The sequence below is a fragment of the Brassica napus genome, chromosome C4 (genome assembly GCF_020379485.1).
Source record: "Brassica napus cultivar Da-Ae chromosome C4, Da-Ae, whole genome shotgun sequence".
Lineage (NCBI taxonomy): Eukaryota > Viridiplantae > Streptophyta > Magnoliopsida > Brassicales > Brassicaceae > Brassica > Brassica napus.
The window spans coordinates 60,928,459-60,979,224 of NC_063447.1; the positions used below are offsets into that span (position 1 = coordinate 60,928,459).

A 50,766-nucleotide genomic window follows, 5' to 3' on the forward strand; every position below is an offset into this window, starting at 1 on the left:
CACCTTGTTTAAGAGCTTCTGATAACTAATGTGTGTATTTCATGCTAGCTTCATGGTAGGTCTTAGCTTGATTAATTTATGGTTGTTTTACATATGTACACTATCATATTTCTCGTACACATGTACACCACCATATTTTATGTACACATGTAAGCTATTATACTTTATCGTACACTATTATAATTTATGGTTGTTCTCTTTTAATTTGTGTCTGTCTGGAAAATTTGTTTACATATTGAAGAACATACATTACATGGGTTTGTTTAGTAAAGTTGGAAACATATTTAGGCAGCCTAGAGCGATGTAGCCATAAACGCTCATTTCATTGAGTTTTTGGGTTTCGGGTATAAGTTTCTACTGATTTAGGATCAGTGAAAACATCGAATAATTACTGTGTTTTTGTTGTTGAGTCCGACCTAATACATTGGTCCTTATTGTTTCTTCAACTTGAGTTTATCGCTTTTGTAAGCTTGGTATCGATGAACTTCTTGCTGATATATGAAAAGTCTTGAGCTTATAGTCCTACATCTTTTTGTTTCACCTGGTATGAGAAAAATTATATGCATTGGAATGTAGTCACACATGTTTCTGTCTCAGCAGCTGATGTTGTGTCTACAAGATGTACATCCATTTCCGATAAGAGCATGTTACTAATAAAGTGTACACGCTGATGTTTGAAAATCGGTGTACATGTGGATTTTAATAACTCATTGTACATGTGGATAATAAAAATTAAGTGTACACGTGCATGTACCCACAAACTCTAGTATAATGTGTACAACTCAACCCTCAGACATGCATACACACCAACTTTTGTACAAGTGTACACGTGGACATGTAAACCAGGATCGCATGTTAAACATGTGCTAGATTAAGAACAAATAAAGGGCATGGAAGGGGATGATGCAGAGGAATGGAAGAATCCCGAGAGATTCGGTTAAGTCATCGTTCACCACCGGAGGATTAAGGAAACCAATAGCGGAGATAAGCGTTGTGAGGAGCAGCTGAGCCAATATATATCATAGATCTTGCGGATGAAACCCCATCAGAATTAATTCTCGCCGTAGCTTAGCCATGTGTAAAGCGCCGCCGCACCAACTCCCATCTTCAAATCAATATCCTTCCCGGCGGAGCAATCTAGCCAGCTCATGCCCACGCTTGCGTATCCGTAGGGTTTCTTCATGGCTCAACAAATTGTTTTCGCAACAGAACTGAGGAAATATGCTTCCTCTGTGACGTCATCTTCAGCGTACAGTCTCTGTCGTCATACAAATCTTAAACTCCGGCGTGATGTTCTCAAATTTATTCACCATACTTCTTACATAGCTTAGAGTGAAAGGGATAAGAAAAAAAATATTAAACATGTGGCTGAAAATAAAAAGCAATGTACTGTTTTTATTATTTTTAAAATTTAAAATAAAAAAATTGACCAGCAAATAAAAAACCGGAAGCTATTATAGTTAATGTTTAGTTGGGGGCATCCAGGTAAACAACCAGTAAAAACTATTTTGATAGCTGGAACTGCCTTATGTTGTAATAAAAATATGAAAACTGCTCTCCAGTGTTAATAACTCAAGAAAAAGTATGCATAAGGAGAGAAAATATGGGTCTAAAAGAAGCTAGCATGGGGCAAGCGGTGAATAGGATGAGTACTTTGTTATTGTATTGCGTTGAAAAAAACCTAAATTGTCGAGCTTGTCTAGTAGTATGATGGTATACAATGAATACTTAAAGGCCGCAACCTAGGTTTGACGTTCATATGAGTGTGTTTCGCTCATTATAACGTGAAGTCAATACATCCCATATTCATGCTGAGATGATCTTAAACTTTTTTTACACCGATCATACAAGTTCTTATCCGATATTTTGTAACTGAATAAGTTTTTACATTTTCTACTGTTGATCATTTACATACTCACTTCTAAAGAATAAGGTTTTAAGCTATATAAAAACTTAAACCGATCTCATAATTAACCTCCTTAAATCTATTTTCTAACAGCTTACTTTTAGTGTATATTCAAATGATTTTCTTTCAAACATGCATACTTAACGTGTCAAAATCAATTCCAAAACAAAAATAAAGATTTCATTTCCTAAAAAATATGTGGCCGCAAGCAAGCGAATCATGTAACTACTATCTAAAAACGGAATATATAACGGGGTTAGTTGAAAGATATTTTGGTTCGGTTTGGTTGGTTGGGATAATTTTCACTACAATTGGTTGATAAAAATTTATTTTGAGTACTCTATTTAATACTATTCCGTTGATTTTGGTTTGATAAACGTTCAGCTCAGATCTTAGTTCAAAACCAAGTCAAATTTGTGGTAGATTTTGGTGTTCAGAAACCCAAAATATCATCTCCGTTTATTATTTGCCAACCTCATAATGCCAATGGTGGACCAAAAGAAAAACATGCATTTATTTATTCATTTGAAATAAAAAAGAGAAAGAAATGCGTTTAACTTGTCAAATAATTGAACCGAAAAAAATCTATAAAAAAGTTGAAAACGTGAACAGTAGAAAGTAAAAATAATAATAAAAAGATCTGTACATGATGAAAGACCTCTCCAATGTTCATTTGCCTCAAGTTTCTTCTAACTCCAAGATTGGAAACTGCTACATCTCTCTCTAACAAACAACAGTCTAGTCTTTGTCCGTACCATTTTACTTACTGTCTTTGTCTATCGCCACTCTCGTCTCTTTTTTATGCTTCTATTGTCTCTCTCTCTCTTGTTTACTTTCTTCCCCTTTCGTCCTTTCTTCAAACCAAGACAGTTAGGTTTGAGAGAGAGAGAGAGAATGATAAGCAAGTACTCTCTTTCTGTCTGAATAAAAGGAAACAAATATGAATATGGGTTCCAACTCGGGTCAGGGTCTTGGTCCTGGTCAGGCAGAGTCCGGTGGTTCATCGAATGAGTCATCCTCTTTCAGTGGAGGGCTCATGTTTGGGCAGAAGATCTACTTCGAGGACGCTGGAGGTGGGTCTTCTTCCTCTGGCGGGTCAAACAGAAGGGTTCGTGGAGGCGGGTCGGGCCAATCAAGTCAGATACCAAGGTGCCAAGTGGAAGGCTGTGGAGTGGATCTAACCAATGCAAAGGGCTACTACTTGAGGCACAGAGTTTGTGGAATGCACTCTAAAACACCTAGAGTCATTGTTGGTGGTATCGAACAGAGGTTTTGTCAACAGTGCAGCAGGTTCTTTATTTCCTTCTTTCTCCCTATTCTACCCTTTACTTCTCGTGTTTATTTGTTTTGCCATTATCCACATGCCTGGTCCTGAACATAGGCAAATTAATGAACAATCAGTATATAACATCACTATATTATATGATAATTTTAGTTGTGTATAGAACATTAATTACATAAAAAATAAGCAACCGGCACTTATTGCCGGCCAAGACTCTCTGTGAATCAAATCCAAAGGCTTTAGCTATCTTTTTGTGTAGATTGTCAGTGTCATATGCTTTTTCTTGGCTTTAACGTCTTTGGAGGATTTCACTTTTAACTTTACAGCTTAGTGTTTTGTAACTTGGTCTTGTGTTTGTTGGACTCGTTGGGGCTCATTTTTTGGGAATATGTTTACGTGTACTTCTATATGCTTGTCTTTTATTTTTTTGACTTGTCTTTCTAAGAAAATCCAATCTAAAGGGATATGAAATGAATGGACAATAAGAAACCCTATTGCCCTTATGTTTGCTTCTTTAGGTCGTATCATTATTGAGGGGGACAAAACTGGTACCATGGCATCAATGACGTGAACACTCAAGAAACTATGTTACAGTGTAACTTAACGAAAAAAAAAACTATGTTACAGTGTGTGTGTGGTTAATTATAAGATTCAGAATCAAGATAACCTTATTGACTTATAGAATCCATTAAGACGACCTTATGTGTTTGGAACGTTTTTGGGGTTATATGTTGCTTTCCTTAGAAGTTAACACGGACTGAATCAATATGACATATAGGTTTCATCAGCTTCAAGAATTTGACCTAGAGAAAAGGAGTTGCCGTAGGAGACTCGCTGGTCATAATGAGCGACGGAGGAAGCCACAGCCTGCGTCTCTCTCAGTGTTGTCTTCTCGTTATGGGAGGATAGCACCTTCCCTTTACGGTTAGATCCTTAAACCTGTTATGTTAATCAACGAATGAAAGTCCTACATTTGGAGAAGTAATAGACTAATATATAAATGGTTAGAGCCAATCTATTTATTATCAATTAATTGATTTTAGCCAATGAAATTCAACATAATAAGATTTTTTTCAAAAAAAAAAATATTAACATAATAAGATGACTTGTAAACTAAACCTAAGATGTGTATATGTTTCACAATGTTTTGGGGACAGGAAATGCTGAAACTACAATGAATGGGAGCTTTCTTGGTTCCCAAGATATGAGTTGGACGAGTTCAAGAACGTTGGATACAAGAGTAATGAGGCGGCCAGTGGCAGCACCATCATGGCAGATCAATCCAATGGACGTGTTTAGTCAAGGATCAGTAAGTGGAGGAGGAGGGATAAGCTTCTCATCTCCAGAGATTATGGACACTAAACCAGAGAGCTACAAGGGTATTGGCGGTGAATCAAACTGTGCTCTCTCTCTTCTGTCAAATCCACATCAGCCACAAGACGACGACAACAACAACAACACATGGAGAACTTCTTCAGGTTTTGGTCCTATGACGGTTACAATGGCTCAGCCACCACCTGCACCTAGCCAGCATCAGTATCTGAACCCGCCTTGGGTGTTCAAGGACGATGATAATAACTGTCCGAATGATATGTCTCCTGTTTTGAACTTGGCCCGGTTCACCGAGACAGATACGACAATGGGTGAGTTCGAGTTATCTGATCATCATCAACATCAACATCAAAATAGGAGGCAGTACATGGAAGATGAGAACACAAGGGCTTATGACTCTTCTTCACACCATAACAACTGGTCTCTCTGAGTCACTTTGCCTCAAAAAGTAGACTACTCTTTGCAATATCTCATTTTTTTTTCCTGTTATATGCTATTATTAAACCAGACAATGGCTTTTGTTATTATTCTTTTGTTGTTGTTCTCTCCTCAACTTAAGAGATAATTTTGAGCATTATGACCATCAATATCACATAAATGTTTCATATATTGATCTATATATAATCTCTCTCTCTCTCTCTATATATATATATAAATGTTTTTAACTTAAAACCGATTAGTGATAATTGGATTGTATTATCTTAACTTTTGATATGGGACAATGTTCTTTGCAGAAATAATCGATGAACCAACTTAGGAATGGATCAATAATTGATTGGATAGGATTACGTGGATCGGATTTTGATAACATATTAAATTGATATTTTCAACTAAAAACTAATTGATAATAAATTGATTAGTCCATCTACAACTTAAGATCTCTTCCAAAGGATGTAGCTCTAATATAATCATCCTAGTGAATCAAAGTATGAGCTACTAGCTAGAATATTACATCATCGCTTAGCCTTATAGCTTATCCATAGCCAAGACAGTTCACTAGTCAGGCTCACCAGCTTTTTCTCAGACTCAAACAGCTTAAATTCCTAGCTTATACGGTTTTAATGGGCTTATTTAACGGGCCTCATAGGCCCAAGTTTGTAATCAGGCTTTCTCTAAGCACTACAGTCTCGTCTCGTCTCCTGAAGAACAACAAAGAACACATCTTTGATCTTCATCCACTGAATCGCTAATCTCGTCATTCGTCTCTCGAATCCTTAAAAAGGTTAGACCTTTCTCGATCCTTGTATGATTCATTACGTAACATTCATCTGTTTTTCACTGATTGACTCCAATCTCTCGTTCTTGTATCACGACTTCGATGAGCTTCTCAAATTAGGGTTCTTCCTTTGCATCAACAAAGTCTCAAACTTTTTGTGTTCTTCCAATCCATTTGCTTCTCTACATGATACCCATGATGATTATCTTTCTTACTAATGATGTTCACGATTTTGGAATGGGTCAAAACCTGGATTTGTTGTTTTTGTTGTTGTTGTTGTTGTTTGATCCTTGTTGTTGTTGTTCTTGTTTGATCTTTGTTGTTGTTTGATATTTGTTGTTGTTGTTGTTGTTGTTGTTTGATCTTTGATGTTGTTGTTTTGTTGTTTGGTCTTTGTTGTTGTTTTATTGTTTGATCTTTGTTGTTGTTGTTGTTGTTTGATTTTATGTTCTGTAATGAATGTTTTGCTGGTCTGTGCATTGTCTAGAACCGTAGGAAGAAACAATGGATCCAGCTGAGATGAGGTACTTGGAAGAAGAGGACGGCCCCATGATGAAGACCATCAAAGGCAGCGTGACTGGTTTCGCCGCCGGGACCATCTACGGAACCATTTTGGCCACGTGGAAAGACGTTCCGAGGGTGGAGAGGAACGTGGCTCTTCCGGGGCTCATCAGAACCCTGAAGATGATGGGAACTCACGGGCTCACTTTCGCCGCCATTGGAGGAGTTTACATCGGTGTTGAGCAGGTGGTTCAGGGTTATAGAGGCAAGAGAGATTTTTTCAATGGTGCTATTGGTGGGTTTGTTGCTGGAGCTTCTGTCCTTGGCTATAGAGGTAAAAATGCTCTTTCATTCTTTGGTTAGTGTATGAGTTTTGTCTCAATGATAAGTAGTTTGGTTGGAACTGATATGGTTTCGTTTTTTTTTTTGACGTAGCAAGGAGCATCCCAACAGCGATAGCTGCAGGTGCAACACTAGCGGTTACATCTGCTTTGATTGACTCTGGAGGTCAGACCACAAGAGTAGACAACGGCAGAGAGTATTATCCTTACGCTCCCGTTGAGAAAACAGCTAAAGCTGATGCTTGATCTCTCTTTTGGCGTTCGGAACTCTTAATAAAGCTCTGCATCTGCTTATCATGGGCTCTTGAGATCATCTCTCTTCCCTGTCCTCTCTATTTTTTTGTTTTGTTTCTGGAGATATAAAATTGCTCTTGTTTCCTCCTGTGTTTATGGAGAGTGACTTACATCTTTTGTCTGAACTTTTCCTTGCAATAAAAAATCAACTTTGTTTTCAAAATGTTAAAGTTATCAGACATGTACTTGCGTCTGTTCTATCTGAACGTGGCTAAAGCACACTAGAAAATCTACATGTCAAGGCTGAGTTGAATACGTGGCAACAGCTCATTGGCTATCTTAAATTCTCTTGTGCTATGTCTAATCTTAAATGGTTCTTGACTTCTTGTCCTTGTGTGACTATCACATCGCTGACGAGTTTTTTTCTCTCTTTCTCTCGAGACTTCTGCATCAATGGCGGGGATCGTTAGCCCTGGCCCTACGGCTCTTTACTTCACCAGGTAAAAGCTACTTCCTTCATCTGAAAGCTTTACTCCTTTCTTGAAACTGTTTTTGGTTTCTGAAGCAGTAATCTCGGCGCAAGGCGGTTGAAAGCGGTGAGCTGGTCGGGAAAGAGTGTCTCTGGTAACGTTCTCCGCCGGAGAAACCTGAGAATCGCGGCGGAGGTGAAGTTTGTGAATGCAGAGGAAGCAAAGAAGTTGATAGCGGCGGAAGGTTACAAGGTTGTGGATGTGAGAGACAAGACTCAGTTCGAGAGAGCTCATATAAAGTCTTGCCACCATATCCCTCTCTTCATTTTCAACGAAGACAACGATCTTGGTAAGAAACTCAAGCCCTCCTAAACTTGAACAGAACAGTAAGACTCGAGGCACTAAGTGATACTGTCTTTGATGAAATTGCAGGGACCATAATAAAGAGGACAGTGCACAACAACTTCTCAGGGCTCTTCTTTGGTTTGCCTTTCACAAAGCTGAATCCAGAGTTCGTTAAAGCCGTTAGAAATGAGTTTTCACAGGATAGCAAACTATTACTGGTTTGCCAAGAAGGTCTCAGGTTAGTGGAACAAACTCTGCATTCACTGAGACATGTATCTATGAAGAGAATGTTAAAGTTTCTTTGTCGATCTTTGAAAAGATCGGCAGCTGCAGCTAGTAGATTGGAGGAAGCGGGTTACGATAACATAGCTTGTGTAACATCAGGGCTACAATCTGTAAAACCAGGTTAGATCCCATTTAGCTTCATCTACAATCTGTTAAATTCAGGAATTTGAAGTAGATTTTTTCTGGTTGCTGTGTCATTAGGGACATTTGAATCGGTTGGTTCAACCGAGTTGCAGAATGCAGGCAAGGCAGGGCTTATCACAATTCAAGGAAAGATCTCAGCTGTCTTAGGAACAGTGCTCGTCTGTAAGTAAAATCTACTATAGAGTCTGTTGTTTGATCTTCTCTTCTGGTTTATGAACAAGAGTTTGTTGAAACTTGCAGGTGCTTTGTTGTTCATAACATTCTTCCCGGACCAAGCAGAGAAGCTGTTTCCTCCAAGCTGAAGACAAGAAAACAACAATGATTGATTCAGATTTTCCACCTGTTTGTATGTAGATGCTTAAGGAACACAAAAATCTTTAAATATTTGAATTTTGAAGTAGTTACAAACATATGGTATTGAACAAAGTTGTTATCTGCTTATAACAGTTGAGAAAAAAAGTCAACAATTAAAAAGAAGAGATTGCATGATGTTTTGCAAGAATATGATCTTTAGGAGTTAGTTAGAGAAGGTGCTGTGCAGTTAACTTCAAATGTCATAGGAGCTAGCAATCTCTGAAGAGGAACAACAGATCAAGAGAACTCTACAGTGACTGAGACATCCCCCATCACCATTGATCATTAGTCACCTTGCAGGCAGTAAAGTTGCCGGATAAGTTTTATTGAAAAGAGCCTTGAAAATGGTACAGAATTACAGATACATCTTGGGACGTCTTATAGAAACAGGCACTTAGAAAGTGTTGAAGCAATCCACAGGATTGCAGACAAGCGGTCGAGCCATCTCAGCAGCAAAACCAGAACCTTGACTCAGATCAACCTTCTCTCCATCAACACACTTCCAGTCAAAGCGCTGCACCAACGAACCCACACCTGCATGCATCACGTTCATGGCTAGAGACGCTCCTGGACATCCTCTTCTCCCACTCCCAAACGGAAGGTAACGAAAATTCTGCCCCTTGAACTCCATCTGATGCTCACCTATCTTCTCTTGAGAGCTCTCTAGAAACCTCTCGGGTATGAATTGTTCTGCTTCATTCCACAGCTCTGGATCTCTCATGATTGCATAGACGTTTACTAGCACACGTGTTTTTGACTTGATAAGACACCCGTTCACCTGGCAGTCCGCTGCGCATTCTCTTATGATCAGAGGAGCTGAAGGGTGGAGCCTCAGAGTTTCTCTTAGGACAGCTCGGAGGTAAGGGAGGTTAGGAACGTCTGATTCTTTGACTAGTCTTTTGCTTCCAACAATGGTATTAATCTCTTCTCTTAACTTGTTGAACGCTTGTGGATTGTTTATTAGTTCCCCCATTGCCCACTGCATTGCTGCTGCTGATGTGTCTGTTCCCGCCATGAAAACATCCTAAAGAATATTCAGTTGTATCATATCAGAATCATCAAAGCTGAAAATTGGATTCTAATTGTTGCAGGTAGGCTTGCGGGTTTGGTTAATTCGGTTCAACATAAATCTTACCAAATCCACCCGAAATAAAGTTCGGTTTGGTATTCGGTTTGTTAGGTTTTTGAAAATCCTACAAAAAAATTTAATTTCGGTTTAATTTTGTTAAAAAAATTTGGATAAGTTTGGTTAGTTCGAGTATTTTGGTTCGAAATTTGATTAGTTGGGTTCGGGTTTTAACCATTGCCGAATTGAACTAAAAACCAATTTTTTAGAAAACCTACCAAACCAAACTAACCAAAATTTCGGTTTGGTTCGGCGGGTATGGTTGGTTTAAAATCCAAGGACTAGTTGCAGGTGAGAGGGAAACATACCAACAGGAAAGACTTCATGTCATTCCTCGTTATCTTCAATTCAGCAGTTGGGTCTCTGTAAGTCTCCAACAACATATCCAAAATGTCTTTTCTCATACCTTCTTTCTTCATCCCCATTGCCTCACGTTCCTTCATGATCTTCTCTACAAGCAGATCATACTTCTCCATCACAGCTACTAACTTCTTCCCGTTCCCTGAAAAATCAAGTACTTTCAATGGTCCCAACACATCTCCAACGCTGACCTTCCCCGCAAGCTCCAAACATGTCTTCACCAGCTTCCTAATCTCCTCTGCTTCATTATCAGTACCCGAACACCTCGTGCTCATCGCCATCCTGCAGATGATATTGTTGGTGTAACTCACGAACAGGCTACTCAAGTCACAATGCACCCCTTCTCCGCAACACTTGGCCACAGACTCGACCAGCTTCAGCTTCTCCTCCTCACGGATGTCAGCGAACTTCTCAAGCTGCGGAACAGCGAGAAGCTTGGTCATGCAGAGCTTCTTCATGAACCTCCAGTAATCACCGTACTGCGCTAGGACAAACCTTGACCCTCTATACTTGAAATACTCAGCAGAACCAAACTCAGGTCTCGAGGAGAAATTAAGCTCTTGGTCTTTGAAGATCTCTCTCGCCACCGAAGAGCTTGAGACTACAACACACTTAGAAGCACCGAGACGTATCTCCATGAGTGGGCCATGCTTGCGAGCTAGGCTCTGGAATGAGACAGGCAGCACTTTGCCTATCAAATGAAGGTGACCAATCAATGGTAAAGCTGAAGGGCTCTGTGGCAGCTTTGTCGCAGCCGTTGAACTCTGCTTCTTAGAGGAGAACCATTTGAAGAAAGCATTAAGCATGAAAGCAAAAACGAAGGATGTGATGAGGAGAAGGTTAGTGCTTAGTTGAAGATCCATTGCAGGTTTATTGATTCAGTTCTTGAAGTATGCTTTGTATTTATTATGCTCATTGACGAATCTTGTTAATTAGATTCTCATTGTAAAGAAAACAAACAACAATTGTGACATTCTATAAAATATCAAGTATGGATTATTATAAGAGAAATAATTGTTAAATTATTTTTTATATGACATAGTTAACCGTGAGGCTACGTAAGCCTCTGTTATCTTAAAATCATACAAGATTATTATTCTTACTTCTTAGGAACTAAAAAAATGATTTTATGCCTCCACATGATAGAATGCAATTACATCTGTTTTTTATAATGCAACTAAAAGTTTCTTGAATAATGGTTCAGCAATAGCTTTAAGTTTCTCTCTATGCTCTCCGAAGAGATTTCACTTCATCATTCTTTGCAATCTTAGTTTGCAAGTCCAGTAAAGCTTCAATCATTTTCTTCTGATGAGATGTAAAAGCGTCCAAGATCTCCTTCTGAGAATTAATAAGCTGTCAAAGAAAACATTTCACATTACTCACTAATATTGTCTATACAAAAAAAAACTTATTATAAATTAAAACAAGTCTTAGCTATGTCAGAATTGGAAGAACTGGTGATTCACTGTAAACTTGCTCCTTGTGCTCAGATTAACAATCAATACGCGAATCATTCGAAAAAATACCAATCAATTGCTGATGTTTGATCAAAAAGTGATCAACTTTGTGAAATGTAATGATAAGTAAGGGAAGTGCGTCGTAAACAGTTAAAAAAAAACACTTAATTCAACATGAACATCACTATAAACGAAACAAAGATACTAAAAGGTGGTGTGGTGGCGCCCGATTCCACCAGCCATGCGTTGCTTTGGTTCTGAGCTGTGTTATTGCCATATTAGAACTCATAGTTTGTTGTATGTATATTCCAAATTATAGATTAATGTGTATGAGTTAGAAATAAATTAAACCTTAGTTTTTATCCAAAAAAAATATTTTGGATTATTTAAGTTTTTATGTAAAATAATTGTTAAATTTTCTATTGATTTAATTTTTAACGACTTTAAAATCATTGAGTTTCTATTTTATCATCCGTCTCAGAGAAAGTATACGGCAATGTATTTACCACCTTTTTTACTTGGTTTATTTCAAAATTAAATATCAGTCTAACTAAATATATAGTATGCAATCTTTGGAAAATTTTATTATTAGCTTGACCCAAAAAACAAAGATTCTCTAGCTATCTGATTATTATAATTTGATTGACATCTCTTAAATTATATTTTATGAAATTTATGTAAATATTTAAATTAATTATTATATTTATAACAATAAATAAAAACTGCCTAATTTTAATTTTTTAGCAAACTTGTCTAATTTTCTTTAGAAAATATATAGTTTTTTTGTTTCCACATTTTCATAAGTTTTAATTACCTGATTTATTTTAGTTTTTTTATTAGAAAAACATCATGGTCTTTCACCATTAGGTTTGTCTCTATTTGTATCTTCTAATCATAATCGAAAAATTATATCATGTGTTCATCTTTGATGGCTCATCGGAAATTGCTGCAATTGTGCTGCCCACAAGTTTGACACTAGTTTTGGATTAAGCTGCGAGCAATAGTAAATACGAATATAAAAGATATCAGTATCTGAGAAAGCAAATACAAAACTGACCAGACTCAGTAACCATCCTAATGTAGCATAATCAACATCTCCAGCAGCCAAAGAGAAACACGTATCATACTCTCTTTGCAAGGACAAAGAAATCCTTTCTTTAAGGCTACAAGTAACCTTAGAAACAGCAACAACAGACTTAATCTGAATCGTCTCCTGTTATTTTAAAATAATAACTAAAAAGGGTTTTACCTTTTAGAAGGATCTTGATTACCCAAATCATTTGGGGAGTGTTTGTCTCACTCAAGAATACATCTCTAGCATATTTAATTGTAAAATTACAGCTTAGTGAAATCCTTGCAACTTCAATTGAAATGGCTGGAATATCATCAATTTGTTACTTAATGCTTTGAAGAAATCTTAGATCATATTACTTTGTTTTTGTTTTTTCACTTCTATTATGCCACTTCTTATTATGGCCTCCAACATCTCATCTAAAAATCAATAACATGCCACTAAAGAACATGTCAAATTTTAGCTCCTTTTCTTTAAGATTTGAAATAACAATTTTACAAATTCCATTGCTACCAAATACGCCATAGAGAACAAGTTCCACTTTCTTAGATTCCATTTGTCATTTTGTGTTCCATGACTAGAAAACTTTTGTCAATTTTTTCCCGATTTTTTCCTCAAACAAATTATACATCATCCTTGTTTACACTTTCGCTTTGCAATCTCATTAGTCTTTAACACCTCATTATAATTAGTAGAATTATCACACAGCAACATGGGTTATGCATCAAAATTAAATTTATCATCTTGAAATGTATGCTACTCTGTCATTTGTTGGTTTTGGAAGTTTGACTTCTTCATTTGAAGGCTTGCCTGACAATGTCATCAAAGGTATTCACAACTAAAAATTAGATTTCTTAAGAAATATGGTAGTAATTAGATTAAATCACAGATCAAGATGTCACACACGTCTTCTGATCAAGGAGTCTCTCACCTCGTTGTTGAGAACACGTTAATGAATGTTGAGTATAAGCCTTAATTCCGTCTATCTTGATAATTTGCTCATAAGACTTTGATTCTTTCAAATGGCTGGCCCAATTCATTAGCCATCTCCTACATTTCAGAGGGTGAAAAGCAAGAATCAACGCACACCAATAAGCCACAAAGCACATGTTGCGCCCTTTCAATGCAACAATCCAACTTTTATAGTCCCACCGAGTCTTTTCAATGAGGCTTTCAGCTTCCACTGTTAGTGACTCTTGTAACATAGCCACAATGAAGCTTTCAACTATAGTGAAGTTGTAAGAGAAGTCTGTTTTGGAAACTAGATCATGGCACTCTTTGTTGTTGTACTTGTTCTTAGTTTTCATAGTTGGAATTTGGATTACTAGATTCTGCATCTTTACTTAGATGTGAGAAAACAAAAAAGAAAAGAGAAATGATTGGATTCCTATATTATTGCTTAGCATTTGTTAAAAGCATAAGCAATTTTTTTCTAGGAGCTTACATAAGACAATTTGCTATGTTTCGGCTAAAAAAAAAATTCAAGAGTACATTGTTTCTTTCTTATCCTTTCTCTCATTGCTTTCTTTAGTTCTATATACACACACACACCTTGTTGCAAGCTATATCAAATTCTTCTCCTTGTTCATACACTTGCAGTTAGCTCTGTTCTCATTCAGAATCTGTGTAAACCAACAGAAAAGTTCAACCGATTTACATTTAAACCTGTCTTTCAGTTTTTTTTTTTTTGGGTTCAAAATGATCAGTAGGTTACCTTATACTGTCTTTGTAAATCTTTGATGTAATCCACAGCTAAATCCAACATACCCGCAGTATTCGTTTGCTGTTGTAACAAAAATACTAAAAAACATTAAAACCGGTTCAATGCAAGAGAAAACGATTTGTTTATGATCAAAACCCATTAGTATACCTTGTCCATATTAGGAACAAGCTCTTGTAGTTTCCTCATTCGTTCGCTTATCTTTGTTCTTCTTACCTTTACAAGAGTAACAAAAGAGTTTGTTTCCAAGTATTAGACTTCACAGACTATAAACGCATTGTTCAAAATTATTACCCGTTCAGCAATGCTTCGAGGATGTGTGGCGCAACCACGTTTGGCTCTAATCCTACAAGGAACAGAGTCTTGTAGCTGCATGTACTTATCCACTGAAACCATGTCCGAGGTTGTAGATGATGCGTTAGGTAGACTCAAGTGATGCATTCGATTTCCAGACTCTCCATTCTGTTATAATATAATCTTAAACATCATTCAGTAACTCTAAACCGGTTTGGTAGTATTAAACCGGGTCGAGAACCGAGTATATACCTGGAACAATTTGCCGTCGTCCTCTGTTTCTCTTTTGAGAGATGACAAGTTATCGATGAAGCTGGCTGGATCATTCCAATGGTTATATTGAAAACTACTTTCAGAGGCGATTTCAGGTATCTGAGAGAGCATTCCCAGAGAAGAAGGTGGCCTTGAAGAGAGGCTATTGTGGCGTCTTAACTCATTGGAACTAGATGGACTCTGTTCGTCTTCTTCGTAGTTCATCAAACTCCTCACTGAGCCATAACCTGCGATTAGAAAAGAGAGTTTGGTGGGGTCATAAAGTGCCAAACTTTATGGTTTCTGCGCCAAACCTTAGTTAAGAGGATAATTAGTTTGGTAATGATAAAATTCCAAAATTTTAAATAAATACTAAAATGAGTGAAACAGAACGAAACAGAGTGAAACGGTGCGAAACAGAGTGAAACGGAGCGAAACGGAGCGAAACGGAGAAACAGAGTGAAACCGAGCGAAACAGAGCAAAACAGAGTGAAACAGAGCGAAACAGAGTGAAACGGTGAAACAGTGCAAAACAGAGTGAAACAGAGTGAAACAGAGCAAAACAGAGCGAAACAGAGTGAAACGGTGAAACAGAGTGAACAGACCGAAACGGAGCGAAACAGAGAGAAACGGTACCGTTTTGAGCAGTTAGGTTCGTGAACATCCCCGCCGGAGAGCTGCTTTGCCGGAGAAGGTTTGATTCAACAGGTTTGGCGTGATGATCATTGAGAAACTGATCCAAACCAATCGTGTTCATCATCCCCTTGCTCTGTCTCGGATAATGCGGCGGCAAACCGAGAAATCCCGACGGCTCAGGCAGCTGCGGCGGCGGAGGAAGAGTGGCGGCGTATGAAACAGAGGTGACAGAGGACTTAGCCTCGAACTCGCTGGGACCATTAGAGCTGGCGAATCTTGAAAGCAACCTGTCGGAGTCAAGTCCGCTCTCGTCGTCGTCGTCGGCAACGAAAGTGGCGAGAACAGAGCTTGGAGCTGAACGAAAGCGAAGAAGACCCGACCCGGTAGAAGGTGTGTGATTCGGGTCGTAGAGATGATTTGAATCCATGAAAGCTACGAACTTTCCTTGTCTTGTCTTCAACGTCAACTTGTATTTAATCTTTCTTTCTCCTCTCGTATGGTTCTTTGTTGTGTAAAACTAAGGAGGAGGAGATAAGAGCTTGAGGATGTAAGAAAGGAGGTTTGTACTGAAGAAGAAGAAGAAGAAGAACGGTGAACAGAGAAGAGAGAGAGAGATGATTAATGGATATTTATCGTCTTTTTTTTTTTCTTCTTCTGAGTTTCTGCGTCCAACTTTTAATTGCTGAAGATAGCGGCGGATCCAAAAGCATAGCATAAAAACAAAAGTTCAGAGGACGACGTCGTTTCGAGCCGCCTGTGAGGTTGGGTCACGGAAATGCCTTTAATTTTCCTTTTTTTTTTAAATTACATTTTAAAATACTTTTTGGTCTTTATAGTAATAGGAAAAAAATGAAATGTGTCAGAAGAGAACGTAGAGTTTAAATTGAAATATATCTTCAGGTTTCCGAAAGTAAAATTTTTCATGCACGTTTATTAAAAATTTAATAAATATTTATAATTTAATTTGGTTTTACTTTATCAAACATTTTTTAATAATTTTTTACCAATAAAATTTAATCAATTCAAATATTTTTAATTAATGTTTATCAAAAATATAAAAAAATACCTTAACAATATAGAAAATCTATCTTTTTGGAACGATAAAAAAATTTAAAATTTTAAAAAATCTTATTTTCAAGGAACAGTCGGATGGAATAATTTTTACTACTCAAGTCCAGCAAGAACATGTGAGGTTAGTTACCTGCCTAATCAATATTCCTGAGTTTTTACTGGTGGACCCGTTACAGATTATTTTCTGATATTTCTTTGTTGTAACCCTACAAATATAAATTCGTGATACCATTTTTATACTATTATTGTTTTCTCTTTGCCGTCCACCGATTTTGTTGTATATACGTCTCCATATGCAAAATTATTAACATACAAACAAAATAATTGACACGTTCCAGATAATTAAATCGTTATCAACTTATCATAAGACTGTATTTGTGAGAAAAGGAGATAATAAATCACAGACTTACTTCGTACGTAGTCAACTTGTGGTGACAAATCAAATGTTTTCACATTCGAATATTACGCTATAAGATCGTCCATCGTGATTGTGTCCCCATCAGAGTACAAAAGAAAAGTCAGAAGTTGGATCTTCATCATATGGTTAAAACACAAAACATCCTTTAAATGGAAAGATAATTGTCGGAAGTACAGTTTGTAAATAAGAGTCAAAACTGCAACTGCTTTTCCAGCAAGATGAAAGTAACTTTTCGAATCCAATTTAGGGTTCACGGAACCTACGCAGCTTCTTCTACAAGATCGTGACGTTGATACGCGTTGGGAACGCAAGTTGTTGGCGTCTAACGAGGATTGGTGGATGAATAGAATGAACGTGACATACGGTGCGCCTGCATGAAGATCAATGATAGAAACACTTTATAATAAATCTCATTGGTCAATGATGATACAATGATGTCACTAAGTGTGAAACTATGGACCTCGTCCGCCGCCGTCGTTAATTTGGCGCACCTCTTATCTATAAATCTTATCTTTATTTAACTTTTATATTTCTGACTTTTTACTCTATATGCCAGTATATAGCAATGTTTTGGCTGTGTTTATTCTCTTTGGGGTTTTTATTTCATTTTTGTTATATGGGAAACTACCGTTTATGTGCCTATGGTTGGTTAACTGGATAGAGACATAGATCGATGAGTTGGAGTAGCTACACAATTTTTAAAACTCGAGCTGTTTCTTAGTTAATCAACAAGAAGCCAAATTTGTATGCACAAGCACATGCACCTATTCAAGCATAGGTAATAGACGAAGTTCGTCGTAGCGCACATAGTTTACTATGAAAATTAATACTCATCATAATAAAACAAGAAAAAATGTCTCTAATATAATGTAATCTCTCTATAAAAAATATTGAGAAATCGGCCAAAAAAACACTGAACTTTGCGGAAATTGCCAAAAAAAACCTGTACTCGAACCTGACCAATAAAACCCTGATCTTTTGTTGACTTTTTTAGTTAATTCACAAACTTACGGTTGACTAACCAGATTAACACACCGTTAACCGACAGTTAAGACAGTGTTAACTCACCGTTAATTATTGCCGTGTAGTGAAACTACGTCGTTTCATTCAGTTGTTTTGTTAAACACAAAATCTCAAGACGACGTCGTTTTGCTTAATTAAAATTGTTGTTGCCTGGACTCGAACCCGTGCACTCGTGGTCCTAAGGGGGTTTTGCCACTGAGCTAGTGGACTTTTCGGAAGATTATCACACATGTTTATTTTTATTGATCAAAAGATGTGTTTAATTTCAATCAAACAAAATGAAACCCGTGTTTGAACGTAACCCTAATTTCTCAAATCGATTTGGGGATTTCTCTTGTAATGGTGAGGAGATGGTAAATACGAAGTTCACAAGGAATGGAAGGGAGGTAATGATTTTCGGAGCGATGAGGAATTTCGATTACGGGAGTGACGAAGCGGTTCAAGAGTCGAAAAAGGGTGGAGAACGCGATGCTTCTGTGAGTTTGTCATCGCCGGAGAGATCGAGGATTCGTAAAAGCATTGAAGGGATATCGATGTTGGCATCTACAGAGGTGTCGAAGGCGTCGAAGACAAGGCGGGGAACTTCATATGGGTCGCCTGCGTCATCTCCGGAGAAGACCACGAGGAGGGGAACTTCATATGGGTCGCCATCTCCGGTGAAGGCCACGAGGCGTGGTTCAACTCTGTCTCCTAGAGTTTCGAAGAAGCAGAAGGTAAATGTGGCTCCTTCTGGTGATGACAGAGAAGAATGGCCAGAGACTGAGATGTTGGCATTAACAGTTGCGAAGAAGATAAGGCGGGGAACTTCATATGGCGGGTCGCCTGTGTCTCCTAGACAATCGAAGAAGCAGAAGGTAAACTCGGAGAGGAGTCTAGGTGATGATGGTGATGACAGAGAAGAATTTCTCCAGATTGAGGAATTTGGGGATATAGGTGATGATGGTAGGGAAGATGAGAACGGTATTGCTGGCATTGAGGAAGTTGGTTGTACAGATTTGAGTCTTTATTTTGGTGATAAAGCCAAAAATGATGACTGTGAGGTTGATGAAGACGAAGGCGATGATGATGCATGGGATGATGATAAAATCCCTGATCCTCTGTCATCAGATGATGAGAATGAAGAGGAGATGAGACCTGCGCAAGCTTACAGAGAAAACACTGATCCAGAGGAGCTCCTTCAGCTAGGCAAGACATTTTCAGATGCTGAGGACTTCAAACATGCTTGTCTGAGGTATACCCTGAAAACCAGATACAACATCAAGTACTACAGATCCAGTAGCTTGAAGATGGGTGCAAAATGTGCCGCTGAGATGAGAGATGATGAGGCTCCTTGTCCCTGGATGGTTTATTGTTCGTATGATAGGAGGAAACAGAAGTTGATGGTAAAGACATACGTCAATGACCATAAGTGTGAGAGGACAGGGTTTTCCAAGATACTTAAGAGGTCAGCAATTGCAAGTCTATTTGCTGAGAGGTTAAGGCTGAATCCTAAGCTCACGGCAAAGGAGATACAGGCTGAGATATTGAGGGAGTATAAGATGGAAGTTTTAGAAAACTCATGCATTAAGGCCAAGACGAAGGTGATGAAAGAAAGGAGGAAGACCCATGAGGAGCATTTTGATAAAATCTGGGATTACCAAGCAGAGATATTGAGGAGCAATCCTGGATCAACCATGGAAATTGAGACCATACCAGGAGCCACGGTTGGAAGCAAGCAGCGGTTCTACAGACTCTACATGTGTTTCCAAGCACAAAAGGAAGCATGGAAGAAGACTTGTAGGCCTGTTATTGGCTTAGATGGAGCCTTTTTGAAATGGGACATCAAGGGACAGTTGTTGGCTGCGGTTGGAAGAGATGGAGACAATAGGATTGTCCCTATTGCTTGGGCTGTAGTGGAGATAGAGAATGATACAAACTGGGATTGGTTTGTGAAGCGTTTGGCCTTGGATTTGGGATTGGAAAATGGGAACGGCTTTGTTATAATGTCTGACAAACAAAAGGTAAACACTTTGCTTTCATGATACTCAATGAATGTTTGATTCTTGTTTCTGATTTCTTTTTTTTTTCTGATCTTGTAGGGATTAGTGAAGGCAGTTCATACCCTCCTTCCAGAAGCTGAGCATAGACAGTGTTGTCGCCATATCTACGAGAACTGGAGGAAAGGTGGAAAAGATCTAAGGTTACAGAGGTTCTTCTGGTTCATTGCAAGGAGCTACACTCCTGGTATGTTCAACTACAACATGGACGAGCTTAAGAACTATGATCCTGGCGCACATGCATCTCTGATAAAGACAAAGCCAGAGACTTGGTCTAGAGCTTTCTTCAAGATAGGCTCCTACTGCAATGATAATCTGAACAACTTGTGTGAGTCCTTCAACAAGACCATCAGGGAGCCTAGGAAGAAACCTCTGCTAGACATGTTAGAGGAGATAAGGCGCCAATGTATGACTAGGAACTACAATAGGTCTAAGATGGCTAAGGACATGAAGACTAGGTTCACCCCGAAGACACATAAAGAGTTAGACAGGGTTGAGAAGAAGTCAAAAGAATGTAGTCTGCGTTGGGCAATTGGGCCAGAGACTGAGGTGGAAGATAGAGACCAGTCATATGTGGTGAATTTGGAGAATGAGACTTGTGCATGTCGAAGCTGGCAAATGAATGGTATTCCATGCATCCATGCTGCTAAGGTCATCCTTGGCGTGGGAAGAAAACTCTCTGAATTTGTTGCTCCTTTCTACACAACCTCTAAGTGGCGTGAAACCTACAGTTTTGGGATCAGACCTGTAAATGGGATGATAGAGTGGCCTCGGACCAATAGATTAGGTGTGATTCCACCACCTAATCGAAATGGCAAGCCTGGTAGGCCTAAAAACCATGATCGAAAGAAGGGAACCAATGAGACAGTGTCTACTACCAAGCTGAGTCGTGCGAACAGGGTAATGACATGCTCTAATTGCAAAGAAGAAGGGCACTACAAGAATACATGTCGGAAGGCTTTTGTTGAGAGCCCACCTAAGAAACCAAGAGGCAGACCAAGGAAATATCAGGTTAGGGTCTTAGTTTCTATCTCATTGTTTTTTAGCTCTCGGTAATGTGTCTAACAATTCATTTATATGTTGCAGGGACTACACTTTGGCGAGTCACAAGCTCAATCCTCAGAAGCTCAAACCTCACAAAATCAATCCTCACAAGCTCAAGCATCACCATGGGAAGTTCCTCAATCTTCAGAAGGTCAATCCTCACAAGCTGAAGCATCACAGACAGCATCGTGGGGAAGATGGTTTTTTTAGATGCTTGTGTGTTGTTTATGATGGTCTCTGTCTGAATGCTTTCGTTGTCTGTTGTTTATGATGATGTCTCTGTCTGAATGCTTTTGGAACAAGAACTACCTTTTTCTTTCTTCTCTTCCTGCTGTTTTAATTTGAAACTCTCAATGAAGATAGTGTTGGTTATTATCTTTGTGTTTTCATCATGTTGTTTATCTTGATGGTCTGTTCATTGGTGTGTTCATTTGTCCTTCTATAAACAATCAAGAAGTAAAACATAAACATTACTGAAACATTGTCTTAAAACATAGCCTTACATGAACCATGATTCTTACATAAACATAGCCTTACATAAACAGTCTCCTAGTAGCTATTCATAGACAACCCATCTGCTTTGTCAAACATGATCAACACAAGACATATCACAACGCCTAAACAAACCACCGAAAAACCCACTTTCATGATCACATTCAGCTTCTTAAGTTCATTGCTTGCCTTCCTGACATCTTCTTTCAAGTCTTCCTCCACGGTTTTCATGCTTTCGATCTCCATTTTAATTTTCATAACATCTGATGCAAAGCATTCAACTTTTGGCAATGCATCTTGAACCTCTTCGTAGACAGCTTCATCTACCCATTTATACAAGTGATCCTAGACACAAATCATGAACACAATCTTTATATTCAAACAATTTCTCACTGACTACCTAGCCATTGAATCTTATGTTCTTTTCTTAAACACAATCAAATTAAACACTTACATTTTGAAACGTTGGGCATCTAAAGAAAGTTCTTCCTGGATTGACCTTCGTTTTTGATGTGTATATCCCAGTTCTTCGACCACAGCCGCATTGCTCCGGGATACCACGAATTCCCATCGTATTCACAGACGAATCCTCACAACCCGAACTCATCATGCGATACTCGAAGAAGGAGAGATGAGAATCGAGATTCTTAAGGACGAAATCGAAGAGAATCGAGCTTGAATCGCGAACTGGATTTATGATTTCGCCCATTTAGGGTTTATACCAATCGGACGAGAAAACGCCGTCGTTTCTTTTTGATTCATTTAACTCGGATTCAAAGAGAATAAAAGAAACTGTGTTCGTATATCCATTGCAAAGTCCACTAGCTCAGTGGCAAAAACCCCTACCATTAAACCCGAGTGCAAGAGTTCGAGTCGATGGAACCCCATCTTTTTAATAAAAAAAGTTAATGTAAAACGCGTCGTTTCATTAATTTGTCTTTAACTCGGATTCGAAGAATAAAAGAAATTGTGTTCGTATATCCATTGCAAAGTCCACTAGCTCAGTGGCAAAAACCCCTACCATTAAACCCGAGGACACGAGTTCGAGCCGTTGGAAACACATATTTTTAATAACACAGCTATATAAACGACGTCGTTTGTCTTTAATCAGACAAAGTGATGAAACGACGTCGTATACTTTAACACCCAAAGTTAACGTCCGCTTAATTAACAGTTAACTCAGTTAACGGTGTGTTTATCTGGTCAGTCAATCGTAAGTTTCTTAATAAACCCGAAAAGTCAACAAAAGTTCAGGATTTTATTGGCTAGCCCATATGTCCAGGTTTCTTTTGGCAATTCCCTCAAAGTTCAGTGTTTTTTTGGCCGATTTCTCAAAAAATATTCTACAATTATCAGAAAGAAACAAAGAAAGGAGAAAAATATAAGAGCAAAGCTCGTCCGTGGATGAGAGAACACGTGAGACCCCATTTTAGCTTTCTCTATGCTGTATAGATTTTATCAACTTACAGTTTTATATTAAAATAATTTGATTCCCCGTCCATTTTTTTAAAGTATTTATGTTCTGAAAAAAAAAGATTACATTGATAGAAGTGGGGAATCGTTCGTGGTCCAGCTTCGGCTTTTATAATGTCAACAAGTTTAAAAAGGGTGCCTCTCTATATTAGTTTTTTAATAAGAACTTCTATATTAAGCAAGTGTTTCTCTATTTGTTTATTAAGTTTCCTCGAATGGGCTGCTATATTTGGAAGTCATCAATCGTGCTTGGGCGAGATATGTTTTCCCATGAAAGACCTCTCTTTGCCGTTTTTTCTCTTTCGTCTCTTTTAATATTATAAAAGAAAGTAATACATACTTTTTGTTGCGAATTTGAACAAAGGACCAACGGTGGGGTGTGGTCATGTTTGACGGCCTGACAAAAATTATATTCGAAAACATGTAAACGCTAAAGATGGACTCGGAGCCTCAGAATTCATTTCTGATTCATATATGTGTGCATGTATAAACTGATCTTCATGCGCAAGAACCATGCAATCATGCAGTTGAGTTTTTTTCTTCTTCTGTTAATTACTTTTTGGTTACAAATTAGAGAAAACGTATAGTATAGATTAGCACACTTTCACTAAAAAGCATCGAGTTTCTTAATCATACATCTTTTTTACCAAAAAATCTATGTATATAGTTAAAAATCGAATCTCGGTTCCGACCAATCAAAACAAACGATTGAAATACATGTATAATTTAATAAACCCACTTGCCACTTGGTTATAGTATACTGAAAAAATGGGATGAGATAATATATCTATCATGCAAAGATAAGCAAGTACAGTCAACATATTTTGTATTTTAATAAAGTTTAATTATTGAAACATATCTTTATCATATTCCTTATCTTATAAGATTCTAGATGGCAAGACAGAAGAAGCCCATGATACAACCAAACACTCTTCCTCAAGACACAAGGCACTTGCGATAATAAACAAAGCACTAAACCCTTCATTTAAGCTCGCCATAGAAATTACATAGCATAACTTTGTTGCCTGAAATTAGCATACACATTTCCTGGCTCATGCACTGAAGGTTTATACCGTTTTGATTCGACCTAAACTCTCAGACACAGATCTCATCCTAGGACGCAACTCTGGATTTGTATCCGTGCAGTTCAAAGCCACACGAATAGCTGCAATAGCTTGCTTATCAGCTAACTCTTGTTTTAAAAGCTTGGGGTCTAAGATATCGGCCAACGATCTCCCTTCCTTGTGCCACTTCCTCACAACACTAACGAGTTCCTCTCCTCCGTTTTCAGAGAAACCACCAGGCAAACAACCAGTCAACAACTCCAACAGAATCACACCAAAAGAATAAACATCGCATTTCTGAGATGATTTGTAACCGGAAGAAGCTCTGGCTTCTGGTGCAAGGTAAGCAGCTTGAGGAGGAGCTGAGAGTCTTGTCGCAAAGCTTTGCACGTTGGTGGATAGTGAATGATCTGGTAGCTTGGGGTAACCATGAACCAGACGTGTGAGACCGAAGCCTGAGACGTGAGGAAGTAACTCATCATCTAACAGGATTTTGCTTGTTTTTAGGTTGCCATGTACATACTTTCTCGAACTGTACTCATGTATATACATCAAGCCCCGAGCAGTCCCTTGCGCTATGTGTAACCTCTCAGCCCAAGAGAGTGGAGACCGTGTATTCGAAGGCCCACCTACACAACAAAACAAAAACACACACACACACACATAGTCAACTTTGTGTCATAATCTAACATACATGATACATCTGATTACAGAATCAAACATATCACATGCATACTCGCGTACCATACTGAAAATCACATTAGGTCACATTAAATACTCTCGTAAATAGAGACTACCATTAATTCACTTAAGAGACTAACGTTTTATCATAAAAAAGGACCACACTACATTACTTAATCTATTACATGAACTCCATAGAGAACCAAATCTGTTTTTAATTTATTTTCTGGCACTGGCAGATACAGTCCCCATGCTTGTCCTCTATATCTACTGATTCAAGTTTCAACACATGTAAACCAAGAACGCTTTAAACAAAAGGAGAAGAATCCAACATTAGTCAGTAGTCACTATCCCACAGTCACACAGAACAAAAAAAACATTTCAGGCCAAAAGCATTGACTCTAGTTTCAACAATTGTATTTAACACATGTTAACCAATAACGCTTTAAATAGTAAAACAACAAGGAGAAGAAGCCAACATTAGTCACTATACACCACATGTCCACAGTCACACAGAACAAAAAAGCTCTGCACATTCAGACCACAGAGCATTGATTCCCACGAGATAGTTTCAACAGCTATGTTCAAATAAAACTGATAATTAGGGGTTTGTAATAACAGAATTAATATTACATTTTGAAACTTGATGAGAAAGACTAGTGTCTTACCATGCAAAGCAGAGTACAAGCTTCCATTGCCAATGTAATCAGTGATGAGAAGCTTCTCGTCCTCTGCATAGTAATAAGCTCTCAGCCTTACAATGTTAGGGTGGCTGACCATACCGATGTTCTCCACTTCGTTCACGAACTCCTTAAACCGCCACGTGGCGTTACCGTCGCTGAGTCTTCTAACGGCGACAACGGCGGAGGAGGAGGAGGATGGTTCCGCCGCCACGACTCTGTATACAATCCCGCTCCTGCTCTTGCCTATCACGTAAGCCGAAGCTCTCAGCAAATCCTCAAGCTCAAGCTGGAACCCTTCGCCAAAGGCTACAAATTTACCATCTTGCCCTTCTTCGTCGAACTCTGCGACCACCGTCTCTGTTTTGTACACGGCGGAGGAGCTCTGTTTTCTCCGGATCAGCCACACCGATAGAGAAACAGCTCCGATGACGACGGAGACTCCTGAGATCAACGAGACCGTTACAGAACCGGTGGTCTGTTTCTCATGTCCTTCTTCCTTGCTGATCACGCTAGGGTTTGGTTTCTGAAGCTCTTGAGTACTTTCCGGCTTAGCGGCGATGAGATTAGGGATCTCGAAGTCTTCGCACGGTGTCTGCGACGGGAAGCCACAGAGATGAGAGTTTCCGGCGAACGCGAACGGGCCTTGGTTCAACAGAGAACCCACCTGAGGTACTTTCCCGGTGAGGTTGTTTTGGCTGAGATCCAAGGTGACGTGGAGAGGTAACCGACCGTACGACGGTGGAATCTCGCCGGCGAATCGGTTACACGAGAGGTTTAGAGTTCCGGCGAGGCTTCCGAGTTCGGTGAGCGACTCGGGAAGCGAGCCGTTGAGCCGGTTAGAGGATAAATCGAGATGGTTTAGTGATTTTAAGTGGCGGATTTGGTCTGGGATCGGACCGGAGAGTGAGTTGTGAGAGAGATCGATGTACCGGAGGTTAGTTGGTTCGAAGAGACGAACCGGTACCGGTTTGGAGAAATTGTTGTGAGCTAGATCGAGCCGGTTAAGCGAGTCGAGTAGACCGAGTTCTGAGGGGATGTAACCGGAGAGACTTTTCCCGAAGAGGTTGAGTGACGTGACTCGGCCGTTTGTACAGGCGACTCCGGACCAATGGCAAGGAGTTTGGTCGGATTCGGACCAGTGGTTCATTACTTTGGTCGGGTCGTTTTCCACGGCGGATTTGAGAGCGAGAAGAGATAAACCGTCGGAGTTGAGAGAAGAGCAAAGGGTCATGCAGAGAGAGATGGAAGAAACAAGAAGTGGTAGAATCCAACTAAACTTCATTTTCTTGAAATCGTTTTTCTTTGGTTCGTGTAGTGATGCAACGAGAAGTTGCAGAGAAAGAGGATCAACAGTGAAGAAAAGGTTTAGATTCTTTTATGGTTGCATTGTAGCAACGTGGAGTAAAGTAGTCATGATCACAAATTTTGAAATTCTTGAGCGCATGATTATGGTTTGAAATTATAACAATATAATATAGATTTAAATATATTATATAGTATTGGGATTCGTATTTTTGGTTTCTAATGTGTTTTTTTTTCAATTGCATAAATGGTTAGTTTATTAGTTGAATAATGCAAGTAGGATCTTGTTACAATGTTTAAAGTTTTGTCCGCGTTGATGATAACTAGGATCGTTGGATTTATAGGATAAAAAGACAAGGAAAAGGCTAACATATAATTTACTACTTAGTACAATATTTTGAATTTTAGATTGCGAATCTTTAAACTGCTATGATTTGAATTTGTATGTGAGAGATAAGTGTATCCCTTATATATTAACGGATAATCATTACAACATTGTTTTGTAGTCACGTGTCAATATAAGAATGAAATTCAGAATTCTTAGAGAAATAGGTTGGTCCATCTTAATTTATATTATACTTTTTATTAAACTGACTATTAAATTGATAATAGTGTATAAAAAAATATTTTCGCATTTTTCTTAAATAAAATATACGAAATTGCCTAAAATGATTAACGTATATATGACAATCAATGATTATGAATAACAAATATTTGATAATGATTTTTGTATCTTAGCTCTTTTAAGTTTAATTTTATATTATTAAAAAATATTAAACAACCACATTAATTATATAATAAAAAGAAGATTAATTTTTTTCTTATATGTTATATTTTGAATTTTTAAAATGAATATAAATTACTAAAAACATTAAATGTATCACACTAAAATTTTGTGATTAATAGTTTAACTTTTTTTAGTAATAACAAAATACAAATGATCATAAATCCTATAAATATGAAGTCTCATTTACTAGACATTCATATTATATATTAATATAGTTTAAAATTAAACTATATAACATAGAAAAATACTTAAATATGATAATTTCTAAATTTGTATTGAAAAAGTATTGAAACCTTAATATTTTAATTTCAAAATTTGCATTCAAAAAATCGCACATTAGAAATTTTGTGTCTTTCATATGAATATGAATTATCAATAATAAATATTTACATTAAAATATACTATATATCTATGTCCATGTCATTGAAATTTATTTATATTCCATATAAAATATATAAAATGATTGTTTTGATTTATTTACTAAAAAGAATATCATGAATAAACAAGATGTATTATTTTGGTTTATGTCTTTACTCTAATTTAATTATATACATAATATATAAATGAATACAAATAAATAATAATAGACAAAAGTTAGTTATAACTTATATATATAACATTCATTACTCGTAATTGCGCAGATCTTAAGCTTGTACAATTAGAAAACGACCCATAATACATCTTATATCAAATTATCAATGGACAAATAGTATAATAAGCAATCTATCTGAATTAATATTTGTTTTCTAAGTTATCCCTTTTGTTTTGTGTTTGCCATCTGTCTATATTATTAAAAAAGAAGTACCCATTTGAAAATGTTCTTACTTCATTAATTAAACTCTCTTTTTTTTGTCTTTTTCAGTTGCATTTATGAAATATCCTTAAACGAATAAAACTGCCTAATTTATTACTTGTCTTTTCAGTTACATTAATGAAATCTATATTATTAAAAGAGAAGTACCCATTTGAAAATGTTTTTACTTCATTAATTAAACTCATTTTCCTTATTGCTTGTTTTTTTCAGTTGCATTTATGAAATATCATAAAACGAATAAAACAGCATAATTTATTACTTGTCTTTTCAGTTATATTAATGAAATATGCTTAAATGAATTTAAACTTCCTATTTTATTGTTTGTCTTTTTCAGTTACTTTAATGAAATATTCTTAAATAAATTTAGACATAATGTCATTTAATCAACCAAAAAAACTCATGAGTTTTCCTTACGTACATAATTTTAATAATGGAGATTTTAAAAAACGTGCATCATTAAAATGTTACCTAAAACATGCAGCACTAATATATAACATGCATCAATAAAACTAGAATTTGACTCACACAATTATACGGATATTATTTTCAGTTGATTAAATTTAAAAATAATTATTTATTCAAAAAATATTTAAGAATGGCTATGTTTTTAAAAATTATATGGTATTATTTGCTCATAACTCATTTGTCATTTGATAAATTGTTAGAAAGAAAATTTTAGCATAATATAACTTAGTTGTCATTTGCTAAATTTATGGTTTTTATTTATATTTTTATTATTTAATTATAATATTTTCATTTTATATTTGAAACAATATTTTTGTTAACGTATACTTTTTTTAAATAATCAATTAAAATTGATATTATCATTAAATATCCTTATTTTTGACATAATTTGAGTTTTCGTTTACATCAAAACTTATCATATTTTAGGATAATTTTAATTTAAAAAGTAATTTTCATATTTTTCAAACAAATTCTAAAAATATTTTTTAAATATTTTGTTATAATTGTTAAAAAAAATATTGAGTTGCATTTCAAATAAAAAGGTAAATATATTTAAAATATTCCAATTAAAATATGTAAAATTAAATATAGTTTTAAGGAAATGGTCAAAATAAAAAAAATTACACATAAAATAATCATGATTTTTGTTAACTGGGTGGATCATTATTTATATGATATCGCACATGAAAGAAAAATTTCTGTTTTTTAAATTATCTAATTAACTCTATACTCATTTTTTTTATATTTTTTATATGATATCACACATTCGTAAAAATAGATAGTTTAAGATGAAAAAAAATATTTACTTAATGAATATAATATGAACGAATATTACAAATATATCATTTAATTAAATAAATAATTAAAAACTGAAAATTCATGTCATGGTCTAGTTAATTATCTTAAAGGCCTAGTATCTTAACACATGTAGACCATCTTGAGCCATGAAACAATTGTACAGTCCTACTGAACCTATATCAGTTCAGTACTTCAAAATCGTAAGCACATGTTAGATAAAAAATTGAAACTAATCGACCCCTAGTGGTTATCTTATCATGAAGGGTGACGTTTTTATATAAGTACATGTGCTGAAGTTTTAGATTTCATTCAAATTAAAGGAAGGAAAAGACTGGTAGACAATAATTGATTGTGTCAGATCAAATTTTTAACCAACCGACAAAAGTCACCTGCCGAACATGCATTTGCAAGATACCACTCTACTATAATCCTAGTTCTAAGGGTCCTTTAGTAATTAACTATCTGAAGAATTAACACTTTCCCGTATAATGCAGCTAGATTCAGACATTGAGCTTGGGCCGACGTTTACAAAAGAGGTCAAACATATTATCTACTAGAAACAATGCCATTGTGACTCTAGTTATGAATTCATTAACATCAATTTCAAAATACTCAATTTCAAAATACTCATATTGTAACTCATGCTCAGTGTTCTAAAAATAAAAATCCGTCTAGCCTAGACGTCGGTCTAATCAGCAAATCATGGCAAATCGGATATGAACGAAATGATTATTTTCAATAGATATATTAAAAAATCAAGTTAAGCGTTCAAAAAATCGGCTTAGCCTTTCACTTAAACAATAATCCTCTGTAAGACGCCTAACCACCGTCTAGCAATTTTTAGAACATTCTGATTTCAAAAACATTACTACATGCTTAGAGCATCATTAACCGTCCTAGGTTTCGATATTCAATTTAATAGGCCCAAGATTAGATACTTGGGTTGCTACCACCGCCAGCATACGAGAAGATACTAAAGGACCCTTAGAACTAGGATTATAGTAGAGTGGCATCTTGCAAATGCATGTTCGGCAGGTAATTTTCATCTCTCCTCCGAGAAAGCTTCATCTTCTAATCTTGCAGGCCTGAGTTTGTACAGGGTTTTGTTGTCTTTTGTTTTGCATTCGATCAACTGGAAGGAGATGACAAGATTTAAAACATGATTCATTGAGATTTGGCTCAAACACACACAATTTTTGTCTCTAATTGAAAGAGATTATAGAGACACAAGAAAAAAAAATGAAAATCGACATATGTTATAATTTACGATCTGTATACGTGATATTTTGACACTGAATGAAATAGATGTATTTATTTTTAAAACATGTAGTTGATTGATTGGGGAAAATATGTAAACATGTAGCAATATTTTTGAAATCATAATGTTCTAAGAATTGTTAGACGGTTGTTAGGCGTCTTATAGAGGATTCGAAAAAAAATTATAAAAATTTTCGAATTTGAAAAAATATCATTCGAAAACATAAAAAAAAATATTTTTAAAAAATTAAATAATGATTTATTATATATAGAGGACAATGATATAAAAGTCTTTTCTCACTTAACAAAGAAAATATTTTTGAAAATGTTCTTTTAGTGGTGGTAAAAATAAAAAGTAGTACCATGAAAATGGTAAACATGAAAATTTTCCACATTGTGACTTGTTTACCTGTAAAAAATGTGACATGCATGTGAGTTTTTTATTTAATTAGTAAAAGAAAATAACAATAAATAAAATTAAGAAGCATAAATAAAAATTATAAATTACAGAAAAAAAATTAAAAATCGATTTTAAGAAAAAAAATATTTTATTAAAATTTAAATTTTGTAAATCCAATTTTTACAAAAACAAATAGCTTCTTAAACTTTTTATGTATCATCAAGTCAAAAATAAACATAAATAAATTATAAAATTTCAGTAAATTCAGAAAATCTAATTTCTTTAAAAATAAATAATATTAGCTTAATTTTTTTATTTTTAAATGCAATTTATGTGATTTTTTTAAAAAAAATCATATAAAACACAAAATTTTTGTTTAAAAATAAATAATTTTGATATATCACCATTAATAGTAACAATGTTTGTCATATCACCATGAAGAATAGCATTTTATAAGTTTAGTAGTTTAATTTGATATGCTTGAAATGGTAATATGTTCGGTGGTAATTTCTGACATATGTATAATAATGATTTTAGACGCTATTATCACTGGGGATATGATCAAATGTTACTCTTAATGATGATATGACGAAAAGTGTTCCTAATAATGGTGATAATGTTTGAAATTATTTAATTTTCAGTGCAAATATTTTAGAGCTTTTATATGATTTTTTTTTTAAATAAGTTTTAAAAAAAAATAAAAGTTAAGAAAATATTTTGATTACATTAAATTCGATTTTTGAATTTTTCTGTAGTTTTCTAATTTTTTGTTTTATTTTTAATTGTGTTGATCAATTAAATAATTAAAAAATTGACATGTCACCTTCTTTACACGTAAGCATGTCATAATTTTGAATTCATTGAGCCAAGTTGAAGGTTTATTATGATACAAAAGCCAGCTTGAATGTTTAATGTGCTAGTTAAATAAGTTCAAAGTTTAAAGTGTTAATATTTTCCGTATAATAATAAGATGATAATAAATGGTTCATTCCTAGAACCAAAAAGAATTGTGACAACAAAATTTCTCATTCCTTATTTCTAAAATTTATTAATGTTTTCTTTTAATTTATTTTTTAACTTATAAATTGATTTAAAAACTTAAATTACTAGAATAATATATTAAAAATCAATAAATAATACCAATAGATTATTAACAAAACATGTAAACTTTACATAAAAGTAAATTTAAATACTTAAGTTAATTTTATTGACAAGTTTTAGAAATGTTCTTATTAGAAATTTATTTTTTATAATATATATTAAATAGATGCTTTTTACTAATTCTGATTTGTTTCTAGTATTTATTGTTTTATTTTTTCCTGTATTAAAGTATAAATATAGCAAAAGTTTAATTAAAAAAAAAAATTGAAAAACTGTCGGTAGATTTTGAAGAAACTATACAAACTTGGATTTTAGGTTTTCTCTATAAAATACAGTTATTTAGAAAAAGTAGTTTCCCTAGATTATAGAAAATCTATTTCTCTAATAGTTTGATTTTCTAATAAATGGTTTTTAGAAAAACAAAAGCCAAAAACTATTACAAAAACTGGAAACAATTAACCTCTAAATCCGAAATGAATCTTAACTGAAATTTTGTGATATTTAATTGGATAAAAATTCATAAATCTCAGTCAAAAAAAAAAATCATAAATCCAAAAATTCAAATAATCCAAAAATCATTTAACGGTAAACATAATCCTGATAAATGGCTAAGACGGCCCATTTTCAGAACCATGCAAGTTGAATGGTTTTCGAGGTTGTATGTAAACCCAAAGTAATTTTTGTGTCTTAATAGTGAAAGCCCATTAGTTAAAAATACATATGGAAAACCTAAAAGCCCAGTAAGAATCTGTTATTTATTTACACAACGAGAACTGCCGTCTCCATCGTAATCGATTTAGATCTAGGACCTTCTCCATGGATAAGACAACGAACGTAACCATGGATGATGATGTAGTGCCTTTGCCACCTTTGCCCGTGGCAAACAAGGATGAAAAGCCCCGCCTTGACCCCACTGCAGTCAGAGAAGCCATTGCTATGATTCTTGCTCAGTCAAAGTTGCATTCCAAGGATGAAGCTACAAAGGTGTTGGTCGAGCACGATTCGCCAGCCGGTGATGGTAGCAAGCCAAGTATCTAATCATGGACCTATTAGATTGAATATCAAAAACCCATGTTTTGTTTTTCTTCTTCTTTATTTTCGAACTTTTCTTATTTCTTAAAAATAATGTAACTCTCCAAATTTCCAGTTTGAACCATTTGATTTCTTCTTCGTACAGAAAATTAAATTGTTCGTTTTAATTCAAATCTAACATAGAGATTAGAGAGGAGGTTATTGCAGCCATCATGCAAGACCTTTACACCGACAACGTAACCACAAAAGACACATAGGTTACATCCATAATATTGACGTGAGGGAAAGAACGTGGTAAGAAGAAGAGTAGGAACATAGTTTCGGATAATTATATGGCAATACGATGCCGTATTGTCGTATAATGTGTATGAGCCTATTGCCCATGATACTAATTAGAAGTTTAGAACCGTACTGGCAAAACCGATTTTTAAACCAAGCCGTAACCAAAAAAAAAATTGAGAAAAGGATGACTGAACCACCTCTCATTTACGGAACACAGGAAAAAATAGAGAAATTCTCTCGGATAAACCTTTTAATTTATTTTCGCAGAAATAGACAACTAAAATAAATTTTATTAAATGGTAAATACACATTTATATCTAATGGTTAACTAATTTATATTTATGGTTTGAAATTAAGTGGTGGAGTTTTGTGGATAGGGTTTCAAACTTTTAAAAATTAAAATTAAAATTTTTAAAACGAAAATGTGTTATTTTGATCATTTTATTTGTTGAATTTTTTTTTCGCGAGAAAAACTTTAAAATGTATATCCGAGAGGATTGATCAAAGATTTATCAATTTGGTTTTTAATTCTATTAGACCGTAAAATAAACCAAAAAAATGAAACCAAGCAATAAACCGAACCGGTTAGACTCCCAATTAAACCGAAATTGGTAATATAGCTGACCACTAACAAACCCGTAGATTTCTCATTTCGTCAGATCGGAGCCACACACCACAGCGATCGATGCCGTCGACGCAGCCCTTAACCGTCGCAGCGAAGTCCCTACGAAGCCGGATCCTCTCCAGATCCGGATCCACATCCGCCGGCGCGAGCCGATGGGCCACTCCAGGCCACGAGGAGCGTCCCAAGGGCTTCTTCATGAACCGCACTCCTCCGCCGCCGGGGCAATCGCGGAAATGGGAGGATTGGGAGCTTCCCTGCTACGTCACGAGCTTCCTCACGATCGTCATCCTCGGCGTGGGGCTCAACGCGAAGCCTGATCTCTCGATCGAGACTTGGGCTCATCAGAAGGCCCTGGAGCGACTCGAGGCGGAGAGGCTCGCCGGAGATTCTTCCGATTGAGAGGATCAGATGTTTGATGCTTTGGATCTTTGAATCAGTATCTTTTGTTTTTGTTGATAATGATGGAATAAGTATCATTACAAGTTTAAAACTTGGTCACTTTTGATTTGCTAGGTGTTGATCAACATCTGAAATTTGATTGCTTTTTTCGAATGATTTTGATTCGGGTATTGTTTGTTTCAGTATTGGCCTTTGTTATCCTGTGCTTCTTGATGAAGTTCATAGCCAGTTTAAATCCATTTTTCTACCAGGCATTTGTTGTTACTAGGTGAAGAATATGGTCCTTTTTGAGTAAAATTGTCATTTGTTGTTGTAGTCAGAGACTGGTAGTATAGACTGATGGTATATGATTGTTAGTTTTGTGCACCTTTCGCATTGAGTTTGGTATGTTTTAAAGTGGTCACGGCATCAGTCATTGATAGATATGCTCACAAGATTTGAGTTTTTTTTCTTTCAGTTTTGGTATTTGTTAGGCTTTTATTTGCTAATTGCATCAGTGTTGGGTGCTTGAATAATTTAATACTGGGTGGAGTAGAGTTCTCATGACATCAGCCTTTGTTAAATTTAGAACAAGAGATTTCAGTATTTTCAGATGTGGTATTTACTAGGATTTTACTGCTCGTTGCTTCAGTGGTTGATGATTGAACAATTTGATAATGGTTGGAGTATAGCTCTCATGTCATCAGCTTTTGTTAGAATCAGAAAACTAGATTTCAGTATCTTCAGTTGTGGTATTTACTAAGATTTTGCATCAGTGCTTATTGTTTGAATAGCTCGGTAATGGGTAATAGTATCGTATTAGGATGTGTGGATATTAGTTGTGAGCATTTTAGCAGATACTGAATTGAGAATAGCATGAGAACATTGATTTTTGAGCTTTTGTAATAGTTGTTTGCATGCTTGTGGGAACTGATAAATTGGGTATCAATCAAGGACCTTGATCATTTACTTGAATAAGTCGCAAGTTTGGAGTTGTGGTGAACTTCACTCAGTGTTGGGCTGATAAGGTTTAGAAATCATGGTAGTTTACAAGTAATGCCATTTCAAAGTAATGCCATTTCAAGTAGTATTACTCGTAGGTTCTCTGGTCCATGTGCCTTCTACCGAATACTGCCATTTCAAGTACAGTATTAGTGTATTACTCGTGTTTCCCAAATCTTGTGATTAGTTTCCTTTAAGTGTGGTTCAATGCTGTGTCGGTTTTTAGCGAGTTTCGTCTCATCCTCTGTTTTCATAAATGATGGATTAAACAAAATGCTACTGTAGTCCATTCCTTCTCTCTGTGTATGCGTCACTCCCGAGAGTATGATTGATTGAGTATCTCGAGAGCATGATCAACACTGACACACGATTTAGGCTTTTGATATATCAACGAAACAAGACAAAAGATCACATGTTTGTTTTACTGGAGACCCAAAGAAGAGGTCCAGTGTAAAGCCATGTGAAGAACCTTTGTCCTCTTATCCATTTTCCTCTGTACGTCTGACACGGTTTCTTTTGTTAATTCCAATTCAAGAACACTATTTGATGTCGGTGGAGTCACTGAGATGTGTTTGGACGAAAGAGAAAAGAGCACTCATTTTAAAAAGAGAAGCTACTTTTTCCGGGTTATGTGACCGGCTATTTCCAGTGAACACTCTAGCCACCGACACAACCTTCCATAGTTTCACGACCACAGTCACTGTCCCTTTCCGTACAGGATCCATGTTTTTTCTTCTTTCTTAAATGCACCACCATAACTTCCCCCACTCACTCGGATCTCCCATAGTGAGAGAAGAGAGCGAAGATAGCTTCTTCTTTATTGTGGTTTACAGATAAAGACAGCTAATCTCAGAGTAGAGACTTCACCCTCAGTAGATTAAAGTAACCGAGGAAGACAACCTCCCAAAGTCACTGGTATGCTCCTCTTCTTTTGCTTGTTGACTTCTCTTAGTCCTCATGGTTGTTTCATGCTCTGTTTACTAATATATTTTCTTGGATGCTCTGGATTTCAATTAGTCTGATTAGTTTTAATCAGTCCTGTTAAATCTGATTATTCTAGTAAAACCACTTAGATATAGTGAATCCAGCCATGTTCTATCACAACAACTACGAACAAGTTGCTGGGACCTCTACTCTAGATTAATGACAAAACATAGCAAGACTGAACATGTCCTTTTCTTCCTCCATTATAAGCTGTCGTTTTCAGTAACCTGAACATATCCAGCTGTGTTTTTTTAAATCCTTTCATCTTTTAGAGGCTTATCACAAGGGAAACACAGATCTTCTTGGATTGTTTTCTCACTTGGAAGTTGAAAGTAACTGTTGCTTTGGCTGAGAGCTTGATGATGAAGGCAAGAACAGTGAACAATGTCCAGTCCAAGCGATCCACCAAGAGCGGTAGAAAAGACCAGAAGCTGCAGAAGACTAACAGCCAGAAAAAAGTATCAGAACAAGAGAAACACAAGGAGGCCTTAGAGTCTAACAACCTCACAACAGTGGCTAGTGACTCAACCACACAGTCAGATCCTTCCGAGGCTTACGAGACGGTAGACGTCCGTTACTTGGACGATGTAACCGTAAGAAAAGAGAAAGAAGATGCTGATGCTGATGCTGATGGTGATGAACAAGAAGAAGTTAAAGGTGTCAATGCTGATGTCTGGGAAGATGCTTCTAACGGCGCTCTTAGCGCAGGAAGCGAGAACGAGGCCCCTGATGCGACAGATAGTATTGAGGATGGATCTTTGAAAGAGAAGATTGAGTTTCTTGAGACGAGAATCGAGAGACTTGAAGAGGAGCTTAGAGAGGTTGCCGCGCTCGAGGTTTCTCTCTACTCTGTCGTCCCTGACCATTCCAGCTCTGCGCACAAGCTTCATACTCCTGCTAGGCGTATCTCTAGAATCTACATCCATGCTTGTAAGCATTTCGCTAGAGGAAAGCGTGCTACCATCGCTAGGAACTCTGTTTCTGGTCTTGTCTTGGTTGCTAGATCTTGTGGGAATGATGTTTCAAGGTAAAAAAAAAACAAATACTCTTAAAGTTTTTTTAACATGTTTCAGGATCTTGATTCTTGGTTTCTCTCAAACTCTTTTAGGTTGACGTTTTGGTTATCGAACATCATAACTCTAAGGGAGATCATTTCGAAAGCGTTTGGTAAGTCTCGTGTCACGGAGAGCTCTGAAGGTAATGGGAGTGAGAATGGTGGTGATTCAGGGAAGAAAACGAACCTAAGATGGAAGAATGGTTTGCAAGAGCTTCTTGAGGATTGGCAAGAAACTGAAACGTTCACCACTGCTTTGGAGAAAGTTGAGCTTTGGGTCTTCTCTAGAATCGTTGAGTCTGTTTGGTGGCAGGTATAAACACAAAAGATTGAGCTTCTTCTATAAGTTTGTGTATGTAACAACATCTCACTCTTGTTCTCTTATCTTTAAGGTCTTTACTCCTCATATGCAATCCCCTGAGAACAACAACTCCTCAGCTTCTAAATCGAATGAGAAGCAAGGAGCCTTTTCTATTAGCCTATGGAAGAATGCTTTTGGAGATGCTCTTCAACGGCTTTGTCCTATGAGAGGGGGAGGACATGAATGTGGCTGCTTACCTGTGTTGGCTAGAATGGTGATGGAGAAGTGTGTTGGTAGGTTCGATGTAGCCATGTTCAATGCTATTCTGCGAGAGTCAGAACATCAGATACCAACTGATCCTGTCTCTGATCCTATTCTTGATACCAAAGTTCTGCCTGTTCCTGCTGGAGACTTAAGCTTTGGTTCAGGAGCACAGCTCAAAAACGCGGTAATTAAAAAAAAACAAAGTTTAATTTCTTTCATATTCATTAGAGAGTGACTAATCCCATGGCACAATATTATCAATTGCAGATTGGTAACTGGTCCAGATGCCTAACTGAAATGTTCGGTATGAACTCAGATGATGATCATGTAGAGAGTGAAGGCGGTGATAGTAGTAAAGCCTTTCTGTTGTTAAATGAACTTAGTGATTTGCTTATGCTCCCTAAAGACATGCTTATGGAAAGTTCCATTAGAGAAGAGGTATGTTCTTGGTTAAACCCATTACATTCATTAGCTTCATCATGTTTTGTACTTGATTTATTGGTTTTTATAAAACAGATATGTTCATCAATCACTCTTTCACTTATCAAGAGAATACTATGCAACTTCACTCCTGATGAGTTCTGTCCAGACGATGTACCTGGAGCTGTCCTAGAAGAGCTAAATGCCGCCGAGGTGCAATCAGAAGAAGCAAGCTTCCCTTATGCGGCTTCTTCTGTTACTTACAAGCCTCCATCGACCATGGATGTAGCGGAGAAAGTTGCGGAGGCTGCAGGGAAGTTGTCGAGGAATGTGTCTATGATACAGAGGAAAGGGTACACGAGCGACGAGGAGCTTGAGGAACTGGACTCTCCTCTTACATCTATTGTTGATAAAACGAGTGAGTTTAATGATTCTGCGACCTCGAATGCAAGATACAACCTTCTTCGACAAGTGTGGGCTTAGTTACTATGAATCTATAGCTGTTTCTGTTGTTACATAGATACTCTTTATGAAGAAGGGACTCATTGTAATAACTTTTGTGTAATTTTTTCAAGAACGGTTTGGGAGAGATCTAAGAGAAAAAATGACATTGTTTATATTCTTAAACAAGCATTATCATTTTAAGTTCTTTGGCAACTTCAATCATCTTTGGAACTTCTTCTCCTACACAGCCAATGCATCACAGTGAGAGTATAAAGAAAGTCTTAAACTGCCATGTCTCTTCTTCCTTGCAGCTCTCCAACACCTTTGGATCAACAATCCCAACAAATCCACCATCTTCAACCAACTCTATAGGAGAATCCTTGTACAGTTTGACAACAAGACTCGGTTGCAAAGCAGTCAAAAGAGTAATCATGAATGCTCCAAAGCCATAGACATCAGTGTTCTCTGTCACTAGCCCAGTACCCATATAGTTGTGATCAAGATACCCAAAAGTTCCTTCTACAACCATATCTTCAACAAACTTTTCTCCTTCCGGAATCAAAACAGAGTTGTTGAACCCACTAAGCTTAGCCGTCCCTTCCCCATCCAAGAAGATGTTACATGGTATCATGTCTTTGTGGATGATACTCTTTGAGAATGCAGTGTGAAGGTATGTTAAAGCGTCTGCGACCTCCTTTGCAATCTTCAGTCTCATGTTCCATGGTAAACTCACATCAAATAGATACTTTGACTTTTCTCTACACATTATACTTTGTGCATATTCACAGACAATAACTGGATTAGGAAACTCAAGACAGCAACCTAACAGCTTGAGGAAATTCTTGTGACCACTAACCATTGATGATATGGATATGTCACGACAAGTCTTTCCGCTGCAGGGACTATACTTTATTACCCATTTCTTCACAAGCACGGGTCGGTCTTCAAGCATACCTTTGTAACATTGGTAGCTACCAGTAGCGTGGAGAATAAGAGAGTTATTACGGCTGAAGTTGTCGGTGGCTCTTAGGATCTGAGAAGCAGAAAAGGCTTTGATTGGATTGGATTTTCCATTGCAATATTCGATGAGCTTTTCTAGGACCACCTCGCCGTTCTCTTGGACTAGCTTCTGCTTTGCATTGGCTTCTTCTGTGTTCTTCTTTCTCCACCAGCCCATCTCAAGACTCAGATGAAGTAGTTGATCCCTTAAGGCTGAAAGAAAAAGCCAAAGTCTTGCAAGTTTAATTAATGACTTGCTTTGGTCCTTACAATTACGAACTTCAAAACTTCATGAGTGAAACTTCAAATCACTCATCAAAACTCCTCAAGTTTTGAAGTTTCATATTTTTATTTATATTTTGGTTCTTACAATTATACATCACATTTATAATTCATAAATATTTTTTTGTTTATTATTTTAATCCTTATAAAAAGTATATCTCATAAATATTTTAAGTTTTGTTTAAAAAAATTTACACATAAAATTAAATAAAACTTTAAAAGAGGATTTAAAATATTTAAAACTAAATCTAGATAACAAAAAATATACAAAAAAAACTTAACATTTTTTTTAAAAAAAAATTACACGAAGACATAACTATTACACATATTTAAATATTACAGCAATACAAATAGTTATGCAAGTTTGATCCAGAACTTTCAAAATTTCCAAATATTGTCCAATTTTTTTGTGTGTAATTGAAGATGGTTGTTGTTGTTGTTGATGATGTCTTTTCGTACAATTATTTATTGTTCTTATATTCACGAGTATTAATATCATCGATAAAAGTTATTCTTTAGCAATATTTATGTTTCTCTTTTACTTTCTTGTTTTGATCTAATGTATTTACAAGTATTAATATCTCCTGATTTCAACAATTTGAATCTCTAATCTACAAATTAAGAATGAAGAGAGCTATTTTTACTTCGAAATGCACTAGTAGATCATATATGCATTACGAAATTTACTTTATGGAATAATATGGTATTTTGCTTGAAATTTAATATTAATTAAGTTATTTTGTTTAAAATTTTATATTTTAATATAATATTTAATTAATTAATATTGTTGTAATATGTTTATATATGTGCTAGTTATTTATAAAAGTTTTATGAATTTAAATTAGTTATGACAAATATATGGACCATATTATTAAATACAAATAGTTTTGAAATTAAGTTTGAAATTTTGTTTTTGGAGAAAAATACCTTTAAACTTCAAATATAGAGTTTTGGAAACTTCAAAATAGAGTTTTTTTTGGAGATGCTCTTCGTAAAAGTATGATTAATGGAAGTTTTTATAGTGAGGTTTTTAGAGAAATATAAAAAACCGTCTCTTAACTTTTAACTATAAAAACAAAAAACCGACTATTAAGTATCTTATCTAAGAATCCTCACCAGTTACCGAAGCAAGTCATTAAACTTGCAAGTAAGTCTTGGCTTCTTTTGTTGACTATTTACACAGCATTTTCTTAGAAAAGTCAAACAGGCATTACTTTCATGTCTTGTGTTTCCAATGTGAAACATTCACGTGATTATATGGAAACATCTCTTTTCAGTTGCACTGTACAGATACTCTCTCTTTCTTTCTAAATATAAAATGTCTAAGTAAAATAAGCATATTAAAAAAAATCATTGTTTTGTCTAGAAAATATCATTAAAACTATAAATTAATGTTATTCAACCAATTACAAAATAAATGATTAAATATGATTGGTTACACAGTTTTTAATAAAATAAAATATTACATCTTATATATTGGAACATCAAAATTCTTTAAAATATCATTTAGGAACAGAGAGTATCATATACCGGAAAAGTTATATTTTTTTTTTGTTTTTTTGTAAAAAAGGGAAAAGTTATATCTTTATTTCTTTTTACGTAATTACATGGAAACAATAATACCGTATGTGTTGAAGATAAAATATAGTAATTAACCTTTTCCTCCAAGGAATCAAGAAGTTAACGTATGAAAAGAAAAAAAGAGAGATATTTGATGTTAACTACTAATCTCTCGCAACTTGTAATACATTAACATGTTTATATACTTCAAAGACTCTTCTTCAAGTCTAACCATATGGATTTCCACACGCAGCCTCACTTCAAACCTCACGTTATATAACCTTTTAAATTTTCTTGACTATGCTCAACTTTTACATGTACTCGTCATACTATTGGAAAAAGTATTATTTTGAATTAAAAATCTCATATTATGTCGACATGTTACGTATCCATTGCAGACCTAAACTAAATTTCATTAACTTGCTTAGAATTTCTTAAGTTAAAAAACAAATCCGAGTAAAGTCAGCAATGTCCCCTGGATCAATGATATATAGTATCCTATTTTTTTTCCCACCCACCAAACATATTCTAATGCTTGGTAGAATAAAATAAAAAAAGTCAGATAATCATCGGAAATTTTACATAATTACACAACTAAGATCTCTTCAACCTTCTCATTACTTGTTATAATCATGAGCTCTGATAACAGAGATGATGATCATTTCGACCGTTCGTTCTGGCAAAACTCGACTTCTTACGATGGCACCAGCAAGATCTTACTTCTCACCATCGTTACTTTCTCTATCATTATCCTCATCGTCTTTGTGTATCATCTTTACGCTAGATTCATCCTCCACCGCCGTAGATCAACCTTCCAAGGCCTCTCCTTCTCCGTCGTGTCTCAGCCGCCCATACGTGGTCTCGACACACTTGTCATTGCATCTCTCCCTACATTCGTCGTTGGAGTCAACGGTGGTGACGTCTCGGCCACGGAATGTCCGGTGTGTCTAAGCTTGTTGGAGGAGAAAGATACGGCGAGGATGTTACCAAACTGCAAGCACGTTTTCCACGTGACATGCGTTGATACATGGCTCACCACGTGCTCCACTTGTCCCGTTTGTCGAACTGAAGTCGAGCCGAGTCAAAGGCTTGTGCCTGAGCCAAGAGAAGGACCAGCTGGCGGCGGTGCATCGCCGTTAGATTTAACGGCGGCATCTTCGTCGGATAATAAAACTCGCGTTGACCAAGATCGTGTATTGGACCTAGAAAGACAATGAATAGATACACATACCACGATAGTTAAATCTTTAATTTATGTAAAATAGTACTCTTGTTCCTTCGTAATTTTTATTGTCTTACTAAAATATTTTGTAATGTGTAAATCTTTTGTATGTTACTGTAGGAAATGCACATTATAGTACAAAGCCATTGTTGATTAACGTGTGAAAAATATAAGAAGAAAAAGGTGTTGAACTTGTAATATTTTCAAAGTGTGTCTACACCGAAGACTCTTCTTCGAGTCAAACTATATGGTTCCCTTCCCACACATTACCTCCCCACACGTTTTTACCTTTAATTTTCTTATTTTCTTGACCATGGACATTTTACATTATTTCTAGTCATATATTGAGATTTAACTGAATCTTCATTTTGTTGACCAGAAAAAAACTGTCTTATCATTTCTTTATAAAATATTGAAATGCAATCTCTATTTAATTAAATGTACGAATTTTTATGCATAAAACAAAGATGTCATATGCGTTTACTGAAATATTAATTTTTGAATCAAACATCAAAAAGTTAAAGATTAATATTTGAGTAAGTTAGGGATCAATAACATTAAAAAGTTGAATAATAGATCTAGAGTATATAAACTTTTTTTGGTTCTTGAAAAGCCTATAGGCTTTAGTATTTCCACTTTCCACAATCCAAGTTCAGTCAACATTGGGGAATTTCTACTTTCTGATTATATCTACTTTTCTGATTAAACTAAAGTATGAACCTAGGAACAAGACATTGCAATAAGTACTCTATTTCTTATATAATACATCAGAAGTTATTAAGAACTTTTGTTCACTTCCCTTCTTTACAATGAGCTCCAACGATAGAGATCATACATGGCCCAACGGTCAAGACCACCACTCGTTCTGGCCAAACCCTTCTCATTACGATCCCACCAGCAAGATCATGCTCGCAGCAGTCATCTCTTCATCAGCAGTTATCCTCATCATCATCACTCTTCATCTCTACGCAAGATTCATTCTCCGTCGCCGTAGAGAAGCTAGCAGCTTCCGTGGCCTCCCCGTCGTATTACGCCACCCTTTGCAAACGCCAAAACGTGGCCTCGACTCAACAGTCATCGCTTCGCTCCCCACATTCACCGTTGGAGCCAGAAGTGACGTTGCGGCCGCTACTGAATGTGCGGTGTGTCTTAGCGTGTTTGAGGAGCAAGACACGGCGAGAGAGTTGCCGAACTGTAGACATGTTTTTCATGTTGACTGTATTGACACGTGGCTCACCACTTGCTCTACTTGTCCTGTTTGTCGGAATGAAGTTCAGCCGAGGTTGAGACTTGTGCCTGAGCCAAGAGAAGGACCAGTTGGCGATGTTGCCTCTGGCTCACCACCGACTGCACCGTCGTCGTTGGAGGAAGTCAGGCTAAACTCTTCGTCGGTTTCACGATTAGACTCGTTTAGGAGAATCTTGACAAGAGAAAGATCTTCTAACAGTATCAGTCATTCTTGTGCTGGCCAAGAACATGTAGTGGAACTTGAGAGACATTGAGTCGACATTAAATATATACATATAAATCATACTAAAGTTTATTTTTGTATTACGAAACTCGTTTATATTTTTTTGAAATGTAGTGAAACAATATTTATGTCAGTCAAAAGAATACATATTAATACAAAGCTTAACTCTTCATGGTGGTAATAGAGTAGAGCTAAATATCAGTGCTTCACAATGCCCCAGAACCAACTGTTTCTGAGATCATCGAGTATAGATAGATAAGGGAAGTGATCTTTCTGTCTAAAAAACATGAGAGCTTCAAAAGCATTTTGGAACACAGAAACATGACAGGAGAGTTGCAAACTTTTTTTGGACAATCCTAATGGTTTTAGAAGAGTAAACAATACGAAGCTAAATGAATTTACAAACCATGGGTAAAGATCAGACCCCTCACCCTATTAACACTCACCATCAAAGAGGTTAACTAGTAGTCAGATAAAAGCAGAGACTGAAAACCATCACTGATGTGATGATGGCTCAGGCTCGTTTGCTACTGTTGCAGGAACCGGAGTGTCTTGAGTTGCTACCTTAACTCCTTTGGTAGACTTTGTACGACCTTTTGTTGGAGGCGAGGGTTTGTCCGAAGCAACCTCAGGTGTCAAATGTCCCATCTTCTCCATCTTCTTCTGCAAATCAGCTAGAGGGTCTTTCGCGACTCTTCCCTTGGGACTCTTCTTTCCATTTGTTACTTTGAGCTCTAGTCTGTATAATGCACACACATCGGATTCGTTGATCTGGTACTCGAAGAGATGCCACTCGAAGAGACCAGGAGGTTGTGGATCCATATAGTAAGATCTCTTCTGCCCTTCTTGCTCTTTCATCAGCTGTTTCCTTGATTCATGCCACCCTCTTCCGCTGTAATCTGGGAGTGATCTCTGCTTTCGGTTTCCACTATCGTATGCTCTTCTCGGTTTGTCGAAGAAGAGCCATTCTCTAATGGTTTCACCCTCAACCAGCTCGAGATGAAATAGCTCTGCAAGTATAAACACAGTTAACAAAAGGGTCAGGCGACAAAAAAAGTAATTAACTCATAAACTCGCATATGGTCTCACCTGCTGCGTTCCATGGGCATTTTGTGTTAACAGCTCCTTCACACTCTGGGATGCCAACATTCTTACCAAGAGTCTTTGCACGAAGAGCATCAATCAAGAGATTATCTTTCAAACTAATGCCTCCTGGTCTTAGAACAGGTGCTGCGCCAGGGGAATCTTCGTTCAGAGCTAGGTTCCCATGGTAGTCACTGCAGTAGTCGAGGTACCAGTCAGATCCGTGAGCAGGCCTTGTGCAGTCCCATAGTGCACACTTCGGTCCCAAGAAGGCAGAAGGAGGAGGAGGCACACGGACACTTTGTGGAGTAGTGAAGTCAGTGTAGTTCTCAGACGCGTCAAGCTTAATGGAAGGGCTGTTGTTGAACTCCTGGCGCACTTCTGAGAGATGGTAATCCAACTGAGAAGCTATATCCAAGTTGCTCTGGACATGGAAATCAGGAGCGGTGTTTATGCTTGGGTCGAACTCTTGAAATGCAAAGTGGAGTTGCTGGTCATGCGGTTGGGTGTTATTAACAGCTTCCTGAGATAGAAAAGACGAAATATAAGAAATAACCAATCAAATTCAAACTAAAACAAGAATGAACAAAGATCAAACATAATATTGTAGAAGACAATTTGGACAGATCCTTGTAACAGAGACTATCATAATCACACTATCAATCTGACGCTAGCTCACCTCAAAACCACTGGAGAAATTAACGTGGAAAGGACTTTGACAAAAAGGCTCCTCATCTATCCATTCCAAATGTTCTGGAGGGGGGCACAAGCTTTGATCAAAACCGTCAGGCTTAGGTGCAGCGTGTTCCTTCAAAGAACTAGTCGCATCATCCTCTTCGTCGTTTAGTTTCAACAAACGAGCTATCTCCTCAGAGAACTGGCTAATACTCCCACCCTGCACACGTTATCAAATCTCAAAATCACTACAAAATCAAGCCAAACAAACAAAAAGCACGAATCTTTATCATTCAACGAAAGCTATGATCCGATCCACTAAAGTCCAAGACTTACGAACCAGAAGAGAAGATTCAGGAGAAGGAGCGGTGAGCTCAGCTTGCCACTCACGAAGATTCTGAGAGATCTGAGCTTCCAAAACCGCGTGATCACCAACCCTCCCTTCCTTCCTAGCAGCCTGGAGATGGGAGAACCTCTCCTGGAGTTGCATTAGCTTCTCCACCAGATTCTGATGGGAAGAAGACACACATGTGATCTTCTCATGGTTCGACATTCTCCTTTTCCCTCCTCTCTCTCTCTCTCTCTCTCTCTGCACAGAATCTCAAAAATTCCGATTGCAGAAAATCAAAATCAATACAAACTAATCATCGGTCGATCTCAAACCCTAAATCAATACTCAACTTAATTAAAAATGGGAGAAAAAGCCAAACACACAAAAATTGAAATCGATTCGAAGATGCTCACAGTTTCGATTGGGATTGATACAGCTCCGATGGAGGAAAAGATGAATTAGGAAGAGGAGTTTTCGAGACGAAGAAGAAGCAGTGAGATTATACAGCGAAGAAGACGAAGAAGGAAGGAGTCCACCACCACGAGTCGTCGTCGTCGTCTACTTTTTTTTAGTTGCTGCGAATAAAAACCGACGACGTGATTTCTATATATACGGCCCATTTTGGCCCGGTAAATATCGGCCCATTAATGACCCGTTTGGAAATTCAAAAATATCGCGCGAGAGAGAAAGAATCATAGGAGTCTTCTCTTATGAAAAATAGAAAAAATGAAGAGAGAAAATGTAAAAGTTTCTTATTTGAAAGATTATGTTAATGTTTTATCCTTTGCTATGTGTCGAATTTTTAATTATCGAATATTAAAATTTGGTGTGATTAGAAACTCATTGGGTCCGATTGGTAATTGCTGTATCTTTAAAAATTTTACTGTAGAAAAAAATCTGTAGACTTTTTTGCTGTGTCTTTAGATTTTATTGCTTTAGAATTTTATGGAAATCTCTAAAAAATTACTCTGGATTTTTGGCTTTACAGAACACTTGTACAGCTGTAGGTTATTTCAATAGCTATGGTTTTGAAATTTTATTAAATGTTGATTTCTATGAATTTAATGCTGTAGAAATAAATGGAGCTGTGGATAACACCTACAACCACTGCCAATCACATCCATTATGTTTGTTAACCAATGTTGATCTTAGGACATCTCCAATGGAACACTATGTTTTCTTCTATATTTTACACTAAAATAGAATAACTCTATTATAGAGTTGGATTTGCTCCAATGGTTCACTCTATATCGAGTTACACTATAATAGAGTAAAATATAGAGGAATATTATTTTTTTACTCTATAATGTAATTCTATATTTAGAGTAAAAAAACAATATTCTTCTATATTTCACTATATTATAGTGTAACTCTATTATAAAGTGAACCATTAGAGCAAATCTAATTTTATAATAGAGTTACTCTATTTTAGTATAGAAGAAAAAATAATGTTCCATTGGAGATAGTCTATTTGACAATTTCTTGTTAGAATAAAAAACTTCCTTGGAAACCAGATATTTTGTCTAAACGATCCGGAAGATGTGGTTCTACACGCTAATAATTCATCCAAAAAAGATTTGTTTACCAAACTAAAATATACTCATGTTTTTTTTTTTTTTTTTTTTTGAAAATTAATATACTCATGTTTTGAAAACTGGAAAAATTGTATAGTATATGTTATATGGTATGGTCTCGAAGGATAAATACCAAAGAGGGTCTATGATTTATTTAGGTGGGCTGTTTTTTTGTGTGTCCCATTCTCAAATCTCGTTTGTGACATTAACATAGTAGATACGTTCGTTAATTAGTCTCAATTTAAAATGTAAGTTTGTTAAATCTTAAGGCCAGCAAAACGTCATTGTCTATGTCGTTAATGCAAACACAAGCCTTGTTTATTTCCTTTATTGTTCAGTTTCTACTCAATGTCAAAATCAACTACTAATACTTTGATTTCTTTTAGCCCTCTACCACTGCAATCTATTGCTAATAAAATCATACCCATCTCTCAATACCATAAGAGGAAATGTGTTTTTGATACATTTAACATATAGCTTGGTACATATTTATCTATATTTGTGTGTTTATAAATGTGCAGATATAATGAAGAGAACTGTGGAGGAATATGATGAAAATGAAGTGGCAAGTGATCTCCTGCTAGATATTAATGCAAAACAGAGTCCCCATACTACAATAACATTGGTCTCAAGTAACTTCCAGTTATAGTAATAAACAGACACGTTGCAGGCATGAGCATCATGAGGAAAGTAGTCTCCATTCAATTCCTCTCTCTCTGTTTCTTAATCATGAAACTACCTCTTTGTCTCTTTCTTTCTTTATTTTTTTTTTCCACTCATCAAATCTAATCGAAAATAGCCTAGCTATACTCATTATTCTCCAATATATCTGACCAAACATGTAACAGACTATAAAACCCTAATAAATGATCGTCCATACACTTAAAGACAACCTCAAGTAATGATAAATTAAAACCACCTCTTCTATATAACACAGTAAGTTCTCCTCCATATCTCTTCCTCTTCCTTAAATCACCAGCAAGCTCAAAACTCAAAGTCTCTATCTATCTAGGGTCTTCATCTTTCTCCACTTTTATTCTTACTTGCTTCTGAAGTAATGTTATACACTCTTTATATAACATCTTTTTGTTTATATCACGCAGGTGAGTATCATCCTTATTCATCATCAGCATCTGTTGGAGAATATGAAGAGGACACATTTGGCAAGTTTCAGCAGCAAAAACAAAACCCAAGAAGAAGAAGGTGACACTAGTGGTAACGACAGAGTCATCATGAATCTCTACAATAGCTATGAAGCTGGGCTGATCCCATGGCCTCCCAAGAACTACACTTGCAGCTTCTGCAGGAGGGATTTTAGATCTGCTCAAGCACTTGGAGGACACATGAATGTTCACAGAAGAGACAGAGCAAAACTCAGACAGATCCCTTCTTGGCTCTTTGAACCTCACCAACACGTACCTGTTGGCAACCCTAACCCTAATTTTGGCTCTTCTTCTCCTTCAACGACGCCAGCTCATCTTGAACCTTCCCTAACCAACCAAATATCCAAAACGACTCCTTTTTCTTCTGACCGGTTCGATCTTTTGGATTATACTACTAGCCATGGAGGTTCGATGAAGGAAAGAGAGAAGAACAAGAGCAATGTGTGCAGCAGAGAGCTCAAGAAGAGTGCCATAGATTCATGCCATGCTGCAAAATGTGAGATAAGTCGTGGGGAGATGAACGACAAGAAACATGGAGTCGCCAGGTTGGAGCTTGGGATGGATTTGAGGAATCCAAAACAAGTTCTTGATTTGGAGCTTCGACTTGGCTGCCTTTAAATAACTTTAGTTAATAATTTAACTACAAGATTATATATTTATATGTAAGATATGTACGTATAGCTGAGCAGTGAGCAAGAGATTGTGATTGCATTTAGGCTAATGAAATTTAATGGTATTATTAATTACGTGCTTTTTAATGAAATGCAAGTTAAAAATAAAAATAAACAAAGTTGGAAAAAGCCGATCCAGTTACTTTCTAGGGACTAGGGCTTTGTACATTTACAAAAATTGGTTAAAAATATTCAAGAATTCATTTTTAATTTGAGTTGTAGAATATTTTTTTTTGTTATTTCTCCTATTTTCCACTATATAGGAAAGTATAGATAAACAAAACACCAACACTTGTATTTTTTTGCCTTATTATTGGTGTTAAGTTTGTCAAAAAAAAACTTGGTAAAATTAAGTTTAAGTTTGTCAATTTCAAGCATCCAATACGTAATTTGTAATATATGAAATAGTATAATATTAGTATAGTCAATATTTAATAATCTATAAATTCATAGTAGAATTACGTAAAGTAGGAGCTAGATAAAAATAACATAAAGTGGCTTGCATGTGTATGTGGGTATTAAGAAAGGAAAAAGTGATAAAGATTGCATTATTATGAGATGGGTTGATGTCTGATGAGACACAGAGACGCATGCGACAAAGTGGTACTATGAAACAAATAAAGATGGATGATGATCAATTGACTTATGAATAGTTAATATTTTCATCTTTTTTCACTCACCATCACATATAAAGCTTAGTTTTGTATAGTAAT

General features: G+C 36.3%; 15 protein-coding genes and 1 long non-coding RNA gene across 22 annotated transcripts; 10 read left to right on the forward strand and 6 right to left on the reverse strand.

Moving 5' to 3' along the window:
• Positions 1–2,402: 2,402 nt before the first annotated feature.
• On the forward strand, positions 2,403–5,127 carry LOC106391735 (squamosa promoter-binding-like protein 9). Its single transcript, XM_013832439.3, has 3 exons — positions 2,403–3,196; positions 3,967–4,112; positions 4,346–5,127. Exons 1-3 carry the CDS (start codon positions 2,847–2,849, stop codon positions 4,948–4,950), a joined length of 1,101 nt encoding a protein of 366 aa, XP_013687893.2. The 5' UTR covers positions 2,403–2,846; the 3' UTR covers positions 4,951–5,127.
• A 457-nt stretch (positions 5,128–5,584) lies between these two features.
• LOC111215131 (outer envelope pore protein 16-3, chloroplastic/mitochondrial-like) lies at positions 5,585–7,035 on the forward strand. 2 transcript variants are annotated; one of them, XM_048755230.1, is made up of 3 exons: positions 5,585–5,742; positions 6,224–6,571; positions 6,673–7,035. In XM_048755230.1, the coding sequence occupies exons 2-3, from the start codon at positions 6,241–6,243 to the stop codon at positions 6,822–6,824; spliced, it is 483 nt and encodes a 160-aa protein (XP_048611187.1). In that variant the 5' UTR covers positions 5,585–5,742; positions 6,224–6,240; the 3' UTR covers positions 6,825–7,035. The 2 variants fall into 2 exon arrangements, with proteins under 2 accessions (XP_048611187.1, XP_048611188.1); XM_048755231.1 differs by lacking the exon at positions 5,585–5,742 and adding an exon at positions 5,771–5,857.
• A 42-nt stretch (positions 7,036–7,077) lies between these two features.
• On the forward strand, positions 7,078–8,497 carry LOC106391733 (rhodanese-like domain-containing protein 9, chloroplastic). Of its 2 annotated transcripts, none has more exons than XM_013832437.3 (6): positions 7,078–7,312; positions 7,381–7,631; positions 7,715–7,865; positions 7,947–8,032; positions 8,114–8,218; positions 8,297–8,497. In XM_013832437.3, exons 1-6 carry the CDS (start codon positions 7,266–7,268, stop codon positions 8,356–8,358), a joined length of 702 nt encoding a protein of 233 aa, XP_013687891.2. In that variant the 5' UTR covers positions 7,078–7,265; the 3' UTR covers positions 8,359–8,497. The 2 variants fall into 2 exon arrangements, with proteins under 2 accessions (XP_013687891.2, XP_013687890.2); XM_013832436.3 differs by having other exon boundaries at positions 7,174–7,312; positions 7,378–7,631.
• Positions 8,301–12,074, reverse strand: LOC106391732 (3,9-dihydroxypterocarpan 6A-monooxygenase). The gene is made up of 2 exons (XM_013832434.3): positions 9,845–12,074; positions 8,301–9,434 (listed from the first exon to the last, which is right to left on the reverse strand). Exons 1-2 carry the CDS (start codon positions 10,757–10,759, stop codon positions 8,805–8,807), a joined length of 1,545 nt encoding a protein of 514 aa, XP_013687888.1. The 5' UTR covers positions 10,760–12,074; the 3' UTR covers positions 8,301–8,804.
• LOC125585694 lies at positions 8,775–10,238 on the forward strand. The gene is made up of 3 exons (XR_007322687.1): positions 8,775–9,011; positions 9,117–9,901; positions 9,998–10,238. It is a non-coding gene; the product is annotated as an uncharacterized LOC125585694 (long non-coding RNA).
• A 1,714-nt stretch (positions 12,075–13,788) lies between the features above and the next one.
• Positions 13,789–16,012, reverse strand: LOC106391731 (transcription factor bHLH130). Its single transcript, XM_013832433.3, has 6 exons — positions 15,328–16,012; positions 14,692–14,939; positions 14,440–14,607; positions 14,296–14,361; positions 14,140–14,208; positions 13,789–14,047 (listed from the first exon to the last, which is right to left on the reverse strand). Exons 1-6 carry the CDS (start codon positions 15,752–15,754, stop codon positions 13,988–13,990), a joined length of 1,038 nt encoding a protein of 345 aa, XP_013687887.1. The 5' UTR covers positions 15,755–16,012; the 3' UTR covers positions 13,789–13,987.
• Positions 16,013–17,713: 1,701 nt separating this feature from the next.
• LOC106394147 lies at positions 17,714–21,296 on the forward strand. The gene is made up of 3 exons (XM_013834743.3): positions 17,714–19,839; positions 19,918–20,886; positions 20,962–21,296. The coding sequence occupies exons 1-3, from the start codon at positions 18,118–18,120 to the stop codon at positions 21,127–21,129; spliced, it is 2,859 nt and encodes a 952-aa protein (XP_013690197.3). The 5' UTR covers positions 17,714–18,117; the 3' UTR covers positions 21,130–21,296.
• A 162-nt stretch (positions 21,297–21,458) lies between these two features.
• LOC106391730 (uncharacterized protein At1g43920, Chloroplastic-like) lies at positions 21,459–23,697 on the reverse strand. The gene is made up of 2 exons (XM_013832432.3): positions 21,866–23,697; positions 21,459–21,756 (listed from the first exon to the last, which is right to left on the reverse strand). Exons 1-2 carry the CDS (start codon positions 22,118–22,120, stop codon positions 21,469–21,471), a joined length of 543 nt encoding a protein of 180 aa, XP_013687886.1. The 5' UTR covers positions 22,121–23,697; the 3' UTR covers positions 21,459–21,468.
• Positions 23,698–23,840: 143 nt separating this feature from the next.
• Positions 23,841–26,764, reverse strand: LOC106392354 (receptor protein kinase-like protein ZAR1). The gene is made up of 2 exons (XM_013833174.3): positions 25,298–26,764; positions 23,841–24,577 (listed from the first exon to the last, which is right to left on the reverse strand). Exons 1-2 carry the CDS (start codon positions 26,592–26,594, stop codon positions 23,952–23,954), a joined length of 1,923 nt encoding a protein of 640 aa, XP_013688628.1. The 5' UTR covers positions 26,595–26,764; the 3' UTR covers positions 23,841–23,951.
• Positions 26,765–34,159: 7,395 nt separating this feature from the next.
• Positions 34,160–34,730, forward strand: BNAC04G48210D. Its single transcript, XM_013832431.3, has one exon. The coding sequence runs from the start codon at positions 34,236–34,238 to the stop codon at positions 34,572–34,574; it is 339 nt and encodes a 112-aa protein (XP_013687885.1). The 5' UTR covers positions 34,160–34,235; the 3' UTR covers positions 34,575–34,730.
• A 1,248-nt stretch (positions 34,731–35,978) lies between these two features.
• BNAC04G48220D lies at positions 35,979–39,226 on the forward strand. Of its 3 annotated transcripts, none has more exons than XM_013832428.3 (6): positions 35,979–36,470; positions 36,812–37,566; positions 37,648–37,906; positions 37,986–38,342; positions 38,426–38,596; positions 38,675–39,226. In XM_013832428.3, the coding sequence occupies exons 2-6, from the start codon at positions 36,899–36,901 to the stop codon at positions 39,059–39,061; spliced, it is 1,842 nt and encodes a 613-aa protein (XP_013687882.1). In that variant the 5' UTR covers positions 35,979–36,470; positions 36,812–36,898; the 3' UTR covers positions 39,062–39,226. The 3 variants fall into 3 exon arrangements, with proteins under 3 accessions (XP_013687882.1, XP_013687883.1, XP_022557285.1); XM_013832429.3 differs by having other exon boundaries at positions 36,130–36,470; positions 36,826–37,566; XM_022701564.2 differs by lacking the exon at positions 35,979–36,470 and having other exon boundaries at positions 36,796–37,566.
• LOC106391727 (serine/threonine-protein kinase ZRK4-like) lies at positions 39,124–40,258 on the reverse strand. The gene is made up of 2 exons (XM_048755232.1): positions 39,879–40,258; positions 39,124–39,725 (listed from the first exon to the last, which is right to left on the reverse strand). The coding sequence occupies exons 1-2, from the start codon at positions 40,197–40,199 to the stop codon at positions 39,279–39,281; spliced, it is 768 nt and encodes a 255-aa protein (XP_048611189.1). The 5' UTR covers positions 40,200–40,258; the 3' UTR covers positions 39,124–39,278.
• Positions 40,259–42,306: 2,048 nt separating this feature from the next.
• LOC106395581 (RING-H2 finger protein ATL40) lies at positions 42,307–43,404 on the forward strand. Its single transcript, XM_013835993.3, has one exon. The coding sequence runs from the start codon at positions 42,496–42,498 to the stop codon at positions 43,078–43,080; it is 585 nt and encodes a 194-aa protein (XP_013691447.1). The 5' UTR covers positions 42,307–42,495; the 3' UTR covers positions 43,081–43,404.
• Positions 43,405–43,876: 472 nt separating this feature from the next.
• Positions 43,877–44,587, forward strand: LOC106395848 (E3 ubiquitin-protein ligase ATL41). Its single transcript, XM_013836191.3, has one exon. The coding sequence runs from the start codon at positions 43,895–43,897 to the stop codon at positions 44,585–44,587; it is 693 nt and encodes a 230-aa protein (XP_013691645.1). The 5' UTR covers positions 43,877–43,894.
• Positions 44,588–44,812: 225 nt separating this feature from the next.
• Positions 44,813–47,216, reverse strand: LOC106391725 (transcription factor VOZ2). 2 transcript variants are annotated; one of them, XM_048755233.1, is made up of 5 exons: positions 47,059–47,216; positions 46,655–46,901; positions 46,319–46,534; positions 45,646–46,162; positions 44,813–45,566 (listed from the first exon to the last, which is right to left on the reverse strand). In XM_048755233.1, the coding sequence occupies exons 2-5, from the start codon at positions 46,865–46,867 to the stop codon at positions 45,052–45,054; spliced, it is 1,461 nt and encodes a 486-aa protein (XP_048611190.1). In that variant the 5' UTR covers positions 46,868–46,901; positions 47,059–47,216; the 3' UTR covers positions 44,813–45,051. The 2 variants fall into 2 exon arrangements, with proteins under 2 accessions (XP_048611190.1, XP_022557286.1); XM_022701565.2 differs by having other exon boundaries at positions 46,655–46,914.
• A 1,640-nt stretch (positions 47,217–48,856) lies between these two features.
• Positions 48,857–50,182, forward strand: LOC106395660 (zinc finger protein 11). Of its 2 annotated transcripts, none has more exons than XM_048755234.1 (2): positions 48,857–49,155; positions 49,323–50,182. In XM_048755234.1, exon 2 carries the CDS (start codon positions 49,365–49,367, stop codon positions 49,998–50,000), a length of 636 nt encoding a protein of 211 aa, XP_048611191.1. In that variant the 5' UTR covers positions 48,857–49,155; positions 49,323–49,364; the 3' UTR covers positions 50,001–50,182. The 2 variants fall into 2 exon arrangements, with proteins under 2 accessions (XP_048611191.1, XP_013691506.1); XM_013836052.3 differs by lacking the exon at positions 48,857–49,155 and adding an exon at positions 49,197–49,232.
• The last annotated feature ends 584 nt before the right edge of the window (positions 50,183–50,766 follow it).

What these genes read in the sequence shown, in the direction of transcription:
- LOC106391735 (XM_013832439.3), top strand. Translation starts at nt 2,847, where the DNA reads ATGAATATGGGTTCCAACTCGGGTCAGGGTCTTGGTCCTGGTCAGGCA. An exon ending in TTTTGTCAACAGTGCAGCAG is followed by an intron (nt 3,197 to 3,966) that starts GTTCTTTATTTC and finishes TATGACATATAG; the next exon opens with GTTTCATCAGCTTCAAGAAT. An exon ending in GATAGCACCTTCCCTTTACG is followed by an intron (nt 4,113 to 4,345) that starts GTTAGATCCTTA and finishes TTTTGGGGACAG; the next exon opens with GAAATGCTGAAACTACAATG.
- LOC111215131 (XM_048755230.1), top strand. Translation starts at nt 6,241, where the DNA reads ATGGATCCAGCTGAGATGAGGTACTTGGAAGAAGAGGACGGCCCCATG. An exon ending in TTCTGTCCTTGGCTATAGAG is followed by an intron (nt 6,572 to 6,672) that starts GTAAAAATGCTC and finishes TTTTTGACGTAG; the next exon opens with CAAGGAGCATCCCAACAGCG.
- LOC106391733 (XM_013832436.3), top strand. Translation starts at nt 7,266, where the DNA reads ATGGCGGGGATCGTTAGCCCTGGCCCTACGGCTCTTTACTTCACCAG. An exon ending in CAACGAAGACAACGATCTTG is followed by an intron (nt 7,632 to 7,714) that starts GTAAGAAACTCA and finishes ATGAAATTGCAG; the next exon opens with GGACCATAATAAAGAGGACA. An exon ending in GCTACAATCTGTAAAACCAG is followed by an intron (nt 8,033 to 8,113) that starts GTTAGATCCCAT and finishes CTGTGTCATTAG; the next exon opens with GGACATTTGAATCGGTTGGT.
- LOC106391732 (XM_013832434.3), bottom strand. Translation starts at nt 10,759, where the DNA reads ATGGATCTTCAACTAAGCACTAACCTTCTCCTCATCACATCCTTCGTT. An exon ending in ACATGAAGTCTTTCCTGTTG is followed by an intron (nt 9,435 to 9,844) that starts GTATGTTTCCCT and finishes AATATTCTTTAG; the next exon opens with GATGTTTTCATGGCGGGAAC.
- LOC106391731 (XM_013832433.3), bottom strand. Translation starts at nt 15,754, where the DNA reads ATGGATTCAAATCATCTCTACGACCCGAATCACACACCTTCTACCGGG. An exon ending in CTCGAAGCATTGCTGAACGG is followed by an intron (nt 14,362 to 14,439) that starts GTAATAATTTTG and finishes ACTCTTGTAAAG; the next exon opens with GTAAGAAGAACAAAGATAAG. An exon ending in ATTTACAAAGACAGTATAAG is followed by an intron (nt 14,048 to 14,139) that starts GTAACCTACTGA and finishes TGGTTTACACAG; the next exon opens with ATTCTGAATGAGAACAGAGC.
- LOC106394147 (XM_013834743.3), top strand. Translation starts at nt 18,118, where the DNA reads ATGAAACCCGTGTTTGAACGTAACCCTAATTTCTCAAATCGATTTGGG. An exon ending in TAATGTCTGACAAACAAAAG is followed by an intron (nt 19,840 to 19,917) that starts GTAAACACTTTG and finishes CTGATCTTGTAG; the next exon opens with GGATTAGTGAAGGCAGTTCA. An exon ending in GCAGACCAAGGAAATATCAG is followed by an intron (nt 20,887 to 20,961) that starts GTTAGGGTCTTA and finishes TATATGTTGCAG; the next exon opens with GGACTACACTTTGGCGAGTC.
- LOC106391730 (XM_013832432.3), bottom strand. Translation starts at nt 22,120, where the DNA reads ATGGGCGAAATCATAAATCCAGTTCGCGATTCAAGCTCGATTCTCTTC. An exon ending in GATGCCCAACGTTTCAAAAT is followed by an intron (nt 21,757 to 21,865) that starts GTAAGTGTTTAA and finishes ATTTGTGTCTAG; the next exon opens with GATCACTTGTATAAATGGGT.
- LOC106392354 (XM_013833174.3), bottom strand. Translation starts at nt 26,594, where the DNA reads ATGAAGTTTAGTTGGATTCTACCACTTCTTGTTTCTTCCATCTCTCTC. An exon ending in CTTGTACTCTGCTTTGCATG is followed by an intron (nt 24,578 to 25,297) that starts GTAAGACACTAG and finishes TTTGTTGTGTAG; the next exon opens with GTGGGCCTTCGAATACACGG.
- BNAC04G48210D (XM_013832431.3), top strand. Translation starts at nt 34,236, where the DNA reads ATGCCGTCGACGCAGCCCTTAACCGTCGCAGCGAAGTCCCTACGAAGC.
- BNAC04G48220D (XM_013832428.3), top strand. Translation starts at nt 36,899, where the DNA reads ATGATGAAGGCAAGAACAGTGAACAATGTCCAGTCCAAGCGATCCACC. An exon ending in GAGCACAGCTCAAAAACGCG is followed by an intron (nt 38,343 to 38,425) that starts GTAATTAAAAAA and finishes TATCAATTGCAG; the next exon opens with ATTGGTAACTGGTCCAGATG. An exon ending in AAAGTTCCATTAGAGAAGAG is followed by an intron (nt 38,597 to 38,674) that starts GTATGTTCTTGG and finishes TTTATAAAACAG; the next exon opens with ATATGTTCATCAATCACTCT.
- LOC106391727 (XM_048755232.1), bottom strand. Translation starts at nt 40,199, where the DNA reads ATGGGCTGGTGGAGAAAGAAGAACACAGAAGAAGCCAATGCAAAGCAG. An exon ending in ACATATCCATATCATCAATG is followed by an intron (nt 39,726 to 39,878) that starts GTTAGTGGTCAC and finishes ATGAGACTGAAG; the next exon opens with ATTGCAAAGGAGGTCGCAGA.
- LOC106395581 (XM_013835993.3), top strand. Translation starts at nt 42,496, where the DNA reads ATGAGCTCTGATAACAGAGATGATGATCATTTCGACCGTTCGTTCTGG.
- LOC106395848 (XM_013836191.3), top strand. Translation starts at nt 43,895, where the DNA reads ATGAGCTCCAACGATAGAGATCATACATGGCCCAACGGTCAAGACCAC.
- LOC106391725 (XM_048755233.1), bottom strand. Translation starts at nt 46,867, where the DNA reads ATGTCGAACCATGAGAAGATCACATGTGTGTCTTCTTCCCATCAGAAT. An exon ending in CTCCTGAATCTTCTCTTCTG is followed by an intron (nt 46,535 to 46,654) that starts GTTCGTAAGTCT and finishes TAACGTGTGCAG; the next exon opens with GGTGGGAGTATTAGCCAGTT. An exon ending in ATGCCCATGGAACGCAGCAG is followed by an intron (nt 45,567 to 45,645) that starts GTGAGACCATAT and finishes TTATACTTGCAG; the next exon opens with AGCTATTTCATCTCGAGCTG.
- LOC106395660 (XM_048755234.1), top strand. Translation starts at nt 49,365, where the DNA reads ATGAAGAGGACACATTTGGCAAGTTTCAGCAGCAAAAACAAAACCCAA.